General features: G+C 35.7%; 2 protein-coding genes across 2 annotated transcripts; one reads left to right on the top strand and one right to left on the bottom strand.

Moving 5' to 3' along the window:
• Positions 1-2,051: 2,051 nt before the first annotated feature.
• On the top strand, positions 2,052-2,996 carry LOC109790532 (tRNA-methyltransferase non-catalytic subunit trm6MTase subunit). Its single transcript, XM_083075117.1, is given in 2 exon segments — positions 2,052-2,460; positions 2,462-2,996. Coding segments are annotated over 2 exon segments (615 nt in total). The 5' UTR covers positions 2,052-2,169; the 3' UTR covers positions 2,786-2,996.
• A 16,155-nt stretch (positions 2,997-19,151) lies between these two features.
• Positions 19,152-25,577, bottom strand: LOC109810752 (transposon Tf1-107 polyprotein). Its single transcript, XM_083074350.1, has 5 exons — positions 24,558-25,577; positions 22,095-24,498; positions 20,939-21,031; positions 20,432-20,807; positions 19,152-19,827 (listed from the first exon to the last, which is right to left on the bottom strand). Exons 1-5 carry the CDS (start codon positions 25,575-25,577, stop codon positions 19,152-19,154), a joined length of 4,569 nt encoding a protein of 1,522 aa, XP_082930476.1.
• Positions 25,578-72,089: the final 46,512 nt, after the last annotated feature.

Genomic DNA, 72,089 nt, shown 5'->3' on the forward strand with positions numbered 1-72,089 from the left:
GACGAAGTATTTAAGCCAATAAAATATGTAATGTCAATGTGATTGAAATATAAAAGAAAAATATATTATATAAATTTCTATGTAATTAAATTATATAGTTATCTTTTTATATATATATATATATACATTATCAATATAAATAATTTTATATTATTAATCAATTAAAAATCACTTTAAACGTATATTTTAAATTGTGAAAATAATTTAAATTTTTATTTATACTGAATTCACAATATATTGAAATTATATTCACTTGTAAATAGTTAGACATTTTTTTCCTTTTTATTATTGTTAGTTAATATTTATTTTTTTTAGTTTTTTAAATTTAAAATTAGTCTTTGTAAGCTTAAAATAATTGTTTTAATCCTTATATATATATATATATATATATATATATATATATATATAAATTTTGTGAAATAATTTGCTAAATATTGTCTCATAAAATCTATCTATTAATCCTTCTGTTAATGAAGATATTATATTAAATTTAATTGATATTATTTAATTATTTTAATCTATTATTTTTATATATATTATTGGTGAACTTAGGAATTAAAATGAGATTAATTACCGAAACTATGCATAAAAATTTTAAATTTGAAGATAATTAGAAAGTGAGATTTAACTATCCAAACAGATAATGTCGGAGTGTTAATTATGAGAGAGGAAGTTGAATAAAAAGTAGAAACAATAATTAAAGGATAAAATAGGTAAAAGAAAATATGAAAACATTGTATTACCTTTATTATTATTGTTATTGAATGAAGAGGAACAGAAAGATTGAGAGAAAATTTGGGGTGGGGGGGGGGGGGAGAATGTGAAGTTATTGTAATTAAAGTTAAAGTAAGTACACAAAATGTATAATTTAAAAGTTAATATAAATTATAAATTATTGTTATAAATTATATCCCCTTCCAGATTAGCTGGGTGACTCCCCCGGATTTCCTTGTGTGTTTTATTTCTTTAAATTATAATTTAATTTTGTCCCAACATATATATATATATATATATATATATATATATATATATTCATTTTAGGCTTGATAAATAAAATTACACTTTAATCACTGTATGAAAAGTGATGTTATGATGATATTAAAAATCTAATGCTCTCTAAAAAAAAAAAACTTATAGATGATAATATTTTCTCGGTTTACTCTATGCAATGAATATGTTTTGTTGTTATAAAAATTGTACATTTTTTTATAATGAAAACAAAATGATTTGAATACAAAATATTTTATAAACTATTTATATCTCTTATTATTAAATCAATCAATAATGCATTTATAATTTTTTTTTCATTAGTTATTTTTTTGCTCTCTATATTGATTGTTGAACCGATGTGGATTTAGTCAATGTAGAAAGTTGATCACTACATTAGGTTTTAAATAACACATAGAAAAGGGGCTACATCTAGACACCACCACCACCATAAACAACGATCAAATTCGCCATCGATGACCTATTCGATAACACACTCCTCTTCATCACATGGCTCCGTGGACTTCTCAACAAGTTCAAGAAGGGGAAGATCAAGGAGTAAAAGAAGATAAAGCCAATTAGAGTTCTTGGAGGAGTTGAGAGAGAATTGTAAAAGAATAGAGGAAGGGTTGGAACACTTGCAACTACAAATTTGGACAAGACATTTTACGTCGATTTAAATTTTAACCCATATAAAATATTAATACTCTTCCTATATCAATTCAAAAGATTTAAAAAAAAGTATTTTTTTAATTTAAAAAATTGCTCTTTATGTAATTTAACCTTTTTATCATTGGTGATCCTCATAAGTTAAAAAAAAAAAAAAGATATGAATTTCATTTCACTTTTTACATAAAAAATTTCCTACATTTTGATCCTTAAGAGTATTAATCAATAACTGATTTTTATATATAAACTAAAATGTAGACTAATTTTTTAATTAACCTTTTATTTTATAACGTTATAAATTTATAAATTCATGTATAGTTCAAAACAAAATATTTATTCCCTATCACTTTTCTTTATTTTTTTTCTTCTTCTTCTTCTTCTATATTCCTTATAAATATCTAATGTAGAAAAATAGAGGAAGAAAAGCACAAGACATCACTCACCAACTCTCCATGCTCTCGCGTACTCAACCTCTTCCATAAACCCAACCCTTTCTTTCTCTTACTATCTTCCATGGAGGAGTTACTGTTCAAAGCAGAGAAGCCCAACGCCGTCAGAAGATACAACAACGTCCTCGACGCCGTTTCCAAAACCCTCCGCCTCCTCGAACTCTGCGCCCTCATCCTCCTCCTCTCCTGGCTCCTCACGCGCCTCCCCTTCGCCCTCCAATTCCTCCGCACACTCTTCGCCCTCGCCGCCAGCCCCCTCTTCGTCTTCGCCCTCTCCAACGCCATCATCGCCGCCCTCCTCGCCCAGTCCGGCCACTTCTCCGCCCCCCCCCTCCGCCCACCCGCTCTTCCTCAACCCCCCGGACCCCCACGCGCCGCCGCCCGAGGATACCCATTTCCACGACAAGCAGGTCATCTCCGAGACCCTCCACGACCGCCCCACATATCACCGGACTCACTCCCAAAAGACGCCGGGAAATGCACCGCCGCGCCGGAGACAGCTCCGCCGCGCCGAGACCGACACCCAAAAACGGCGCCAAAACTCGCCGCAAATTTTGTACCCGCAGGACAAGCTTAGCAATGAGGAGTTCCAGCGCGCCATAGAAGCCTTCATCGCCAAACAGTTAAGGTTTCTGAGGGAAGAGTCTTCTTCCGCCATTGTTCTTCAGAATCCCTCGTAGATTCTTAAACCCAGAAAAAAAAAATCACAAAAAAATAATAATAACTGCGCTGAATAATCACAATCCTTCTTAATACACGGCAATGGCAGGCACTACCTGTTTCTTTCTCTTCTGATCCAATTAACTGTAGTGTACAGTCTTGATATTTTCGTATAAGAATGTCACAAACAAAGGTTGTCTAAAATAATTAATTACGCTTCTATTATTATTATTTTTTTATTTTTGGCGAAAATAGGGTGGGGGAAATTAAATGACGTGGAGATAATAAAATAGAACACACCAAGGAACTCGAGAACATGTTCTGAGGTTTATTACTTGACGAAAAAAACGAGGGATTGGATCGAGAATTGGAATCAATGCTGATATTATTCTACAGTGGTTTAATTATTTTAGTAAGAGGTGTGCGGGTTTGTTTGTGGAAAAAGCAAGGGAATGGAATTGTATTCCATATATTACGTGAATGGTTGATGCTTAATTAGTTCATGTAGCATCCAGAAAAGTATGCCACCTACATGCTTGGATAGGATAAAAATATTTTCCAACTGTCTACCTAGTATATTTAAATATAGTTACTATTATTTTTAATGTATATGTTGGCAAATATGTTTCAAGTTTGAATTATGCTTCGTTCGTGGGCATGATCAAAATTTACCAATTTAAGTCCAAATTCAGTTGGGACAGTTTGGTTAATGTTATTATTAGTGGAGCATTTGTTTTTTCTAATTGAAAGAGTTCCACGTTGGACGAGCCAGCTGTAATTCCCTCGTTATTCGCATTCCATGCAATAGATAGATAAACGGAATAATATATCACCAACTTGGTCACCGGATGTTTTCTGCACAGCCAGTTTTCGTATTATATATTATAAGCTGAAAATTTTACGATATGGTATTTCTTATATGTTATAAAAAAAATAAATTTAAAAATATTTTTAAATTCTATAAAATGAGTGAGTTTTGATTTTGATTTTTATAATTTTTTTTTAAAAAGTTGTAAACATTATTTTCAGCTTTTATAAAATATTTTTATAAACAAATACAAAATAAAAGTTTTTAAAATATTACAAGAAAAATATTCAACATTGTCTTTTACTAAATAATTTGAGGGTTATTAAATATACTATAAAATAATCTGATTGTTATAAAAATACTAGTTCAAAAGAGTTTATAATTATTTTCTAATAAAATTCATATAAAAATTATAAAGGGGAAATTTCATTTTTTTTGCAAGAATTGACGTATGTTCTAAATTGTTTGGTGAATAATTGTTTCAGAAGGATTAGCTCATATAATGATGTTATAGATATAGTCTTTTCTAAATATTATATTATTTATTACTAAATCATAACTCTGTGAAATGTTTTTTTAATTTTTCTGCCATTAACTACAGTTAGATAGGATCATGACAATTAGGAGAGATGCACACACGTACTAATCCATTGTCACCTGTCTTACTAGATAAAATTTCATTTCCTATTCGTTCCATAGCTATTTATTAAGCGAATAGTTCCAAATTTTATAAATATTCGTGATATTTACATATATTCATAAATATTATTAAAATATAAAACTAAAAATTAAAATAAAGTAAAATTTTAATATATGTATATATATATATATATATATTTATACTAAACATATATTCTTTCACACAACTAATAAAACATGAAAATAATTTATTATTAAAATATAACTAAGTATATTAATTGAAAAAATGTAAATTATAATACTACTCTTTCAAACAGAATTATTTTCGGTGAAGAATATTTGTAATTTATAAAATAAAACATGTAAATATATATAATTACATATTTTTATGTTATAACATATTGTAGGTATATCTGCACTACTAAAAAAGTGTCATTTTCTTGCAAATTTTCTTGCAAAAATATATTCGCAGAATATTTTTGCGAATTTTTTTACAAAAAAATATTCGCAGAAATTTTTTGCGAATTTATTTGCGAATTTATTTGCGAAAAATAATTTACAGATATTTCTTACAAAATTTGTTACAATTTTAATAATCATAGAAATTTTTTTTCCATGGTAAAAATTTGCAGAAAATATTGTAAGAATTTTATTTTGTTTCTTGTAGATTTTCTTGCAAAAATAAATTCGTAAGTAATGTTTACTAAATGGTAGAAAAAATTTGCAGGTAACTTTTCCTGCGAATTTTCCTACAAATTTTAATCCGCAAGAAAAATAAAAAAAATATATTTAAATTTATAAGTTTAATATTTTAAAAAAACTTCAAGCATCGATTGAAAATAAAGCAATTAAAGAGTATATAAGTTGGGGCAACACTTACCTTACAAGTTGATTTATATGGTTGAGTGTTACGCTAGAATTTAAAAGATTATGTATCACATGTTGGAGGCATGAAAACAAATGCTGATAGAATTTATAGTAATTTCTTTAATTTTTTTCGTAAAAAATGTTCCTGCAAAATTTCTTGCAAAAAAATTCGCAAGAAACTTTCCTACGAATTTTTTTTTGCAGGAAACTTTCCTGCAAACTTCTTTTCGCAGGAAACTTTCCTGCAATTTTTTTCGCAAGAAATTTCGCAGAAAAATTTCTTGCGAATTTTAAAATTCGCAAAAAAATATTATCCACGGAGGTATTACCTGGAGATAAAATTTCGCAGGAAAATTTGCAGGAACAACGTTTCCTGCGAATTTTTATGAAAAATTTGCAAGAAAAGTCGCATGTAATAAGAGAAATTCTAGTAGTGCTGCAATCACAAGTATTTTGCTATATCCCTCAACTCCATTTATATAGTTAGATAGAAAAATCTATTTATTTTATTCGTGATACTCATTTATCTAAATCTAATCTATTGCAAAATTTACCTACAAGTATTTGTGAATATGATTTTTTTCCATCCCCAATCTCAACACTCTCAAAATTCCACTAGTGAAATGAAAAGAAAAAAAATATGTAAGTGACGATTGAGGATACTAAATGCATCAAGTTAAATATAAGAGTAGAAGAAAAATTTATATTCAAAACAATGGGATAACTTTATAAGTAAAAAGGTCCATGAACAATTATTTATTTATTTTTTTATATATAAGGGATTTGAGTCAATATATAGTTTAAAGATAATTATTTAAAATTTTGAAGTCCTTAAAAAAAATTCCTCAACATATAATTTGGCTCCCATAATCTAATAACCCCTTTGTCGTTAAGAAGAAATGTCCATCTGAAGAATCGTTTAGAGAGGCAATATATGCAAAAGGTTATAACAAATACTTTTACCATTTAAAATATTTCTTAATTCTTTGGGAATTATATCATTATGTTTTTTTCAAATAAATCAACGCAAAATTTTCAGAAAAATTGTGCATCATTTATTCATCTTTATGACTCTTATCTACAAATTTCTTCTTATTGAAATTCTACTTTTTATCACAACGTTTTGCAGGTATGTGTATATGTTTATGATGGGATGTTATGGTGCTTTAATTTATTATTATTTTTTAAAATATCACGTTTCAAATTATTTGATGAATGCATGGTTACATTTTGTTCCTATTAATCAATAATATAAATTGCTCGCTTCAAACAAACACCCATTTCCATAATTGAGAAAGACAAATTAATCCCTCGACTATCAATTCATAATGGTATGTGATAATAGCTAACTACACAACTTGATTTAGCCTTGTTCCTATGAAGTTAATGCAATCACTTTCGTAATACTATAGTATTGATTTGATTGTGTCTTGTCAATCACACAAAGTTTCTCCTTCTTAGCACATTGCATTCCCTTTTTCTTCGGCAAAAGGTTTCTCCAGTGGATAATTAACCCCAATCATTGTGAAATTATGTGTTGCTCATTATATAAATAATTAACAAAGTCTCTATTACTTCCACTTTCTGTGAAGAGATTATAATCTTGATAAATCTTGTTTATGTTGCCGCCAAACCTTTCCGTTTTCCAAAATGCCCTTTTTCTCTCCCACCTTTTAGCCCCTTATTGGGATGGTCATCATTACTTCCACAAACAATCACTGTTGGAGTGGTTCAGTGGTTGGGTTAGTTTTCTTGTGAGATTTATCTAATTCCCAACTTCTTGAACAACTTTTACTTTCATTAAATTCATGGCAGAAATAGCCAAAGTGAAAAATTAAAAACAAAGTTCACGAGAAGAGGCATGCTCCGACACCACCACCTTCATTAGTCTTCGTGCCTAACTAACACCTTATCACCCATTTACTTGTAGTCATGAAAGTGAACTTTTCACTTTATATCAATGAGAAGAAATATTTCTCGTGTTTGATATAATTTATATATTCTTTTGGGTGTTTTGGTTTGTCTCAAAAAATTGTTATTACTTTAGATGATTAAGAAAATATTAATTATTTTTCTAATAATATTTTATTTTTTAATATATCACTTAAATAAATTTACAATTATATTTTAACTTTTTTTAATAAGAGTTATTTTGTCGAACAAAGTCATTTTATCATATCACCGAATATATATATTAACTGATATAAAATTATCTTAATTTGATAAGTGATTTTGAGTTTGAATATAGACAAAAAAAATTTATGAAATATATATTTATTTATTAAAAAAATCTAATGTAAGACAAGAGAGTAAGGGGCATGGAGTATATTTTTGTGTCTGTTTTAATGATTTGTTTAATGGTGGGTGCCAATAGACTATTGCTTTATTGAAGGCAAAGACAAAAGCATTAAGCATTAAACAAACCTATAGCAGCTGGTCTTATCTTTTTGGTTGGAGAAAATTTTGTTGAGAAAGGCCTTTTTTAGAATTGGAATCCTCAATCATTCAGTAATGTTTAAAACCTTCTATGGTCATTCGAGAGAAAGCAAAATGGGAAGTGTTTAACTTTGAGAGGAATAATTGAGGGCCAATGTTGGGTGTTACTACCTTTTTTCCCCTCACATTCTTCCATCAAACTAGCTCTAATATGCATATTAATTAAAGGGACCCACTTGCTTGGAAAGCTCTATATTCCCAAACCCACTTCTTTTATTAAACCACATAAAAACAGGACCAAGTCATGATTATGTTTCAAGGTTCAGACAAAAGTTTGCTCAAATCTTATATTATTTGTCTAATGCATTTTCATGTGTTAAACAGTACGAAAAATAAGGTTCCCCTGAGTCATCAACAACAAAGACTGCAATATCACCATTTTTATCATACTCAAAATTACCAAAAGAAACATCCCAATACCCAAAATTGCAAGCATATTATTATTTTCAAGTTGGTATCTCTTACATACACAGTTACCAATCATAGGAAGAGAAATCATGCATGTCAGACTGCCAGGTACATCTCTTCCCTGAGCCACCAAGAACAAGCAAAGGTATAAGACAAAGGAAACGCTACCTTATCTTCCAGCAATGTCACAGATCATCCAGTTATGGAAAGCTTTGGAACATGATTGTCTCTGTATCAAGCACATTTTGAGTCCCAATGTGTTTTTTAGTTTGAGGAAACATGATAGAATTACTGTCCACAGGTGAAGCAACCCAAATGAAAAATAAACAAATAAATAAAAATGTAAGAAAAAACAAACCAGGACAAAAGATCAATTATTCTTTGCATAAAAGGAAAAACTGTCATTTGTACAACCCAGCTAGCCCAGCAGGAAATTACAACGTTATAGGTAAGTAAATGAGGACAAGGCTGTTGATACATATATGGTATAATTAACTTTCAAATATGGGATTGTTGGTTGAAATGATTTCATGATTTTTCTAGCTTTGAAAGTTAATTCGACCATATATGTATCATTATACTTTAGGACTATTGGGTATTACTATTATAAGTCTTTGTGACACGTTCTTGCATACAATTACAAATTAAAAATAAAAATAAAATTCTTGTCCTCCTCTTCTGGAGGATAGTTAGATCGATGCTATCTTGTGATCAATGGTTTTCTACTTTCAATCAGCAAAAGAAATAAAGAACCAATATATGGATGGAGAAGTTTCTAGGGTTAGTAGTGTGTTATCATGTAGGTAATTTAGCCTTTTGGCCTAGACCAAGTTACTATAAGGATGAGGTTCTGCAGTATAATTAGTCATTGCATACTATGAACCAACTATTAGGATTAACGAACTCCAAGTTAATTGAATCTTCCTATGCCGAAAAGGGAACAAAGTTGTTCTCAATGGAAACTTGCATTAGAAATATGCTTTGACTTTGTCCTGCAAAACTGGCAATGGTTTTGAATATGATTTGAACTCCAAGATGTGATATTCCATACTGTTTTTTTCTTGGGGGGGGGGGGGGGGGGGTGGGGGGGTGGTCCTGGTTGAATATGTACTTTTAAAAATCCCATTATTATGAAGAAAAAAAAAACTATTGTTGAAACAGTAAAATGTCCTAACTTTATGTTATTGATGAGCAAGAGAAATGACTGAATGTTTCAATTGGTTGTCAATGTCTAAATTTTCCTTTATGTAGTACATGTTTTGGCATTTGAAATAGCAGAGTAATAATCCCACAAAATTGTGCACGTGAATATATGGCACAATTATAAGAGGGAAGAGTATTTGGTGATTCACCACCCCAAGAAAATGAAGCAATAATTGACCAGCACCAACTGGACTTATTTGTTGATAAAGATAAGCTAAATATAGTAACTAGTCTAGCCTTCATGATAAGGTGGCTTCTCTCCCCTTTTGTCTTTAATGTGAGGCTCATGCTCTATGATGGGGCCTTCAACCGTGTATAAGACTTTTGTATTTAGGGCTGACACTAAAGGCAGAAGGGTGAAGGTATCACCTATAATGAAGGGATGTTGGACCTGCGGTGGCATGCTGCCAATTTCCTTTTCTTTACTATGTTGTAATTTGCCAGTATCATCAACCTACTACATATTTTACTTGTAAATTCAAATTTGAATTCAATTGTGCCGTGCCTGTCACTTTCGCAGTACTGATTCACCCATTAGGGGTATTGTTTTACCCAATTTTTCAACTTGACTTTAATTCGGTCGACAATTTAGCTATGCCTAGTTAATCTCTAACACAATTATGCTTGTTTTTTTTTTTTTTTTTTTGTCATTTCAGATTATATGATGAACATCATTGTTTCAGTAAATTGACACGACGTGTCTTTCAAAGGACTTTAAAGACATTATGGTATTGATTAAAGTTAAGCTAAATTAGATGATTTATGATACACACAAGAAATCAAATTCTTAGATAACTTGTAACCACTACCATGTAATTATTTTAATTCAATTAAGGATGATGGTTTGATATCTTTAATATATGGTGTGCATTTATAGTTGAATATTGGACTTTCATTACAAGAAAATGACGATTTTGCGACAGTTATATGACTTACATTGCGACGGTTCACCAACTGTCGCAAAAATATCCGTCACGAGGGAATTTTGCGACGGTTACTGAAACCGTTGCACAAACCGTCGCAAAATTGGAGTTGCGACCCTTACAGCACCCGTCGCACCAACTGCCTCTAAATCAGTCGCTAAATATTTATTTTTTATTTTATTAAATTTTTTAGACGTCTCAAATTCGGTTTTTATTCTTCTCAAGGATTCTATTTCACAATACTTCACTTTTTAGCATGTTTTGTTCTTACTTACACAATTTCTGGGAAACTTCTCAGAAGGTCACCCATTCCTGTATTACTCCAAGTCAAGCACACTTAACTGTGAAGTTCTGATAAGATAAGCTACAGAAAAGCATATACATGTTGTCAGTATAAGTAGTACAAATTAATTTATTTAAGTCATTTTCAACTATACAATCTCATACTTATACTATCTTTGGATCCCTCTCATTCCGGTGTGTCCGAATCGTTATAAATATATAATAATTATATTACTAATAATAATTATATTATATTTAATTAATCTTTATTTATATATATACTTACTTTTATAATTAACAATCTACTTATTTCTATTTAAAATTAATATTATGATATAATTTAAATTATTTATTATAAATTTAAAAGTTTAAATAATAATTTATATATTTTAAAATGAGAAAGGTTATAATAACACTAGTGTAACTTTTACTAAGTATTACACTGCTTAATAATCTTATATTAAATGTGAATTTTGTAAATCCAACCGTTGAATTGAAAGTTCATAACACTTTATATGTTTATATTAAATATTGTTAAAATTGAGCAACTTGAAGGTAATCAAAATGTTCATATTTTAGTATATTTTGAAATATATATATTACGTCATTTTTTTTTACAAGAATGAAGTATCAAATCATATTGAATTAATATAAAATTTTGTATATATGATCTAAGAGTAAAAAACTTTTAATCTAACGACTGAATTTATAAAATTCACATTTAATATAAAGTTATTGAGCGGTGTAAGTAAAAGTTACACTAGTGTTATTATAACCTTTCTCTTTTAAAATATTATTTTTATAAATTAAATTTTAACATTTTAAATAATTTTTTTTAATTAATTTATTTATTCATCTTAAATCTAAGATATAAAATTCAAAAAATGTATTTATCCTTGTTTTATTTTATAATCAATTTTTTCTATATTAATTATTAGTAAAATTTAATAACTTTTAATTTAATACTTGGATCGATAAAATTTAACTTATACCATGAGTTATTGAGCGGAGTAACTTTATTAAGAGTTACTTTGTGAGTCATTTGATTTCTCCTCCTCTCTCTCTCTCTCTCTCTCTCTCTATATATATATATATATATATATATATATATATATATATATAAATAATTTTTTTTATGATAATTGTGTATCTTATATTAAACAAAATACATATAAAATTGTTAATAAAATATAAGTTTATTAAGATAATATAATACTTCCAAAAGAAAAATATTACTTTTGGTCTAATCTACTATTAAATGTATTTTTAATCCTAAACTTTATTAAATTTCACCATAATTTTTGAACAAAATAATATTTAGTTTGTACCAAAAATAACTTTTAAATTCTAATTAAATAGGGGTTATATATATATGTGTGTGTGTGTGTGTGTGTGTATTATATTCAAACCTAGAAGTGATTTTTAAGTTATTATTTGTGAAAAGATAATTAATTTATCAAATATCTCATATTTAATTAACTATTAAAATAATAAATTTCATAAATTATTTATTATTTTTTCAATATTCTCGATTTAATCCTCAATTAAGATGTATTATTAATTTCACTAACACATAAAAAAATGTAACATATATAATATATATATTTTTTTTTAATTTTTAGCTTCCTAGGATTAACATAAAACTTTTTTATTCTAAAATAATTTTAAAGATAGAGAAATAAAATTAATATAGTATATTAAAATATTTTTTCTTTTTTAACATTTCTAAGTGTAATTACATGTCATTATTATTTTATTTTTTATTGAAAGTAAAATTATATAATTTTAGAGTGTGCATGACTTTGTGTGAATTTTTATTTCAATTTTTGTCTTGTAAATTGCGACGGTTAGGAGGAACCGTCGCAATGTTGGAAAATTTTGCGACGGTTGTTTGAAAATTTTGTGACGATTTTGAGAGTAACCGTCACAATGTTGAAAAATTTTGCGACAGTTTTGGGAGAAACCGTTGTAATTTTGAAAAAATTTTACGACGGTTGGTAGAAACCGTCGTATGAAGGGTTGCAATATCAAAGCGACGACAGTTTCAGGATAACCGTTGCAATTTATCCGTTGCAATTCATCATTTTCCTTGTAGTGTTTCAAGTTATCACATAAGTCTAGTAGAAAAATATAAGATGATTTTAATTTGATATTGATTAATGTAATTTAAAGAATGATTTTATTGAAAGGGTGTCTAACGTAATGATTATTAGGTTTAGAATGTATTAAAATTGTTGGGTTATTTAGAGTTATTAAAGTAAATTTAACACATTTAGCTAAGCATAATTAACCTCAAATACAAAAATGTATGATGATATCCATTTGAAGAAGTAACTAATTAAGAATGTGAACCTGCGAAATCCTAGGGGTCCTTGACTATCCATGCATATATAGACAAAAGTCTCAATTACTTGTGCCCAAAGTCATGCAATATTTGTTATGGGAGATTTAAAGAATGTTAATCTATTGATTGAACATACAAATGCTAGCTAGGGTAAAGACACGTAATGCGTTTAAAAAATTCACTATTTTGATCGTGCTCTATAGATTTTGGCTTTGGATACTCATGACAAGAGGCTAACTGTGATGAATGTTGCGCAACGGAGGTTAAATTAGCTGAATGAAAACCACCACTCACATATAACATAGATATATATAATAGCGAAGATGTAAAAGTACTCAAATAAATTTTATTGATTAAATAAAAGTTTATAAATACTCTTGGATAAAGATATCATAGTAACACATTACTGAAAAAAATAAAAACAATTGTCTAGTATATCAATTACAAATATAATCTAACATGAAGTTTTAAACATAAAGAAACCAATAAAGTGAAAATCCTAACTAAACTAGGATGTCATATCCTATCAAAGTACAATACCCAACACAAGACATAAGCCTCACTTTTGGCCTCATCATTCACATGATGATCCTCACTTACAATACATACCCAAAAGTACAAAGAAAAAAAAGAGGAATGAGAAACATCTCACTTTTGCTTACGACGTAGAACATAGTTGAATAGTCACACACACAATAACAAGATATAACAATAATAATACATACATATTAATGACAAAATAGTTCAGCAAGGTCAATCACAGTTCACAACAAGGTTCATCTTATAATTATGCATTAACACACATAATACAATGGACACTGTTCCGGCCAAAGGGTAGACTAGGGTTTTTTCCTAGATCGTGCCTTAGAGCCAGAGCATTCAAGAGTGTAATCTGCCGCCTCAACTCTAGGGTTTTGAGTTTTATAGCATGTCGTTTGTGGGCCTCTTGGGCCCCGATGATAGCGGGATTTTCCTAACCGTTATTATCTCGAGGGCGCGGGAACAAAGGGAACAGCTACCCACGGTTCCCGACCGATCGGGTCCATGCCGAGGGCCCAGTCAGGCTCTGATGGATTGGGTCTACGTCCGAAGACCGGTCAGGTCTCTACCGGTGACCCTCTCAGCCCTTGTGAACGATAGAGGGGTCGAGTTCCCCAGGTCCAGTCGGGTACCGACCGACTAGGCCTATATTGAGCCCGGGAAGAATTACTCCTTATGGGGTTTGTTCGTTCTTCCGCCGACCAGGGAGGCGGGTCGGAATTTGGCCCGAACGGTACACTTGCCTCCCAGCCTTGAGCCTGTAAGGCGAAGAGGCTTGTGGTCGGATACTCAAATCGGATATTTTTCGAATAGGAAGTCTAGTCGGATTCTCGCCCGGACGGTACACTTGCCTTCCAGCCTTGAGCCTGTAAGGCGAAGAGGCTTGTGGTAGGATAATCAAGTCGGATATTTTCCGAATAGGAAGTCTAGTCGGATTCTCTCCCGGACGGTACACTTGCCTCCCAGCCTTGACCCTGTAAGGCGAAAAGGCTTGTGGTCGGATACTCAAATCGGATATTTTCCGAATAGGAAGTCTAGTCGGATTCTCGCCCGGACGATACACTTGCCTTCCAGCCTTGAGCCTGTAAGGTGAAGAGGCTTGTGGTCGGATACTCAAATCAGATAGGAAGTCTAGTCGGATTCTCGCCCGGACGGTACACTTGCCTTCCAGCCTTGAGCCTGTAAGGCGAAGAGGCTTGTGGTCGGATACTCAAGTCGGATATTTTCCGAATAGGAAGTCTAGTCGGATTCTCTCCCGGACGGTACACTTGCCTTCCAGCCTTGAGCCCAATTAGGGGAAAAGGCTGAATGAAACGCTCTTTCGGATCCAATTAGGGTTTCGTTCTGGGGTTAGGTTTCCCTATCGGCGCGGAGCCGATTAGGTGAAAGAGTTTGAGTAGGGTTGGGACCCTTCACAGGTGACACTTGAGGATGTCAGGTGCGGTACATTTTGAGGGACTGTCCCTTCACCTTACCTTTGCAGAGGGGTGCATTTATTATGGCGCCGTTTCGTGAAAAAAGACATTATTATGACGCCACGTGTCACTAGGGGCGTGAGTGTTGGGGGTCCCACGGGACAGGGGTCGTATCGTTTCGCGTGCATCGTTTCCCACGCGCGACCCTTCGTCTCTATAAATATCCCTCCCCCGTTATTCATTTTTACCCTTTTGCTCCTCCGTTTTCTGTCTTTTTGTCCTGCTCCGGCCAACGCTTTCTCTTTTCCTCCGCTTCTTCACGGTGGTTCTGAGGCGTTTTATTTTGAGATCTTTGTAGGTACGCCCCAATATTTATTGTGTTTAGTAGTTTCTTTGTCTGTCGTTGTAGTTCCTTCACCATATAAGCCTTGAACTATGGAGCTCATAAATTATAAGGAGGTTTATAACTGGGTTAAGGAAGATGTATTAAAATGTGAATCTTGTATCAATTCTTGGGCGGCGATGGAGAGTTTCAACAGTGAGCATGTAGTGAGTGGGGTTTCTGAAAACATCTTAGTTTGTGAGCCTTGCGTTGATAAAGAACCTGTTTGCATAAGCTCAGCCTCTGAACGCTTCACCTTCTGTTATGTTACCCTAATAGCCAAATTGAGAGTTAGGTGGCCCCTTAGTGATTGCGAGAAGGGGGTGTTAAGGGCCTTGAATGTAGCCCCAACCCAATTCCATCCAAATAGTTGGGCCTTTGTTAGGGGGTTTGAAATTTTATGTTCTGCTCTCGGCCTCACCCCGACCCCAAATAAATTCTTTTATTTCTTTGAGGCTCGTATCAGTAAACGGAGCAGTTGGGTGTCAGTGGGTAGCGTGTCCGGTCGTGGGTTGTTATCCTTGTTTCAGTCGTCTTATAAGGACTTTAAGAAGTCCTTTTTTCGCATTCGGTGTCTACCAGGGCACGAGAATTTACTTGAGGGATACCCTCTCTTTTGGAACAAGCAACCGATCTCCTTTGGTGGGCTGAGTCCCGAGTCACTCCCGGAGGATGACCGAAAGGACGTAAAAAAACTTGAAGACTTGAAAACACTTTTCAATACCGCGAAACTTCTAGATCTAGAGAATAGGCCTCAAGAGTTGAAAATATATATAGGTATTGCGTTTGTTTTTAACTGTTTACGCCGTTTTTCTTGTATTTGTGCTAATTTTGACCGCTAATTGTTGGTTGCATTTTTTGTAGAGAGAATGGCAAGTTTGGGGACTCGTGAAATGATGAAGCTTTGGAAGCAACAAAAGGCGTCCCAAACTGTTGGTGTTGATGAATCGGCAGCCGGGAGGGTCGTGGTGGCCGAGAACCCTGTGGGGTTGGTGAGAAACGTGGGCGAGTCCTCGCACAAACGTCGCCGTGAATCCGACAAGCCAATCTCGGTGGTGAACTTGGACACAGTTGTGGCTTCCGAAGGAGATAAGGGCGATACGGAGGTCCAGTCGGTCGAGAGGACTATCAGCGCATGCCTTGGAGATAACTGGGATCCGGTGGCTCACAGCCCCGGGCGCGGCGAGGTAGCTTCGTTTTGGGACGAGAAATTCAACCATAGCGCCCATATTCGTGGGACCGATCTGCTTGAGGGGGACCGTGTTGACTTGGAGAAGATGAGTGCTTTCTCCATCGCTAAGGGGGTCGAGTCGCTGACCAATCGCCTTTCGGCGCTCTCACTTATAAATGAAGACAAAATCCGTGAACTTGTGAAGGAGACAAAGTTACAGGGGAAGCGGATTTTGTCTCTCGAGGAGAGCCTCGGCAAAAGCAAGTCGGACTTTAGGTGGGTATCCACTGAGCGTGATAAGTTATTAGAGGGTCGCCGCACCTTTGAGGCAAAACGAGAGGCTTGGTTGGTAGAGAAGAAGGCGATGGAGGAAGAGCTGGTCGAGACTCGTCTGGCCCGGGACAAGTACTCCGACGCTGCTAAGGTCTTCGAGAACGACCTGTCCCTGTCAAAGGATGAAGTGGAGCAACTCCAGAAAGATCTTGAAGCCGCCAGGATAGACTCACTTGGCAAGTTCGTTCAAGGTTTTGATGCTGCGACTACACAAGTCAAGTTTCTCCACCCTGATTTTAATATCGAGGGGGTGGGTTATTTTAAGGAGATCGTCAACGGGAAACTTGTGGACCCTCCCGAGGAAGATTGATGTTGCTTTCAAGTTGCGAGCTTGTCCCTTTATTTTTAGCTTTTGCCTTGTTGTCTTTATTATTTTGCTCTTTCGACTTTATAATACTTTATGGAATGCGCCTCTTTTCTGTTTATCATGGAAGTGAACCTTGTTTGCACAAAAGAAAATTTTCTAAGTTTAAAATAAAGGAATCACGTGATCGTCCCAATTCCGAATGCAAATTGAACACGAACATCATTGAACAAGAAAATTTCTAAGTAATAATATAAGGAACCACGTGATCGGCTCAATTCCGAATGAAGATTGAGCGAGAAAATTTCTAAGTAAAAATATAAGGAACCACGTAATCGGCTCAATTCCGAATGAAGAATGAGCAAGAAAATTTCAAAGTAAAAATATAAGGAACCACGTAATCGGCTCAATTCCGAATGAAGAATGAGCAAGAAAATTTCAAAGTAAAGATATAAGGAACCACGTGATCGGCTCATTTCCGAATGAAGATTGAGCAATAAAATTTCTAAGTAAAAATATAAGGAACCACGTGATCGGCTCAATTCCGAATGAAGATTGAGCGAGAAAATTTCCTAAGTTAAAATGTAAGGAAACACGTAATCGGCTTAATTCCGAATGAAGAATGAGCGAGAAAATTTCTAAGTAAAAATATAAGGAACCACGTGATCGGCTCATTTCTGATTGAAGATTAAACAATAAAATTTCTAAGTTAAAAATATAAGGAACCACGTGATCGGCTCATTTCCGATTGAAGATTGAACAATAAAATTTCTAAGTAAAAATATAAGGAACCACGTGATCGGCTCAATTCTGATTGAAGATTGAACAATAAAATTTTAAGTAAAAATATAAGGAACCACGTGATCGGCTCAATTCCGAATGAAGATTGAGCAATAAAATTTCTAAGTAAAAATATAAGGAACCACGTGATCGGCTCAATTCCGATTGAAGATTGAACAATAAAATTTTAAGTAAAAATATAAGGAACCACATGATCGGCTCAATTCCGAATGAAGATTGAGCGAGAAAATTTCCTAAGTTAAAATGTAAGGAAACACGTAATCGGCTCAATTCTGAATCATCACTGAACAAGAAAATTTCTAAGTAAAAATATAAGGAACCACGTGATCGGCTCAATTCCGAATGAAGATTGAACAATAAAATTTCTAAGTAAAAATATAAGGAACCACGTGATCGGCTCAATTCCGATTGAAGATTGAACAATAAAATTTTAAGTAAAAATATAAGGAACCACGTGATCGGCTCAATTCCGAATGAAGATTGAGCGAGAAAATTTCCTAAGTTAAAATGTAAGGAAACACGTAATCGGCTCAATTCCGAATCATCATTGAACAAGAAAATTTCTAAGTTACAATGTTGAGCTTGGTACGACTGGTCATTTGATCGCCGATAGGGATGATAGGAAATTTTTAGCTTAATCATTAAGAAAATATCTAAAGTTTAGAAGCGTCAGTTCGTCTGAATTCCGGTTAGAATAGAATGAAGCATCTTTAACTTCAACTTTTCACCTTGGGAGTGATATACTCGCCCAGCCGGACTTTCGCCGACAATCACGAGTTTCTAAGAGTTATTTATACTCGCCCAGCCGGACTTTCGCCGACAATCACGAGTTTCTAAGAGTTATTTATACTCGCCCAGCCGGACTTTCGCCGACAATCACGAGTTTTAAGAGTTATTTATACTCGCCCAGCCAGATTTTCGCCGACAATCACGAGTTTTAAGAGTTATTTATACTCGCCCAGCCGGACTTTCGCCGACAATCACGAGTTTTTGAGTTATTTATACTCGCCCAGCCGTACTTTCGCCGACAATCACGAGTTTTAAGAGTTATTTATACTCGCCCAGCCGGACTTTTGCCGACAATCACGAGTTTCTAAGAGTTATTTATACTCGCCCAGCCGGACTTTCGCCGACAATCACGAGTTTTAAGAGTTATTTATACTCGCCCAGCCGGACTTTCGCCGACAATCACGAGTTTTAAGAGTTATTTATACTCGCCCAGCCGGACTTTCGCCGACCATCACGAGTTTTAAGAGTTATTTATACTCGCCCAGCCAGACTTTCGCCGACAATCACGAGTTTTATCTTCAAAATAACAAATGTTAAAAGTCATGAGAACTATGAATGAGAAGACATTTATTAAGGATTGAGATGTGGTGCCTCGTTAAAAACCTTCTCAGCAAAAACCCCTCACATTTTTACGGGGACAAAATACTGAGTTAGGAAAAGAGTGCACCTAATACAAAGAGATTAGCTATAATAAAAACGCAAATTCGCCGCGTTCCACGTCCTCGGTACTATTCCTCTGTCCAAGGTCCTCAGTCGGTACGCTCCTTTGCCAACAACATCATCAACTTTGTAAGGACCGACCCACTTGGCCGATAGCTTGTTCCTCATTTGCGTTGCCTGGGCGCGCTTCAAAACGAGATCTCCCACCACAAAGTCTCTCGGAACAACCTTCGTGTTGTACTTAAAAGCTGCTTTTCTGTGGGCTGCCACTTGATTTATCCTTGCTTTTTCTCTTGTCTCAGCAATCAGGTCCAAATCAACTCGCCTTCCCTGGTCGGATTCTTCTTTCGAAAAAGCCGTAGTACGTACCGAAGGTTCCGCGATTTCAATCGGTATCATGGCGCCTGTCCCGTACACTAAGTTGAATGGAGTATCCCGGGTCGAGGAATGCACTGTTGTGTGGTACGACCATAGTACCCGGGGAAGCTCCTCCGCCCAAGAAGCACCCGAGTCTTGGACACGCTTTTTTAGCCCTGCGAGAATTATCTTGTTAGCCGACTCCGCCTGGCCATTAGATTGGGGATGCTCGACAGAGGTGAACGTCATTCGGATTCCAATCCCCCGGCAGAACTCGCGGACTCTCGAACTTGCAAATTGTGTTCTGTTATCCGATACCAAAACCTGAGGAACGCCGTATCTGCATACAACATTCTTCCACAAGAACGTCTTTACCTTCTCCGCTGAAATGGTCGCCACCGGCTCCGCTTCAATCCACTTGCTGAAGTAGTCTACGGCCACTATCAAGAATTTCAACTATCTCACGACTATCGGGAACGGACCGAGGATGTCGATGCCCCATTTGTTGAATGGCCAGGGAGACAGAATTGAGTGAAGTCGTTCAGCCGAGGAGTGACGCAAGGTTGCATGCCTTTGTCATCCATCACATTTCTGAACCCAGTTGACGCAATCATTCCTCAGACTCGGCCAGAAGTAGTCTGCCCTCGCCACTTTGTACACCAATGCTCGTCCTCCAATGTGACTCCCACACATTCCACCGTGTATCTCGTCCATCACCCGTTGTGCTTGCGACATAGTCAAACACCTTAACAGGGGAGAGCTGAAACCTCTTCGATACAATCTTTCGTTGATGACCACGAACCTGGCCGACTCCCTTTGTATCAGCGAAGCCTCTCTCTTGTCCTCTGGCACTTCCCCCCGAGTTAGGTATGCAATGTACGGTCCCATCCACGAATCGAGTTCTTCTTGGACGAAAAGAACACTCCCTTGAGGCTCATTAATACTGGGCTGTGCTAAGGTTTCTTGGATGACCGATCGAGTGCGGCTTCTTTGTGCTAGCCAGCTTGGAAAGGAGATCAGCCCTCGAGTTCTGCTCTCGCGGAACGTGGTTAAGCGTGAACTCTCGAAAATTCTCCGATAGAAACTTAACTTTTTCCAAGTACTTAGCCAGTTGAGGGTCCTTCGCTTGGAAAGTGCCTGCTACTTGTCCCGTGATCAGTTGAGAGTCGCTTCGTGCTGACAAACTTGTCGCCCCCATTTCCTTTGCCAATGCCATGCCAGCCAACAATGCCTCATACTCGGCCTGATTGTTGCTTGCTCGGAATTCAAAGCGCAACGACTGCTCCAACAAAATTCCTCCCGGTCCTTCCAAGACGATCCCTGATAGTCATATTTTAGTATATCTTTCTTCATGTGTTTTTACCTTATTTGATTCTTTTTAGTATCCTATATTCATGTTTTAGTTTAAATTTGCATTAGTGAATCATTTAGGAACTAGTTATAAATTTTACTAATTTCCCGTAAGAATTTCCTGTTTTGACACAGTTTCTTGTACAAGCCATATCTGGAGCTATTCAACTCGGAATTTGGCAAACTTGGTGTCCCTGTAAAGATAAGACAGAGATATACAATTATCATGTTGGACGAAAAACCCAGTTTGGACATTATCAGACCCAAAATCGTGCTTTAAAGTCGCGGCTCTGCACTGAATTGTTCAGCTTGTCATGAAACTGTTTACTTTAGTTAATTAGGCTTTTAAATTGTAATTAGTGGACTGGACCATTGTTTTTAGGCCCATTATTTTGTCTTTAAAACCATGTAATGACTTAGGAGTGAGGGAATTGAAAAATCATTTTTTGAGATTTTCAGATTTGGGATAACTTCCTCAAGAAGTTTCTCTAAAATTCTCTCTACTCTCTTTAGGAAATTCTCACCTTCTTCTCTCTCACTTTCTCTTTACACAAATCCTTTTCTCTCTCACGAAATTTCTTCTCTCAATTGGAAACTGCTGCAGCATGATAATGAGGCACGGCTAGTTCCTTAATCGGTTTAAGGTTTCAAGAATTACGGTAAATTTGAGTCTCTAATTTTTACCGAACGAATTCTTTCTTCTTCTCCTCTTTTCTGTTTAGTTCAAATTCGGGTTTCATGATATTGAATCTTTGTTTTGATTCCTAATTGAAAATGAGAAGTATTTTCTGATTAGAAATCACCTAAATCCCTAATTCAATCGATTACTTTTCTTGGATTTTGTTGAAATTTGGAATGTGCGATTGTAGTTTCTATTTTAATAAAATTCATAATCTAGATTTAGAATACACTGTTTGGATTAATTTCGGATTGAATTAGATGGGTTAAGAATTCGTATTTGTTGTGAACAATGATGATTATACCGTATGAATTGAAACCTTGAACTGAATTCCTATACTACTGAAATTTTGTGTTGATTTGATTTCTTTGCTTTCTTAATACTTTGCTCTAATTGTTTGCTGGAAAATCTTCCCCCCTGAGTTCTAAGTTGATTTACATGCATGATTAAATTCAAAATATAATGTGCTTGTGTCTTTGAGAGATGACCTAGGTTAAGTCCTCTATATTACAGAAATTTGTTGAGGAACCTAGAATTGTTTGATAGTGATACGACTGAGCTATCAATCCCTGCTCCACTTCCCCCAAGATTCGATGCTCCATCTACTGAAAAGATCCACTGCATTCCTCCGACCTCTCCCTCATCGGCGGGCGCGGTCAGCTCCATCACAAAGTCGGCTAGTGCTTGAGCTTTGATTGCTCCTCTCGGCTCATATTTAATTGAATGCTCCGATAGTTCTATAGACCACTTCATCATTCTTCCCGCAAGGTCTGGCTTCTGTAACACCTGTCTAATCGGATGGTCCGTACGAACAATCACTTCATAGCTCTGGAAGTAGTGCCTTAGCTTCCGCGCAGTCACCAATATTGCAAGGGCCAATTTCTCAATCTTTTGATACCTCGTTTCTGCTCCTTGTAGGACTCGACTCACGAAGTATACCGGTGCCTGGGTGCCTTCCTGCTCTTGGAGCAACACTGCGCTGACTGCTCGGTCGGATGCCGATATGTAAACCAACAGGGGAAGGTTCAGTTTCGGCTTCGTCAGTATCGGCGGCGATGCTAGCGACTTCTTGAGTTCTATGAAAGCTTCCTCACACTCGTTTGCCCAGACGAATCGGTCGTTCTTCTTTAAGCATTGGAAAAGCGGCAACGCCTTGTCGGCTGACTTGGAAAGGAAACGTGATAAGGAAGCCATCCTTCCCGTGAGCTGCTGCACCTCCTTTACCGTGGAAGGACTCCTCATGTTAATGATCGCCGAGCATTTGTCAGGATTTGCCTCGATGCCGCGATGAGTTAGCAAAAAACCCAGGAATTTTCCCGCTTGGACTCCAAAGGAACATTTCTCGGGGTTCAACTTGAGCTGGTATTTTCCTATGGTATCGAACAATTCCCTCAGGTCGTCTATATGCCGATCCAAACTCATTAACTTTACTACCATGTCGTCCAAGTAGGCCTCCACATTCCTACCCAACTGATCCACCAGCACCTTGTCCATCAAACGTTGATACGTTGCCCCTGCATTTTTCAATCCAAAAGGCATTACCTTGTAGCAATAGTTGGCCTGGTCAGCAATGAACGCAGTTTTATCCTCGTCGGCTGGGTGCATTCGGATCTGATTGTAACCTGAATACGCATCCATAAAACTTAGCAACTCGTACCCCGATGCACCATCGACAAGGCAATCTATATTCGGTAGAGGGTATGAATCCTTCGGGCACGCCTTATTTAGATCGGTGAAATCTGTGCACATTCTCCATTTCCCGCTGCTTTTTCGTACCATCACAACATTTGCAAGCCAAGTCGGGTATTGTATTTCTCGGACGAATCCTGCTGTTAGCAACTTGTCGGTTTCTTCAGCAATGGCTTTGCGCTTGTCCTCACCAAACTTCCTCCTCTTTTGGATGAAGGGCTTTGCACGTGGATCGATGGCTAGCTTGTGGCACATGAAATCGGGGTCCACTCCTGGCATATCTTTGACGTGCCATGCAAATGCTGACATGTTCGCTTTTAACACCTCAACCAATTTCTCGGCATCCTCCTGACTGAGGGATGTACCTACCTTCACCTTCTTTCCCTCCGTCAACGTCACCTCCTTAATGTCTTCCGCAGGGGCTGGTCGGCGATCAAAATGGCTCACTCTGGGGTCTAGGTCGATGGAGTGGACCTCCTGCTCCACCTGGGCCGTATACAGTCGTCTTCGCGCCTTCAAACTGTCGCCATAGCATTTCCGGGCCACCTCCTGGTCCACTCGGAGAGTGCCCACAGTACCGTTCGGCAACGGGTACTTCACCTTCAGATGGGAAGTAGACACCACCGCTCCTAGCTTGTTCAGGGTCGGCCTGCCAATCAGTATACTGTAGGATGACTGCGCGTTGACTACCAGATACCGAACAACCACCGTCTTCATCTGAGCGCCCTGGCCAAAAGTTGTTTCCAGATCGGTATATCCCCTTGCGATGACCTGGTCTCCTGCAAAACCCACTAAAGTTCCTGCATAAGGGATTAGTCGGTCGTTAGGTATCTTCATCCCCTCAAAAGTTTCCCAAAATAAAATGTCAGCGGAACTTCCCTGGTCAATCAATACACGCTTCACGTTGTATCCCATGACGATCGCCGACACGACGACGGGGTCGTCCTCATGAGGGGCCACTCCCTCATAATCTGAGTCCGAGAACGAAATCACCGGCTGAGTAGGTCGCCTGAACTCCGATAATGTGAGCACTGACTGAGTGTACCTTTTTCGTGCAGCAGAGGTAATTCTCCCGCCCGCAAAGTCCCCCGCTACGGTGTTGAAATCCCCATGGATTGGTTGCTGATGGGCTTCCGACGATTTTGCTGGCACGTCTCTGGGGGGAGTTCTCTCTCTACGTCTATCCCTCCCGGTGTCATCTTGCGTACGCCTGGGTCGCCTATCCGTCGAGCTTCCCTCCTGCTTTTTCGCCACAAACTCCTTCAGTCGTCCCTCCTTGATCAACCGCTCGATCTGCCTTCCCAGAACGAAACAATTTTCAGTTGAGTGCCCGTGAGTCCCGTGGAACTCACACCATGCAGTTTTGAAAGGCCCAACTGACGCTCCGTCGCTGCTGGGAACTCAAACAGCGACGCACTATTAACATCGTGGAGTATCTGTCTCCTGGGAACAGTGAGTGGAGTGAACTTCTCTTCTTCATCGCCACGCATCCACTCGCCTCTTGACCGACCACCATGATTGGCCTGTCGGTAATTGCCCTCCTTCGCACCGTACCGGTCGCCCCGCTTATTCCAGTCTGACCGAGGTCGAAGATGTTTGTTTCCCTCTTTATTGCTGCCCCCTGCTTCTCGGTTCTCGGCCGCCCTTTTAACAATCTGGTTTTCCTCCGTCTTGATGTGGCTCAAAGCAAAAGCCCTTACCTCCGACATCGTTTGACAGTTCGCTCTTTCGAGTGCAATGTCGAAAGCCCCAGACCTCAAACCTTTCTGGAATGCGATAACTGCCATCTTCTCGTCCAATGATGCTATCCTCAAGGCGACCTCATTAAATCTTTGCAGGAAATCTTTCAGAGATTCCTCGCGTTGCTGTTTGAGGTCGAACAAATCCGATGTGATCGGCGGCTTCTTTTTGTTAGCAGCGAATTGCGCCATGAAGAGCCGGCTGAAAACATCAAAATCGTTGATCGCCCGATCCGGGAGACCGCTAAACCAGTCGAGCGCCGCCTTCTTGAGAGTGCCCATGAACAACTGGCAACGAACTTCCATGCTCCCTCCACAGATTAACATTTGAGCCCAGAAGTCCGTCAAGTGCTGACTGGGATCTTGCGTTCCATCGAAAGGCTCGATCTGCAGTATCCGATGATCCCTAGGGATCATCTCGGCCTCTATGGCCTCCGAGAATGGTCGAAAGTCCCTAGGGACCTCCAGCATGACGTCCTCCTCAACAGTCCTAGTACTGGCCGCTAATCTGGCCTGCAGCTCGTCGGCTCTTGTCCTTATCTCCTCATTCTCGCGTTGAATGGCCTCCTCTCTCTCCCTGGATCGTGCATTGTCCTCCCTTAAGCCATTGATCATGGCCATCATCTCCTCCATGGTAGGGGGTTGCGAGTTGTTGTTGTTGTTGCCGCCTCTCGCCATGGTAAAGTGTAGGTTTTTTCGTAAGACTTCGGGCGTAGGAAGAGTTTCACCGTAGCCCCACGGTGGGCGCCAAAATGTTCCGGCCAAAGGGTGGACTAGGGTTTTTTCCTAGATCGTGCCTTAGAGCCAGAGCATTCAAGAGTGTAATCTGCCGCCTCAACTCTAGGGTTTTGAGTTTTATAGCATGTCGTTTGTGGGCCTCTTGGGCCCCGATGATAGCGGGATTTTCCTAACCGTTATTATCTCGAGGGCGCGGGAACAAAGGGAACAACTACCCACGGTTCCCGACCGATCGGGTCCATGCCGAGGGCCCAGTCGGGCTCTGATGGATTGGGTCTACGTCCGAAGACCGGTCGGGTCTCTACCGGGTGACCCTCTCAGCCCTTGTGAACGATAGAGGGGTCGAGTTCCCCAGGTCCAGTCGGGTACCGACCGACTAGGCCTATATTGAGCCCGAGAAGAATTACTCCTTATAAGGTTTGTTCGTTCTTCCGCCGACCAGGGAGGCGGGTCGGAATTCGGCACGGACGGTACACTTGCCTCCCAGCCTTGAGCCTGTAAGGCGAAGAGGCTTGTGGTCGGATACTCAAATCGAATATTTTCTGAATAGGAAGTCTAGTCGGATTCTTGCCCGGACGGTACACTTGCCTTCCAGCCTTGAGCCTGTAAGGCGAAGAGGCTTGTGGTAGGATAATCAAGTCAGATATTTTCCGAATAGGAAGTCTAGTCGGATTCTCTCCTGGACGGTATAGACACAAACTTTAATATGCATATGCATGTGATGTCAATAAAACATTTTAACATTGCCCGAAGGTTCATTACCCCAAAGGCCACTACTTGAAAGGCATTGCCTAAAGTCGAAATCTCATGTATAGTTGTAAATATTTTATGCACATGATGTATGTCTCGTGTATAAGACTCAATGCAATATCATGTTATCTTAATGCATATTCACAATTTTCCAATTTATCATTACATGACCTTCATAGGATCCACACATATCGATTTCCCAACACCAATACCGTTTTACATCATTTACAACAATCTTACCTCACAATATCACAAATACATACTCATAATCTACAACGTTTACTTGGATAAAATAACCATTATATGCACAATAAATTGTATCACACAAGAATTATATGTTCATAGTTCAAACACAATACATCCATAACATCATCTGTAACACCTCAAGATAGAATTATTATGAAATTATCTAATCATATGTTAATACCTCAACTATAATCACTAAGAGGTCAACATCAACTAAGTATTTAATATAATCACTTAACTATTCTCGCAATGTCATTAACATTACATATTAATTCATTAGGCATCACTATCATTAAACACCTCAAGTAGTTAACAATCAACTCACATCATAACTTATTCACAATTGTTCTATCTCGTGATTTCTCTTCCATAAACATTGATATAGATACCTGAAATCATTCACAAGGTCAAATACTTAAAGGGTACAACCATTCATAATTACCATTCAAAAACTACATTTTCATAACTTAATATTTCATGGTCTCGTTTAGTCCAAACATGATACCTAAAGCTATATATACACACACACACACACACACACACACACACACAAATGCTATCAAATTGATCTTAATATTTTTAGAAAGCTGAGATCATTACCTACAACTTCTATATTGATTTCAAGAGTTAATTATGTCATCTACTATTTTAAAAAATACAAAACCACAGTGTTTCAACCTAAATTTGATAGTTTAACATCCGCTCACTAATTTAATCATAACTAGAGTTCTATACTTTTTTTTTAAGTGATTCCAACAACATTGAAAATCAAACATCTAGGGCTACAACTTTCCTGAAGATCACAAATGCAAATTCATCCATCTACTCGCTTAAGTGAGTTAATCATTCACTTAAATGATGTTAGCTCGCTCGGAGCGAGCATTAAGTAAGGTTAGCTTGCTCGAAGTGAGCAACTACTTGAAACTCTCTATTAGGATTTGTTTGAGCGCGTCTAAGGTTGTTTAAAGTGAAATAAATTTGTTTAGAGTGAGCCTAAGGTCACTTGAAGCGAGCTACGATAGTCTAGAACTCAATATTATACTATTCATAAGTTTCTAACCTTCCCTACACCATTCTTTAACATCATCAATCCAAATCCAATGTCAAATTAAAGCCTATTACTATATAATTAAGTCATCAATTACTCAATCCACATGTTCATACCAAGTTCCTCATACAACGTCATAACATAGTTCCCTTAAGGTTTTCACAAGAACCCATGGTAATCCAGTATTCACAAAGATTAGTTTATTTAATAAAATTAAGCATATATACATATCAATAACATCAATTATAGCACTGAAGAACCATATGGAAAGCAAAAACACAAGTTAAGTGACAAATCAAGATTATTGGTGTCAATTTCACTATCCAACATATAACTCACACTTGGAGTGAGATTACTCACTCCTCCCTTACCTCAATGAACATTAGATATTAAGGATGTGGATCTCTAGGTGATCTCCAACAAACTCTAGTTCTCTCAGTTTTTCAAAGCACGAGCGTAAAGAGAAAATGAAAAAAAAAATGTAAGAATGAAACTAACATTGATGTTACCCTACTCCTTAACTCAACTTTAACCCCTTTTAGTAAAACACTTTAACCATCTTGACACTTCTCTTCTCTCAAATATTAAAACTTATAAATAATATATAAAATAAACATATTTCTCTCAACACAATTATAAATAAAATAAAATATATGAAACAACTATAATAAAAAAACATATTTTTATCCAAATACTTATTATAACAAGATATCATATAAACACATATTTCTCCAATAAATATTATACAAAAGAATTTTTGCAAATACTTATTATTTAATTAAAAATAGTCATAATTAATAAAAATCTTTAAAATATTTTCTAAAACTCATTTAGTTACTTAAAATATCTTTTTTAATAATTTTAAAAATCTTAAGGTGTTACAAGTTGTCTGCCAAAACATTGATTTGTTATAACTTACATAGTTAACCAGTTTTTTTTGTTCATATGACTAAACAAATCAAGACATTACTTTTATATTTTCTCTTTATAACAGTAGGTTAGGTTATTGATACAAGAGTTAATATCATTTATACAACATATTTTATAGTACTTTTTATAATAATATTTTTTATTCAAATAGTTTTTTTTAGTTTGTATAATTTCACTTATTTTATCTTTTAGTATTTATAATTTAAAATAAATTTTTTTAGTCTTTATACTTATCTTTTCGATCTTTTTAAGTTCCTACAAATTAAGATAGATTTCTAGTCTTTATACTTATAATTTTTTTTAATCATTTTAATCCTTTTTGTTAATTTTTAAACAATATTCTTGTGTTGACATGACAAATGTATTAATTTAATTTTGTGTGTATGATGTTGAATTTATTTTACTACTTACTTTTAAATCAAGTCTCTTGATGTTTCATATCTCTTTTGTACGTTATCTACAATGCTCATTTTTGAGACATCTTTTTTTATCTTCACACAATTGAAGACCTCAATCATGCCGACATAAAACACACAACTTACAAAATAAATTAATGATAAAAACCAAAATAATTTAAAAAAAATTATAAACATAATGACTTAAAAAATTTATCTTAAACTATATAAAGTAAAAAAAAATGGACTAAACAGGTTTGTTTAAAATTATAGGGATTAAAAGATAAAGTAAGTGAAACTATAAGGACTAAAATAATATTTTAACTTATTTTTTCTTTTATTTCTCTCTATTATATTATCTACTCTTATCACATTTTCACCCCAATATCTATTCTTTTTTTAAAAAAAGTGTTGTAAAAGCATTTCTATATATTATTAAACATAGAGTAGTCTCCTTAAAAATTTTCCCGCTTAAAATTACACAATTCAGCACTTATTCTCTAAAATTATTTTTGCCTTTTAGAATTCAAGCATTTTCTATTAGCCTTTAATTAATCAATGTAATTTAATCGATTTTTTTTTTTTACTTTTATCACGTATTTATTCCTCTTGATATTATTATTAATTTATTAGTGTCAATATTTTTCAACAAGTTTACTTAGCCATCAAAATGATATTTTCTTTATTACATGAAGAAGTGTTAAAGAATGGAACATAAAACTCATTAAATATTGTAAAGTAAAAATTAACACATATTAACAAAATATGCATATAAACCAATTTTATGTAATCTCATAATACAATCTTCATAATTAAATGTTCGGTGTAAAAATAATAATATTATTATATATCAGTTATAATAGGATAAAAAAATATATTAAAGTCACTATAATATATATTAATTTATAAATATTATATAATCAATTTTTTTCTATTATTATAAAATAAAGATGAAAATAATTTTAAAATATAAAAAAATACACTTTAAAATATCAAACTAATAAATATAATTTATTTTTAATATGTTTATCATTATATCATACGAAATATATTTTAAATCAAATACTCATACATCACATCATGAAACATACTTAGTTGAGGTATGTAGAGTGTCCATTCGGCACCATCAGCTCCCAAAGATCATTCGGCACCTTCAGCTACCGAAGTCCATTCGACACATTCGACAACCAAGGACCACTCGCCACCCTCGACGGCCGAAATGATTAAAAGGTATGAATAATCATAATTAATAATTACCACTAAATAATGGTTAAAGTTCAATTAGGGATACCAAGTCAATTATCGATTATTACCTAATTTGACAACCGTAATGCAGGGCCTATCGAAAACTGGACCCATTAATATTAATATAAATATTTTGTATCTTAAGATAAAATTATTGTTTATTTATTATTATCGATATTTATATTTATTCTAACTTGAGCGTTGAAGTATCTTTTATAAGTACCTCGCCTTAGATATATTAACTTGAAATTCCTGTTCAATCTTCGGATTCTATAAAAATTACTAACATGCCTTTGGACAAGTACAAAAAAATGCTAAAAGAAAAATATCTTTAAGGGCATTAAATTCTATAAAAACAAAAATATTGAGTAGGGGATGCCTTTAAAGTGCCATTACTACTTATTTGTCATTGTATTTCTTTTAGATGTTTTTCAGAAAGCAGTAGCTTAAGTGCTTAACAATAAATCCGCAACAACTTCATCTGCAAATTGATAATGACGAATTGCTTATTATATTCAATTGTTACTAGCAAATACAATTTCACTTTATCAATTAAATTTCATTAAAAGACAAATAAGCGTGAAAACATCGATATTCTTTCTATATTATAATAAGTATCCTATAAAAAGATAAAATAAATATCAAAATAAGTGTTAATATTTTTTTAATATAGTATTAATTACCTATTTTTCATTTATAATTTTAGTTATATTGTGTAAATGTTTTTTTAATCGTTTCTAATAAAGAAAATTAATCATAAAATTAATTTTTTAAAATTACTACCATCTTTCATCTATTCATTAGTTTTTTATTTTTTATTTTTATTAATTATTTTTTAGTTTAGGACAACAATTATTATGCAATGAAGAAAGTAATGTAGGTCCAACACAAATTAAGAGTGTGTACAACTTGGAAATGGACAAAGTCACCGTGACTTTGGTTAATCAAAGTTATCATGACTTTCTCCATTTTTAATTATTTAAATCAATATTTTTGTCAAATGTCTTAAAATGTTATAAAATAAATAAAGTACTTCAAAAAAATATAAATATAAGAATTAAAAATAAAATAAATTTTCTTTCTAAGCTTAAATACATTTTTGTCCCAGTAAAATATTAATTTTTACTTTTATTCTTAAAATTTTTTTACTTAAATTTTGGTTGACATAATTTATTTATTTTTTTTGTCCTTGTAGTTACTTTTTTTATTTATTTATTTTTTATTTTCTATACATGATGTATCAAACATAAAATAGCTAAAATTCACAAAAAAAATATTTATTTAATAGACGCATCATGCCAAAATAGTTTAAAAAAATGACTAAGACGAAAAAAATTACAGGACCAAAAGTTACGTAAAAAATTTATAAGGAAAAAATAATGAATAATGATTATATTACTAGAAAAAAATATTCAAGCCTAGAAAATAAATTTTTTATTTGTATATTTTATATTTTACTAGAATGTTTTATTTATTTTATAATATTTTACAACACTTGGAAAAAGTCTGAAATAAAAATATTGATTTAATAGTTAAAAAATGGAGAAAGTTATAGTAATTTTTAATAATCCAAAGTAAATAAATCCGTTTCCTATGACTTAAGGGTTTGTTTGGAAAGAACGTATGGCCACAGATGAGTACAGAAAAGAAAACAAAAACTTAAAAATTAACCTCCTAATGTTTGGTATTCTGTGTGAAAGGAAAACTTCTAATAGTTCACTTTTCTTATTCTTATGATTTATGGATGTTTATGTCATTATTTTCTTCCATAAACCAAACAGAAAATGTGATGTAGCAGTTTGAGAAAGTATTCACAAAGCTAAGGCCCAATACTAATAAAACATTTTCATGCCGTAAGGTAAAGGGTATGTTTTCTTTGGGTTAATATGCCATAAGGGTATTGGTAGAGGCTAGAGGCCTTTTATTAGCAAGTGAATCTTCAAGTGGAAGTGTAGGGTTCTCTTTAGGCACTAGCCCATAATGACATGAGCCACAAACCTACTTTTAACTATTGGACTACCTTCAGGTCCTAAATTGGGTGTGTAATTTTTCTTAGACCAATAACAAATGGATTACATTTTCATTCTTGTATGTATGTTGCTGGGTATGCACAAAATAATTTAACTTGATAGAAAGTTATACCAGTGGGTAAAAGTTACTTCCTACCTTTTGTTTAGTTAATGTGGGTAGTGAATAGTTATTAAGAGATGAAAAAATATTAAAATACTTTTCTTTTAAAAGTTTTATAGTTTTACTTATTTTATCTTCTAGTCTCTATAGTTTAAATAGATATTTTTAGTTTATATACTTATCTTTTTTAATACTTTTTAGTCTATATAGTTTAGGATAGATTTTTTAGTCTCTATACTTGTAGTTTGTAATCTTTTTAGTCCTTATTGTTACTTTTTTAATAATATTGTTTGTTTTGTATTAATGTGATAGAAATCTTCAATTTTGTAAGGATAAAAAATGATTTTTCAATCAGGAGCATGCAAATTAGGGTATAAAAGAGGCATGAAGTGTCAAAAGACCCAATTTAGGATAATTTTAATAAAACAAATTCGATATCAAAAACACAAAATGAATTAATACTATCACGTTAACACAAAATGAATTAATACTATCACGTTAACACAAAACAGACAACGTTAAAAAATATAATAACATGGACTAACATGATTAAAAAACTACAAATATTAAAGACTAAAATAATTAAGAAATTGCAAGTATTAGAGACTAAAAGCATTTATCTTAAACTATATAAACTAAAAAAGATTGAAAAAGATAAATATAAGAACTAAAAAAAGTCTAATTTAAACTATAAAAATTGAAAAATAAAGTAAGTAAACTATAGAGACTTAAAAAAAAATTTGACGTTAAACAAATTGTATATTAAAAGAGTTTTCTGACATTTGTTAATTATTATTGGACAATTTTTTTAAAATTAAAATTTTCAATAATCATATATACACTAAAATAGAAAAACTCCTTTATATATATAGTAAATAAATTTATACAACAAATTATGCAACTTTTTTTTCCTTTTATTTGTTTCTATCACATCACTTATCTCACAGTTTTTCTCTTTTGCCACTCTAATTTATAAAAAAAAGTATTATAATTTTTCTTTCGTAGGAATGAACTTATTCATGTTACTTGCCCTTTTTACGTAAAGCAAAAGCACGATTAAATTATATGTTCCCCAAGCTTGGTTTTAACAATATCAAACGAGATTTTACATTTAACAAACGTCTTTAAATGTTCTAGTTACAGAATCAAATTTATTTCTAAGAACATGTTTGTCTAAAAGTGTAAAATATGCAATTTTACATTAAGAATTAGAATGTTTTATTACTAAGTTGAGTTACCTTTTTGGCACGTACTAACTAATTGTTGAAATAAGAATTTCTATACATAAATAATTTTATTTAAAAATTAAATTTTAATAAATTATTTTACAAAATTAAAATATATATTTTTTAGATTAAATTTACAAAGGTTTAACAAAACCCACTTTTTTTTAATACGAAATTCTTAAAGGGTCGTTGCATACATAATATATACGTGGCCAAAACTTGTTGGGCTTGTACAAAATATAGTGGGTCAAACTCTGGGGCGGACCTTGATCCAGCTATTAAGGGGCCTAAATTTATAGGCCTATTCTATTATAATGTTTCTTGGCTAATGATATATACACTTTTTATTTATTTATTTATTTTTTATTTTTATATATAAGTACACCTTTTTTATTATTTTTTTAAATATTTATAGTTTTTTATTTTTTAATTTTACATATTTACCTTTCAATTTATTACTTTTTCTTTTTATACACATCTTTTCTTCTCTTTTGTAGTTTTCATGTACATTATCTTCTCTTTCTCCAATTTCTCACCTATTTTATTAAGTAGTTTTAGTTCTCTCAATTTTTACATTACTCTCTTATTTTCTCACCTCTTTTACTTGTTCACATGCATCCAAATCATAGAACTGCTAGGCGACAGCATTGTAGGTATGTGCAACTTCCTTGACAATTTATATCAAACTATACATATATTTTTTCTTCCAACACTTTCTTTCCTTTCACCCATCCAAAAACCTTAACATTAAGTTTAGTGTTATGAAAAAGACATTTTCACTATTCTAAAGTACTATGCGGATAGTGAAATCAGTGAAAAAACTGAAAGAGAAAGGAAAAAGAATAATGTAAAACTAAAAGAATTAAAATTACCTACTAAAATAGGTGTGGGTGGAGTAAAATTAAGAGGATGTATGTGAAAATAAGGGAAATAGGTGTGTAAAAAAAAGTGCTAAATTAAATATTAGAAGTGAAATTAAAAAATTAAAAAAATTAAAAATTAAGGATATTTTAAAATTTTAATTATTTTAAAAAAAAGAAAGTGTACTTATTAAAAAAAGGAGGTGTATATATCATGATCCTATTTTTTTCCTCTCTTTTTTCTCTCCACCTCTGTTTTTTTTTTGTTCTTTTCTAGAATATAAAAATATATTTCAAAAATTAGTTCAGAATGTAAAAAATAGCAGATGCGTGTGCAAAGAAAAAGAATACAAATAGAATTCTCTAAATTTATAAAATAAAAATATATTAACAAACAAATCAAAATTTTAACAATCAACACAAAATCATGTTTGTATATGGGAACCTATTCTTTACGATCGAATATATCTAAACTTAAGAGTAAAACTTATCGAGAGAAAGAATGAAAATTTTATCAACATTAATTGACAAGCAGCTAATGTTTCTTAACAAGATTGTGTAAAGTTCAAATTTTCTACGATAGTCTATATTAGAAAAAAACATTCATTTTATGTATATTTAAGGTCTCTAACCTAAAAAAGAGTAAAACCTTGTGATCAAAGTAATGTCCCCATAAAAGTTTTTTTTTTAATTTTTTTTATAAATATTTTCATGGAAAATTTTCTTGTGGTTTTTTCCCCTCTTTTTCCTCCCTAGTATGTAGTTGATAAGATTTTTCTAATAATCATATCTTATCTTTATAGTATAGGAAAAAGTAGGATTGTCCATGTTTAGAGACTTGAAAGATATTTGTAATTTATGTTATCCTAATTAAAACTTAAATAAGAAATATATATATATATATATATATATATATATATATATATATATATTCACAAAATATTAACAAGATGTTTATAACAACTTTACATGTTGTAACAATAAGATAAGATTGCAAATCAAATCAAGAAGTAGAAAATATCATACTAGAGAGCGGTTGGGATTAAATTTCACTTATCTCACTCATATATGTTCCTATGATCATTCATATATGAATCTTATTATCCAATGTTATAGAATTCATAAAAATCATTCTAAACCAATTGCTTGCATTTTGAAATTCTAAGGAACCTAACTCAACAATTGACTCCTATAATTATTGTGCTAAACACCTTAAATTAAATGTTAAGAACTTGACCAACTAATAATCTCAAAGCTATTCTTGGTTTTTGAAATTGATAAGTGTTTTGATTTAGAATAGATTCTCAAATTGTTTTCCAACCAAATTCTAAACCAAAGATCAAAGATGAGAGATAAATTCATTCAAGCATTAAGAATAGAATTGAAATCACTAACATTGAATAATACGTCGTATATAAATGAATAAAAAAGAATGCATAAGAGTTGATGATTTACATTTAATCCCAACAAAATAAAAGGATCAGCCCCTCATGATGATAAGAACCAATTAATCAAGATACAAGGAAAATGGAAAAAAGATGAAAAGAAATCTATAAGAACCCTCGTCCCCACCTGGTTCCAAGATCTTTCAAGCTCTGTTCTTTCTTTCACCCTATTTCTCTCTATTTTTTTAATTAATTAATTATTATTTTTTATTTCTTCTCGTTCTTTTCTTTTATATGTCAGCTAAAATAAAACAGAGTATGAAGAAAAGAGATTAAACCACTCAGCACTTTCCAAACAACTAGCGATTCGAGCATTCTTCATAGTGAAGAAACATCAATGGTTGATCCCTTAGAGATCCGCTGAGCCCTTTGAGGTCAAATTCTTCATGTTCTTTGGACCCAAACGGCTTAGCGCTTTCCAAACAACTGAGAGATTTTGGATTTTCCAAAATCCTTGCTCTCTGTCTTCAAATTGCTTAACAATTTGCCAACAATTGAATGATTTTGGGTTTGAGTTAGGACTATGCTTGCATTTTCACCAGCAAGACCAAAAACCCAAAATCAATATACAAAATGCCATCAACTCTAAGCAAAATATATAATTTCATATCCTTTTGATTCCATTTGCAAACACAGGGAGTTTACTTATCAATTTTATAACAACTAGCTAAATAAGTTTCTAAAATGATCGAATAATTAAGTAAATTAGACACTTATCAACTCCCCCAACTTAGCTTTTTGTTTGTCATCAAACAAAAGTTCTTACAACCCAAAACATCCTCTAATTAAATTAAACATATCAATATATATATATATATATATATATGTATATATATATATATATATATATATATATATATAGAGTGAGAGAGAGAGAGAGAGAGGTTATAATTACACCGGTGTAACTTTTACTAAGTATTATACCACTCAATAACTTTATCTTAGTTGTGAATTTTGTAAATCCAACCGTTAGACTAAAACTTTATATCACTTTATATATATAAGGTGAATAAAAAGTTCACACCCAAAAAATATATTAATGCAAAAGCATGGTTCAAATTGTACAATGAGATTTGTTCTCAACATCATCTATGTTTCAATGATAGTTACCCCAATGGTGTCTGCATTATATAACACAAGTTATGAAAGATCAAACAAATCCAAGGAAAACATCCACTTATTATTCATTGTTTCAATCAAGAACACTAATATTTACCTCACAAAAGTGTATATCTCTCCTATATTGAGTGAAAGGCGAGTGTTTTTCTCATCTTATACACCAAAACACACTAAATCAACTTTGTTATCTGTCTCCCCAAGTCAACAAAATGAGCTAAGCATGAATCACTAAGGACTTTCAAAGGGTTATAATGAGGCCTGACTACAAAAAAACTTGGTTTTTCTTTGGAAGAGGCCTATTTAGCAAGAGAACATTACCATTTCTACGATTTTCTATACTCTTCTACTTCTATAAAGTGATTGGTTTCTCTTGTTCATTTTCTATCCCATCCTTCTACTAATTTATTAACAAACTCCTCTTTCTCGAGTTTTTGCTATTTGAATAAAGGAATCCTTACATGAAATAAATTGATTTTTGATTGGAATTTTTTTAACACTAAATAATTGATATATGCATACTATTTGTACAGTCCCAACCATATCCATCTTTCCCCCAACTTGCACAAATCCCACCATTTCCCTGAAAATGTTCACTTACCAAAAGGCTAGGATAATTTTGTGGTTTTCCCTTGTATGCTTTTAGGGTCATTTGCTTTAGAAAAAGATTTCTTATTTAGGCTCAAATTGGCTAAGTAAAGGTAAAAAATGTCTAATGGTTGGCTTATTTGGATACTAAGCTAATTAAAGAACCAAATGCCTTGATCTTATCCATGCATCACATCGACATGACTAATGAGAAACTCAAACAAAACCAACAAGTATGAATCAATGATGACTCTCAAGTAATGGATAAAATCTATTTAGGCTCTCACACTCACAAGCTTGGTTAAGTGTTCTTAATTTCAACAGCTTTAAATTTGTTCCCATTTCACTTGAATTTGCCTAATGTATACAACTTAAATTAACATAGCACAACCACTTGTGCACAAAATGATTTTCAAATCAGATTTTGAAACGAAATTCTCATTGTATAGTTGCACCATGATCTTGCAATGATCAATTAATTCCCAAATTATTTTTATTTTATATATATATATATATATATATAATATACTACATATCCATAATATTATATTACATTATTTAGAACTAAACATCCATAATTATAAACATCAAAACAAGACACTTCAACTTAAAAAACTAATCGAATCAAGTTACTACAAAATACCTAAACACATAAATCAAACTATAAAAACACTTAAACCAAAAGTACTTAAACACTTAAGGACAAAATAACCAAATACATAACCAAAAGATAAAAATTAAAGACTTGAAAGTAAATACATCAAATATTTAAAGGCTGAAATGAAATTCAAATAAAACTAAAATAGTTAAAAAAACTATTAAACTTAATCATCCTCCTTTTCATCTTCCTCTCCTTCTTCTTCTTATTCTCCCTCATCTCCATCTCCTTCTTCAGCATCCTCTTCATCAGCTTCCTCACCACCATGATTAGCTTTAGCTTCATCTTGAGCTTGCTCTACCCCCTTGAAAAAGTGGCCTGTCCCCAAGCCATTGGAATTTTTGTCTAAATGCTTTAGGTGTAGGCCATACAAATGGAGGTCCACCATGATATTGTTGTTGATATTGATGATATAAGTTATCATGCATTGAGAGTAAAGCCATATGATTGGCCAAATTTTGTTGAGCTAGATATTGAAAATTTGCATCCATGTAAGAATGAAGATTTGAAAGCTCTTATTGATAAAGCAAATATCTCTTTTGTGTTTGTGGGGGAAGTATAGGATTTGGAGCATCCTCCTGTGCATTCTTGCAGTCAATTCTTATGTGGGTAACATTAATTTGATGTCTAATAGACTTCATTGGGTGTGGAGGAATTTGAACCCCTTTTGACTTGCAAAGCCCCAAGATTAATCCAAGAAATCTAAGAGGTTTGAGCACACTTGTTGGAGATGGAGTAGATAATACCAACTTGTGTATTTCATTAGTGATAACGGCTGCAATATTGAAAATGATATCGAACACTATAAAATAAAACTAGGTTTCCCCTCAGAAAATTATTTGGAGTATAGGGAACAACCTAGGTCATCTCCACAGAGGACACAATTCACATGAACTTGAATTTTTATCAAGAGTTACAAAGGGGGATTTTCATTGAACACGTTATATGTAGTAATTATAAACTAAAATTTAAATTGTACAAAATCATGAATTTGAAAATCCAATCGGATAAAACATCAATTAAAGTTCTGATTATTGTAGTATAAAAAAATATAATATGAATTCCAACATTTAATATTTAATTCAAATTAAAGAACAAAGAATGTAATCGTGCTCTATGAAAATCCTATGAAGACAAATTTGTTCCATATTGTTCCAATTCGAATTGAATCCAATTCAATGTTCTAAAACTAATTTAAATTAATTCTATTCTTTAATTAATAAAAAATGAAACCCATAATCATGAATTTAATTCGAAATTAATTGAAGAATAGAAAAGAAGAGAAGTGATGAATTTGAATTTGAAAGGATTTTACCACATAATCGAAAACTTAAATCGATTAAGAGAACTTAGCTGTGCATCTCCATCATTGTCTATGCACAAATCTATTTAGATAGAAGATGAAAAGTCTTGGCCAAAATAGAGAGGAATTTATAAGTGAGTAAAGAAAAGAGTTGAAAGAAAATGAGAGAAGCTTCTAGAGCAAGAAGTCTGAAATCTATAAATACGAGGTTCCCAAAAATAATTTGAGTTCAATGTAATTACACCTACAAATAGACAAAAAAATGGGCTTAAGTCTAACTAAACAAGGCCTAATCCACTAATTAAGTTCTAATACACTAATTAAAAGTCATTAAGGTTACACTACAAACAGTCTGGAAGGTCAGCTAAAGTCCACCCAATGGCTCTCCTGTTGTCTCTAAAAACCTATAATAGTCTATCCTCCTGGTCAGGTAGAAGATTGTTGGATAAAATGACTGGAAGCCTTTGGTGGTCCTTTAGGTAAGCATATTTCAGATGGCTAGGCAATGGTTTTAGCTCCAAGGTAGGTGGCTACATAATGGAAGGTAAGTGAGGTGGTGTTGGTGTAATCTTTGGAACCTGCGCAGGTGGTGAAACATATACTATGGTTACATATGCAAGAGCAACATCAATATCTATATCTACACTTGCAAGAGTAGCATGAATCTCTGCACATATAGCACATACAAATGTATCATCACAATCACAATGTATATTAGCAACAACAAAATCAGAAAAGTCATCCAAAGTAGAGCATAAACTAGTGCAGTCATCAATAAATGCTTCAATCACATCCAAAAAAAAAATAGAATGATTTTCTGGTGGATGTTTCATGGCCTAAAAAATGTTAAACTACACAATGTAATCTCTAAACTCGATGGAGATAGTCCTTGCATGCGCATCTATTTTTGTCTTGGCTGTCCTCAAGAATGTTCTTCCTAAAATCAAGACAACATGCCTAGACTCATCCTACATATCAAGAATGTAAAAATCTACAGGGAAAAGTAAATATTCAACTTTGACCAAGACATCTTGCACTACTCCATGTGGCTGCATAGAAATTGTGTTGGCCAATTGAATGATCACACCTGTAGGCATCAAGTCTCCAGTCTGCAATGACCTAAAAATAGTTGTAGACATAACATTAATAGAAACACCTAGGTTTAACATAGCGTTAGTAAAAATACACTCTCCTATGGTGTAAGGAATAGTAAAAGTTCCAAGATCTCTACATTTTTCAAGAAGCTTAGTTGATAATCAAAATTGAAAGGCATAATGGAAAAAGCATTTAAATATTTACTGTAATCATGGGTGAACCATTTCTGCCTAACTTTAATCTCTCATCTCCTTTTAGCTTTCTCTTGTGTGTGCACAATTCCTTAATAGTGTGTTTGGATGAGGAATTTTACAAATTCAAGGAATTTTAAATTCTTGGTATTTGAATTACTTTGATTTCAATTTCTATTATTTTAAAAATATTTTGTTTGGATGAGTCAATTCAAATTTATTAAATTTTAAATTGTTAGGTTGAATATGATAATTTTATTCCATCATAGTAAAATTGATTTTAAAAATATATTTATATGTTGAAATTTTTAAATTAAATTTTATAAAAATAAATACTAATCCATTTTTAAATATTTATTAATTTTAAAAATTAATATTAGATAATATTTAATAATTTTAACAATTAATATTAAATAATGTTTAACAATTTTAAAAATATTTTTGAATATCTAATAATTAAAAAAATGAAGAGATAAGATAAAATATATAGGTAAAATAAGAAAAACAAATATGAGGAATTTCAAATTCTTCCATTTTTGGGAGAATTTGAAATTCTATTATTTTAAGGAATTTCACAAATGATTGGATTTCAAATTCTTTGTAAATTCTTCATCCAAACAAAGCATTTCACCTCAAAGAATTTGAAATTCTTCAAATAAATGAATTACCCTATATAAATTCCTTATCCAAACACACCATAAAGAACTTTGCATACTTTGGAATCTGTTTAATTGCATCTAGGAGAGGAATATTCACCTCCATTTTTCTAAATGTATCCCACAACTCTTGATCTGGTTCATATCTCCTTGGAGATACTTTGGTTAGGAATGACAGAGGAATCTATTTTTCCGCTGCTACTGTATTTTTTTTCTTTTGTTTTATTTTTTTTATAGTAGTTGTATTTTTTTTCTTTTTTTGTTGTAGCATCTAATTCCTTGCCATTCCTCAAAGTTATGACACCCACATTTTCCTTAGGATTAATGATTGTTTGTGAAGGAAGGTTGCTGGATCCTTGTGACTACATGTTGTTGATGGTGGTGGCTACTTGTCCAGCCTATGTTTGTAAATCTAGGATAGAAGCATTGGCATTTTGTTGAAACTGCATGTTATTTATGGCCATCTGCTTCATCAAATCCTGTAATGAAGGTTGTTGTTGTTGCACACGTTGTTGGACAGGATGTTGTTGTTTGGATAAAGGGGACTGGTATTAATTCTGAGTAGGAGGTTGGAATGAAGGTCTTTGTTGCTATTGTTGTGGTTGCATGTTTGTTTGTTGTTGTGGTCCCTATCTCAAATTAGGATGATCTTTCCAACTAGGTTTGTATCTCTAAGAGTAAGGACCATATTTTTGCTATTGTTGAGGAGGTCTAAATTGCTGGCTAACATAAATTCTAGCAACATCAACTGTAGGATCAGTGGATTGCTATAATTCATGACCAGCCTTTGTAGGATGTTCAGTTGAATTGTAGATGCTGCATCCTGAAGTTGTTGCTACACATGTTTGCATCTATTGTTGCCAATAGCTAGCTACCTCACCAAGGATGTCAACTCAAAGATTTTATTTTCCAGCCTTTGATTCTCTGTAGTAGTTGCAATTTCATGCCAAATTGTTGTGTGTTTCCATCCATGTTATTGATTAAATTTCTTGCAACAGTTGATGTTTTATCCATCAATGCTCCTCCACTAGCTGCATCAATCATGCTCCTATCCATAAGTGACAATCCTTCATAAAAGTATTGAATGATTAATTGTTCACGTATTTGATGATGAAGACAAGTAACACAAAGCTTATTAAATCTCTCCTAGTATTCATATAGTGTCTCTCAATGTTGCTGCCTAATGCCACGACTCTCCTTCCGAATTGCTGCAGTTCTAGAGGTAGGAAAGAATTTTTCAAGAAACAACCTCTACATGTCATTCCATGTAGTAACAGGAGCAAGGAAAAAATACAACTAATCCTTGGTTGCACCATCTAGAGAAAAAGGAAATGTTTTCATCTTAACACGATCTTCTGGAACAGTAGGTGGCCTCATGGTTGAACATACAACATGGAACTCCTTAAAGTGTTGGTGTGGATCTTCACCTGCAAGTCCATGAAACTTAGGCAACAAATGGATTAGACCAGATTTAAGCTCATAGTTTACTTCTAATTTAGGATATTGAACATTATACCAAGGTTGATAAACAATGTTAAGTGTGGCCAATCCCTTCAGAGTCAAGTCATTATTGTTAGCCATATTTTTAAATTCAAAATTATTATATTCATACTCAGAACCAACAAAATTATCAAAATCAGATTCAGAAGATGTAGTAAAGACAACACTATCTACCTTATGCTTAAGCCTATGTAGAGTCCTTTTACTTTCAGGATAAAAAACAACTAAATCATCATGTTTAGATCTAGTCATACACTATAATACAATCATATAGTACACTACAACTACACCAACATCCAATCTTGATGGTCAATAGAAGTCAAAGTCAACAAAAAGTCAAAAGTCAACAAAAAGTCAAATATGTATGAAATAAGGTCTAAACATGAAAAACTGCACCAAATGAATTTTAAAAAATATTTCAACACCAGAACATCATTTTAGATCATATTTCCTATTTTCTGTAATTTTTTTGATGAATTTTAAAAATGGAAAAATCACAAAAAATTGAAAAAGTGGTCTAAATAATGGAATTTCCTGAAACGGACCCCTGATGCCTATAGTTAGTCCTTGATAAGGCACATTGATGTATGATTTTTCTCTATCTCGCTACAAAATTTTAGGAAATTTGAGCTACTTTTTCCAAATGATCAAAATACCCCTATAAAGGTACTAGTAGAAATCCTTACTTGGCAAAAAAAAAATTATATTCAATATCAAAAATCGAAACAACAATACAAAAAATATGTAATACTAAAAATATAACAAGAAAAATGCAGGGACAACAAAATAGATATACAAAAAGATAAATATACATCAAAATAAAAAAATAGCAACAAAGTTACAGAAAAAATAGATACAAAAACAACACAATAAGAAAAAAATAGAAACAGAAAATAGAAACTAAACAAAATTCAGAAATAATAACTGAAATGAAAATAGTATACAGAAACAACAAATGAAAATAGAATACAACAACAATAAATGAAAACAGAATACAACAAATGAAAATATGTAGCTATTTTAAGTTGTCTCATCTAGGTTTTATATGAAATCCGTATGTGGGAAAGGTTGAGACATACATGTATAAAATGACCAATTGAGTAAAGTACAAGATCTAGGACTTACTCCCTAACTAAGTATCAGAAGGGCGTAATATTTAAAGGATAGTTAGTGGGCTAATTTCATAGGAGGTTATGGAGAAAAAATAAACACTAGAAGGGGGTTAAATAATGCGTATCAAAAACTCACATTTTTTCATAGTGAAGTAGTGACGTTAATCAAATGAAGTGCGAAGAGAAGTTAGACAAAACATTGGATATTTTTATGCTGGTTGGTCTCAACCATTGAGACTACATCTAGTTTTGAATCCAACTAGATTGAGTTCCATTATCTTTTCACAAAGATACAAGTATACTTTCAACAAGTTACTTCTAGCTCAACCCTAAGTTTCTTTGATTTGTCTGTTCAAGCAACTACCCAATTATTCTTTTCACAAAAAACCTTTCTAGGCTTAACAACGTATTCTTTTTCAAACAAATCTCTTCAAGTTCAACACCAAGTATTGTTTTATAGACAAGCTTCTCCAAGTTTAACCTTATAACAATGGTTATAAAGGTTACAAAGATGTTGTTTTAATCTCACTTAGAGATTATACAACCAATATAATGCACTAAGTTTTTTACAAGAAAGAATGAAGTTTGTATGCAAATATAATTTATAGTGTGTTTCTTCGTGTATATCTTTGTACTTGTGCGTTCGCTTCCTTTTAAGCTTCAAATCTTCTTATATAGTAGCTTTGGCGAAGATGTCCGTTGCAACGCTTTGAGTCCAACCTATAAGTTTGCTTTGTTTGTCTTCAACATCTTTCCTTGTGATGAAAGATAACCGTTGACTCATTTAATGCAAACATTAAATGTATTTCTCCAAATAGTACCTCTTACCTGATCAAGGAAGCTACTTATCACCTTTCCAATATGACTTTCTAGTTTTTTTCTATTAAGGAATAAAGCATTTAAATAAATTTTGTCATTAATCTCATTAAATAATGATAATTTAATGTATATGAGATAGACTATATGCTTCATCTGATTCACATTATTTTACAAATGATCTACATCTTACACTTCATTTGATAAACATTTTTGAAGATATTTTCTCTTGTAAAAATATTTTGTTTGTTAACATTAAAATTCCAAATCTTGAGGGATCCAAGATCGTCTTTTGACTTAACGATCCCTCCCTTTTTGATGGTGACAAACACGTTTTTGAATTTTTGAAATATTTATTTTTCTTTATCTTCGAAAATATTTTTGCTTTAGTATGAAGAAATGATTTTTTTTTTCAATTTCAACAGACTTTTGACATTTTAAAATACTTCTATCTTTCAAAGGATATTTTCCTTAAAAGACATTTTGACTTTTAACTTCTAAAATGATTTTTGATTGCACTTATGATATTTTCTTAAGGATCACAAATGCAATTTGAGATCATTTTTATCAGATTGACGTAAGGCACACATCCAACATGTTGTAAAATCATTTGAGCAACTTGATTTTTACAAGTACATTCTTTAAAGACATGTATTTTCTTGCATTCTCTTAGTTCTATCATCATTTTATATGAAGTTTAATACACATTAAGGGATCATAATAAAGCAATAAAAATGATATTCAATTTTAATTCTTAGAGCTAAAGTATAGTATACAATATGATTTTATATATGGTAAAACATGCTTGTTTTATCTCTTTCTTATCATGCATATCATATCATATGAGTAATATAACATGTATATATACCATGGGTGCTATATACAACGCAAAGGGACTCCCCCTAAAAACATGCATAATTTGAAGAATAGAACTTGCATAAAAAATATATAATATGTTCGATATAAAACTTGTTCATAGAAAAGAATTGTAAAATTTCTTAGACTATAGAAAAAACTATAAAATTGTTTAGAAATTTAAAGATTTCAAATTTCAAAAAATATTTAATCACTCCCCCTTTTGGCACCAGCAAAAGCTGTAACACCCCGAATTTTTCTACTAATACTACGAATAATTATTATTTATTTTTGTATTTATGAAGATTATTTCCTTATAATTATTTTGATTAATTAAATGGGTTTGATTGAATTTTTAAAGGTTTTTAATAATAATCATTTATGAAAATTATTTTGTATAATATTATTAATTATGATATTTTGTTATAATTATTATTTGAAGAAAATCATATTTAAATTGTATTGATATTTTATTTTCATTTGATATATATATATATATATATATATATATATATATATATAATTTTTTTATTAATTAATAATTCTGGATTTTCATAGTCCCGGAACGGGCCGTTCCACTTTGGGAACGGGCCGTTCCAACTCGAGCATGCCTGGGTAAAATTTCAACCTAGAACGGGCTGTTCCACTTTGGGAACAGGCCGTTCCGGATGTGTTTTTAAAAGAAAAAATATTGACTCAGAACGGACCGTTCCACCTTGAAACGGGCCGTTCCGAAAACCCCAGAACGGGCCGTTCTGGTTTTGGAACGGGCCGTTCTTGGAGAGGCTTTTGTACGTGTTCTACGGGCTCAGAACGAGCCGTTCTGGATTCGGAACAGGCCGTTCTGGCCGCGGTATGATGCCTATAAATAGAGCATTTTTCACTCTCTAAAACTCATTTTTTCATTTTCTAATCTTTTTCCTCTATTCTCTCTGAAGACGAAGGGGAACCTAGAGGGGGCGACCAACAAGATTCGGCTCCTACTTATCGAAGTAAGGGAGAGTGAGAAACCTTGCTCTGGGTGTGAGATTGTATGGTGGGTAGTGGGATTGGCCCCCAATCCTGTGTTTGTTGTATGATCAATTGGTGAATGTCGTGTGGTTAGTGAGATTGACCTTAGGGTGTGGTATGATCATTTTGTAGTTGAGGGTGGAGATATATCCAAGACGGTTGTATGTTAAGTTATCTAAGTATTACTATTTTATTTTATTTTATCTTATTTTATTTTATTTATTGATTTATTTATTTATTTATTTTTATTGTATGAGATAAGTTTTCTAGTTCCTGTAAATTCCAGTTGAGGTAAACATAGATCTGTCTCAAGTAGAAGTTGTGTTTAAGTGGGGAGATATCTAAGCCAGTTAGTGCGATAAGAGTTTTATGAGGTTAACTTATTATTATTGGAGATTTATTGAAGAAATTTCTAAGATAGCATTGCCCTTAACTACATTCACTAGGAGGAGTATTGTCTTTATGTAGGATAATAAGTATGAGAATAGTTTCAACTCTTAAGGCAAGGTTGACTAGTGTTAATATTATTGGATTTTAGTAAGCCTTTTGTGGTATATAGTAGTACTGATGAATTTGGATGCATTATTGATGCAAGAAGGAAAGGTAGTAGCTCGTGTTTCTAGGCAATTGAAAATTCATGAGAGGAACTATCTTATCTATGAGTTAGTGGTTATGATATTACATTAAGATTTGGAGACACTACCTATATGATTCTAAGCTTGAGGTATTTAGTGATTGTTAGAGTCATAAATATCTTTTGACCAAAGGAGATAGTTGGAATTTCTTAAGGACTAGGATTTTAATCTCAGTTGCTATCTAGGTAAAGGCAATGTGGTGACAGATGCCTTGAGTAGGATGATCCTTCATCTATCATTTTGATGATTTAAAGCTTAAATTTGATTGAAGAGTTTAGAGATTTAAGCTTGATTTGTGAGCTTACCCTTAGAAGCATTGAATTGAGTATGTCGAAGGTGACTAGTGAATTAATGGATGAGATTAGAGAAGCCTAAGAGTTAGATCCTTTCTTAGTGAACCAAGTGGAGAGGATTGGTAAGGGTATAGATAGCCCTTTTCGAGTGGAAGTTGATGGTGTTTTGTGGTTTCAGGATAGAATCTATGTGCCTAATAATCCAAAATTAAGGAAGATGATCTTAGAAGAAGGCAATAAGAGTACACTTAGTATTCACTTAGGAGCTATTAAGATGGATTAAGACCTTAGGAGGATGTATGAGAGTGGCGTAGCGAAAGCGTGGTGGTCTAAGGTGAAGAGAGGAGTAGAGGAAGTTGTGGACTCGTGTTTAATATTTTAGAAGTCTAAGGTGGAACATTAGAAAGTCTAATGCAGAAGACATATCCATTTTTATTTGCTTCAGGTAATTTCAGGGACGAAATTTTTTAAAGGAGGGGAGAATTGTAACACCCCGAATTTTTCTACTAATACTACGAATAATTATTATTTATTTTTGTATTTATGAAGATTATTTGCTTATAATTATTTTGATTAATTAAATGGGTTTGATTGAATTTTTAAAGGTTTTTAATAATAATCATATGAAAATTATTTTGTATAATATTATTAATTATGATATTTTGTTATAATTATATATATATATTATTTATTAATTAATAATTCTGGATTTTCAGAGCCCCGGAACGGGCCGTTCCAACTCGAGCATGCCTGAGTAAAATTTCAACCCAAAACGGGCTGTTCCACTTTGGGAACGGGCCGTTCCGGATGTGTTTTTAAAAGAAAAAATATTGACTCAGAACGGACCGTTCCACCTTGAAACGGGCCGTTCCGAAAACCCCAGAACGGGCCGTTCTGGTTTTAGAACGGGCCGTTCTTGGAGAGGCTTTTGTACGTGTTCTACGGGCTCAGAACGAGCCGTTTCGGATTCGGAACAGGCCGTTCTGGCCGCGGTATGATGCCTATAAATAGAGCGTTTTTCACTCTCTAAAACTCATTTTTTCATTTTCTAATCTTTTTCCTCTGTTCTCTCTGAAGACGAAGGGGAACCTAGAGGGGGCGACCAACAAGATTCGGCTCCTACTTATCGAAGTAAGGGGGGAGTGAGAAACCTTGCTCTGGGTGTGAGATTGTATGGTGGGTAGTGGGATTGGCCCCCAATCCTGTGTTTGTTGTATTTTTGTATGCTTATGTATGAGGGATTTTTCCCAATTGTATGAATTGAGATTTCTATGGGTTCCTATGGGAAACCCTAAGGGAATGTATTGATAATTGTAAGAGGCAAATTTTAAATGTTTTTTGTTTTACCTTCTGAGTTTTCTATCGTGTTTCTTGATATTTGCTGAGTGTAAATATGTGTCTAATCTTGAAAATAAACAGGTTTTGATATGAATTAGAGTGCTCTGTGGGTTCCTGTGGGAACCGTATAAGAAACAGACAAAATATTAATATTTTCTATTTTGCTCTCTGATTGTTCTGATGTATTCCTTGCTGAATGAGATGTATAAATATGTGTTTATTTTTGAAAATAGACCAGTTTTGATATGATTTTGAATGCTCTGTAGAGACTATGTGAATATGATGAGATGATGTGAAAAGTGATGACTATGTGAATATGATGAGATGATGTGAAAAGTGATGACTATGTGAATATGATGAGATGATGTGAAAAGTGATGACTATGTGAATATGATGAGATGATGTGAAAAGTGATAATGAGACATGAAAATGTGATATGAGAAAAGCATGGAGTCTTGATTGACATGCATCATATGCATAAATGTTTTTAAGGGTACGATATGGAATACACCGCCAGAGAAGGCCCCCTAGTGTAAAGCTTTGGGGATTAGTCCTTGGGGATAGCTCGGTTTGGAAGTCCCAGTCTCGCCCATTGTGTGCATGGGATGTATCTTGCGCGGCTTAGCTGTCCCGACGAGACTCTAGTAGTATGTCCTTCTAGTGAGAGTGCGCAGAGGGTGTGACCCGACATGTACTCCTAGACTACTCTTCGTGTATTGCTAGTGGCAATATGCCATGTGATGTTTTACTGGCGCCACATGCATGATAATATGTAGTCTGTGTCCATACTTATGTATTTTTAATGTTATATGATAAAGTGATGGTTTATGTCTTGGATGAGTGTGATGTTATTATTAATATATTTATGTTATACTTGTTTTGTTTGTGTTTGGCTATTCGGCGTATATTTCTACACTGTGAGCCAGAGTGAGATGTTTCTCACTCCCTTTTCTCGTGTTGTTTTGCTTTGACTATTATACAGGTGATCATCAGCGTGAGGCTGAGGATGTTGGTGATGAAGCTTAGGCTTCTATGTTGGGTTTTGCTCTGATAGGACATGTGACATCGGGACATAGATAAGATTAGTTTAAGATGTTCTTATTAAATTATTTTAGAAAATTTAGTTTTATTTCTTTGTAATTTTACCGGTATGTTATTTGGATTAAGTTTATGAATGTGAACTCTTTACCCTTACGTAGTTGGAAATTTGATTTTTATTGATGAAAAATTCTATTTTTTTATAATTACTGTATATGTATGTTGGGGTAGAGGGTGTCACAAAAGCTAAGTAAAGTCATCCTCTTAGTAATGTCTCAAGTCAATATTGAGGTGAGACAACTTGAATAATTTGCATTTAGAGTGTTCTTTCCTTCTCAGAGTGTAGTGGAAAGCTCAATAGAGGCCAACAATCACTTTGTCACGGTCTTCTTCAATAGTAAGTGAAGGGAGAGGTGGAATTGTTGTTGGTAAGTAGGTGGTGAAGCAAAGGGGCCTAGTTGATTTGGTGTTGACAACCTAATCATTCCCATGTATAGAAAAATTACATTCCTAGGTAGAAAAATATGAAATGTAATATCATAGAGGGAATAATAACGAAAAATCCTACGCTTGATAGAGAGAGTGTTGAAGTTGGTTGGCTTGATCTTAGAAGGGAGGTGGTAGACAACAAAGCATCGTTCTTTGGGTGGTGGAAACTATTTGGGCTTAGTACCTATAGGGAAAGCATCTTGTGAGGTATAATGTCGTGCATAATGCTCATGGCATTTTTTAAGCTTATATTGAGGCAGCTTCTTGTTACCCTTGTAAATGGAGTGAAGTGTAGCCTTTGGGACAACATCCTATGTGTAAAATTTCATCTATGGCCGAATTTTCCATAGTCTGTATAGATCTCCAAGCATGAAGGGAAGGTTGTGAGAAGTGTCTTCATTTCTAAGCTCTATAGCAGCTCGTGTAGCGAGCAGGTTCTACATCTTGTTTTACTGTTGCTTGATAATATGCATGGTCTAACCATCCAATTAAGGAGGTTAGTTTAGATCAATATCCCTTTTGACTAGTTTCATCTCAATAGTGGGACAGATAAAAATGCCAAGTGCATTACTAAGCGACATGACTTCATACTCCTAGAAGTTGAAGAACTCAAATCTTCTATTGGAGTCATAGGTTGAAGGTTGCCAGTCATTATTAGTGTCCATTTCCTCCTCTGGGCACTCTAATTCCCTTGCTTCTTTAGAGTCTTACTTCCATCATCAAACTCTACTTGATTAGAGGGTGGCACAAGAAAGGTGAAGGCTTGTAGATCTATCTAACCTAGTTCAACCATGGTGATGTCAACATTTAAAGGTTTGACATTTAAAATTACCTCTTTTGAAAATATTTCATCAACTTTTGCACGTGCAGGTTCCATTAAAATTGGAAACTATGGCATAGAGGTGATGAAACCATATTGATGGAAACATAATCTCCAAGGATCCCTCTAGAAGAGGTAAGACCAAGAAGGGTTGATGAAGGAGGCCCATGGGCCAAGGGCCCAACTACTAGGGCTATGGCAAAGAGGATCCAAGAGGAGTGGGCCCAAGCTCAAGGAAAGCCCATCACACTTTTTAGTTGGGCTTTGATTCAAGCCCAAATAGAGTAGGAGTAGTGTAGGTTTGGGCCTTAGGGCTTGTATTTCTTTTTAGGCCTTGTATTTTGGCCACTTAGACTAAGAATTCATTTCATGGTCATTTGAATTTAGGGTTAATTTAGGGTTACATGTGTATAGTCATTTGAATGTAATTAGCATAGCATTTGATATGCATTTTGGCCATGTGCACACATGCACATGGTGTGACCGAAATGCAACTCAAATGGATGCCAAATTACATCCCAAATGAGTGCACATGGGTGGGTGACCGGGTTGGCTCCAAAATTTGAATTTTGAATTCAAATTTTGGGCGCCTAAGGTTAAGTAAACCATACCATGGTTTCACTTAACCTTAGGCTAACCCATGGTATACCTTAACCTAGTTTTGCGTATAAATTCTAGTCGGTCGAGATTGTAAACACTTTTGGAACAATTGAATGAGTTTTCTTCATTTGAAATCTCTCCCTCCGAAAGTCTCTCTCAACCTACCTCTACCCTACTTGAGCTCCTCTCCTTGTAGAGTTAGGTTGCTTCACTTCTATTCGGACTTAGCTAGAGTCAAGCTTGGTCACACTTGTTCTTCTTGGAGTTTCATCCCTTGCATTATTTCCAAGGAACCGAGAAGGATTAGAAGGCATTCTTTGAGGATTCTTGAAGTGGAACCTCATCAAGGGTGAAGGTTGATCCATAGGAAGCTTACACTTGAAGGCCATTGGACCTTTAACTAGGTCCATAGTTAGGAAAATGGAGGAGGCTTCTACAGAGGAGGTGCTTCTTAGACCTATGCTTTTGATGAGCATTGTGTATGATTCCTCTTATTAGTCCCTTAGCTTCCATTGTATATATAGACCTATGCTTTTGATGAGCATTTTGTATGATTCCTCTTATTAGTCCCTTAACTTCCATTGTATAAATATTGTACAGTACTTGTACATAGTAGTTACTTGTATAGGTGTATTTTTCCTTTGTATTTGTGAGACACCCTTTTTCCTTTTCTTATAGGTCATCCCTTTAGAATTTTAGAATATGTTACTTGGGAACTTTTGCTCCATTTGACGTTGTATTAAGGGTCATTAATTTTCATATTTTTAGTAGTAGAAGTGGGGTGACAAATAGTAAAGTGTGTAGGTGAAGCGAGCAATTGGGCCCTTAAAGGCCTAGGCTAATATTTTCATATTCGGCTTGTTTTGCTCCATTTAATCCAAGGAATTGATTTATCTAGGTCTCACCTTCATTAGATAAACCTAACTAAACCAATTCTAACATTTTGGATTGGATTATGTAAGGAAAGCAAGCCTAGGCCACCTAGCTCTCTATATGGTCGAGTTGTTTGTTCGGCTTCTCCCGCACACTTGCTTAGCTTGTGCCACAAGCTTCTAGCTTAAGCTTGTTCTACAAGCTTCTAGCTTAAGCTTGTTCTACAAGCTTCAAGCTTAGCTTGTTCCACAAGCCTCTAGGTAATCGGATTAGTTAGCTTGAGTGTAAGAAGGCTAACAATAGTTCCACTTGAACCATGGTTAGACTAGCTTACACCATAAGCTATCTATTCCCTATATAAGGATTTCCTTTCATTTTGTAAACACTTTTGGGTGTTATAGTGAGATTTCCAAGTTTATTCTCTGAATTCTCTCTTCCTAAAATTCTCAAAGCTTTTTGATCTCAATCCAATTCTCTTATCCTCTTCATATAAGAGTGTGGTGAGTTTTAAAGTGATTCATCTTCTTCCAAGGAGTGACATCACTTGAAGATTATTCTTCACCTCTTAAGGTGAAAACCGACGTTTATTCTACCTAAGAAGGCTTTGTAGAAACTTGATAAAAGTCAAGGAGCTAAAGGTTTAAGGAGGAACTTGGAGGAGAAACCATCATCCACTCGGATTCTCTAAGAAGTTTCCATCACATGTAGATCTAAACTCGTGACTTCGACACCAGACTCATTAGCTTGAGTAGGACCTTAAAATTGAGACACCCTATTAAATAGAACTTGGGGGACCTCCTAAATTGGTACCTGAGGTTTGTCTTGAACTTGGAGCACATGTGCCTCTTAGACCTGATGTTCATCAGTTTTAGGTAGCACTTGAGTTAGGGTATGGGTTTCTAAGAAAGACTAAGATTGTGTTGGCATTTGAGTTTGAGAGATAGACTACTGGCATAGCGATAGATTGAGAGCTGCCCCGAATTGTTGACGTTCCAAAGTAGTTAGAGAAGTGGGTACCAAGGCTTGCTACTTTGCTTCCTTAATAGACTAAACCTTCAAACGCTTTACAGCCTGCTTGTCTTCTGAGTCCCGCGAGGCAGGGGTTGGTCTTGGGCCACACACTAGGCGTCGCTTACAATTAGGTAGAGGCTAAAGGGTGGTTGGTTGAGGTTAAGGTTTGTGTTTTGGTTGGGATATTTGGGCAAATGAAGAGGTTGGTGGTTGTTTAGATGGTGGATGGAGTTGGGAGATGATTTTCACACTAGAGGTTGAGGAAGTGCGGGTAACATGGTGGATAAGAATTTCATCGTCTAAGTTAGACAAAGTCTCATCGGCATGGATTTTGAGGGCTTTTGAGACGGTGGTTTGTGTTTGAGATTTAGAGGGTGAAGAAGCTTGTGTTTGGGTTGAAGGTTGGGCTTTGGATCTATGAGTTAGGCAGGAACTCAAAGCACCCTTCTTTAGAGGGCCTTCTCCCTTGTCTTTGTCTTCACCACCACTAGATGACGTTTTACAAATGGAAACAAATGGGTTATACCCTATTTGTGTTATACTTGATGACAAGTTACAATTGCATGATGAGATAAAGGTTATTTTTTAAGTTTTTTAAGTTATTAACTAATGTAGTGATTATATGTTGACTCATTTCACAAGCTTACCATTTTCTTTTCCTTGTGCTTGGAACTACAATAATTATACTTTGTATGTGAGTAGGATACGATTAGCAGGGTTTTCTTGTGATTATATGTTGTCTCATTTCACAAGCTTACCATTTTCTTTTTATGTGCTTGGAACTACAATAATTAAACAAGGAAGTTTAGTACCATTGTCACGGCAGAACAACTGGGTATAGACCTACCACAACATTAGCTAGCTTAACTACGCCTTTTATGGGATTAGCCCACTAATGACTCTCTAAATACTACGCCTTTTGGATACTCGATTAGGAACTAAGTTCCCAACTTCGTACTTTACTATGTTGGTCAATTGTAATCAATATAGCTCAACTTGACCCCTATACTGTGATCGCTTTATACACGTGTACCTAGAGCTTGACCACACAGTACTAACTAAGGTTCTAAAGAAGACTCATCTCGACTATCCTCTTCAAGGGTCAACTTCCCAAGAAGGGGTTTTTTAACAAATTGGGCTCTTTTTAGAACAAATAACACAATATGCACACAATGGGATATGCAACTTTAAAATAAACTTCTCCTCTAGTCCTAAGTTGATCAACACAACTCAACAACACTATACCTAAATTCCTAAAGCATTCTCAACATTCATCATCTCAGCCACATAAGAACTTCTCGCACATAGCATATTCAACACAACTACACAACCATAGGACCTACAACTTAACTCAACTTTAAACAAGAAACTTACAACATAATCATCAACATACAACATATCAACTTTCAATATATAGATTTCATTATCATACATCACCATCCAGACAACTTGTTGATTATCATTTAACCATAAAATAACTCAAACAACAAGTGTTCATCATACAACTCATTCATCAAGTAAGCAACCAACTGAATTTGGGAAGAAAATTATTCGACTAAGTTCCTACACTAAACATGGAATCTAACACTAAGCCTTAGCCTTCTAGAGAGTCATGTAAAAGATTTGCAATTTACCATGCTAAGCATTAAAATCACACTTAGCCTTAACCTTCTAAAGACACACTCAAGTTCTCACGCTAAACAAGAAACTCATTCTTAGCCTCAGAAACTGAAAAACTCGTACATAGTTGAAGAACAACCCAACATCTTTGAACACCACCCAATCTCTAAAATACTCTCAAACACCACCTAGAGAGTCATGTAAGAAATTTGTAATTTCTCACGCTAAGCATGAAACTCAGTCTTAGCCTTAACCCTTTACAAGCACACCCAAGTCCTCACGCTAAACATGAAACTCATGCTTAAGCTCAGAAACCCAAAATCTCCTACATAATTGAAGAATAACCTAACATCCATGAACACCACTCAATCTCCAAAATCCTCTCAACTTATGCAACAATACATGCATGCAACCTAACAATCTTCCTATTATAACAACATGGAACTTAGAAATCAAAGAAAAGAGACATCCAACAACAACACACTAAGTAGATTTTCAAATTCTTAATTTTCAGCAAAAATACGAGATAACCCCCCAAACTATCCAATGTTCCATTTTAGAAATTCGTAGCCATGGAAATAAGTAAATTTCAAGCAACATACACGACACAGATCAATTAGAAGTTGACTTCTAGGTTCCTTTACCTCGACTCTGAGCCAAAATGAGAAGAAGAGTAAAAATGAAGAAACAGACTCCAAGCTCTAACAACACAAGCTTCAACGAGATTCTCAACTCCAAATAGCTTTGAATCACCACCATCTACAAGAATCACAACTATAATTCTCTCAAAAATCGAAGAGGAGAAGAAGAAGAAAAAAAGGTTCAACAACTAATAACTAGAGCTTCTCTTATTACTCTCTCTATAGTCTCTGAAGAAATGAACTCATGAAGCCCATTTCTAAAGAAAGGCGTTAAATACTTTTTTCCTACAGGTCCAACTTCACCACTAATTAGAGATACTCCTATACAACTAGAAATTCATAAAGAATCTCATAATTTTAGAGTTTCTTAACACTCAATAACAACTCACCACAAAACATATAATAAATATAATGGCTACAACACCCTATGACTTACAATGTTATAATTCTCCCCAACAACAGGAATTTTTGTCCCCAAAAATCAATGTACTTGGAAATAGGAATGGGTATTGGCCTCTGCACTACTTCGAGTCATGGAAACAAGTTCATTTCAGAAATCCATAGCCATGGAAATAAGTAAATTTCAAGAAACATACACAACACAAATCAATTAGAATTTGAGTTCTAGCTTCCTTTACCTTGACTTTGAGTCAAATTGAGAAGGAGAGGAGGAAAAGGAAGAAACAAACACCAAGATCTAATAACATTAGCTTCACACCTATACCATGAGATTCTCAACTCTAAGTAACTTTGAATCATCACCATCTACAAGAATCATAACTCTAATTCTCTAAAAAAATATAAAAGAAGAAGAAGAAGAGTAAGAAGAATAAGAAAAAGAAGAATGTTCAAAAACTAGAGTATCTCTCATTACTCATGATAAAGACTTAGTTTATATTTTGATGATAACAAAGAGTGCCTCTCATGGTTAAGAGAGTGTAAACTGTATTGATTTATTTTTATACTTTGGTATGCATGTTTGGTTTGTGTATAGTGAGTAGCTTAGTCATATATCTATTGTTAGATGATGATTGATGATGAAAATGTTTTAAAATTGGTTTTTAAACTTGGAAATCGAGATATTGATTTTGTCACTTAAAATAATCGATTGTCCACTTAGAATAATCGATTATTTACTTTGTTTTTCTCATTTTGAGGGGCACGCTATAATAATCGATGATCACTATGCAATAATCAATTATTTCAAAGTTAGTGCTCTATGATAATTGATTATCTCAGCCAATAATCTATTAAAGTGTTCTTGGCTAGTTTCCAGATTTACCAAGAACAAAATAATCGATTATCCATGTAAATAATCAATTATTTTAGCCAAAAAGTTCTATAAATATCAATTTTCAAACTTAGATTTTTTTTCCAAATGAAACATTTGTATCTTTGTGATAATCCTTACAAAAAAGACTCTTTGAAAACCTCTGTTCTTTTTGTGAAAGAATCCTCTGTGGACAATTTCAAGAAAAGATTCAAGCATAATCATCATCCAACCTGAGATAAAGGATAAACTACTCTGATATTGATTAACCTTTTTGATTGATTTTGTATCTAGGTGATTTTTTTTCTAAAACTCTCTTGATTACTATCTTTGAGTAGGTTTCTCAAGATTAGGCGTTGTAGACCCCTAAAATTGTCCGGGTCGGAAATAAAGTTGGAAGACTCTCGAAGACCAAAGGAAAGTCAGCCGGAAGGACTCCCAGAAGACCATAGGAAGACTATCTGTAGGTTTAGAGGTCTTAGAATAGCTAAAATAAGAAAAGTGGGAGGAATGAAGCCCAATACGGCCTCCCAGAGGTTCAGTACGGCCGTATTGAACATTTTGAACTTCAATACGGCCGCACTGAACTCAATACGGCCGTATTGAAGTTTCTGAACTTCAATACGGCTGCATTGAATTCAATACGGCTGCACTGAACTTTAATACGGCTGCATTGAATTCAATACGGCTGCACTGAACTTCAATACGGCTGCACTGAACTTCAATGCGGCCGTATTGAGGTTTTTTGAACTTCAATACGGCCGTATTGAATTCAATACGGCCGTATTGTAGTTCAAAATTTCAATGTTGACCGTATTGACCCCCAGAGACCGTATTGAGCCTTTTCCCTATAAATATGACGTCAGTGGGACGTCATTTCACACTTTTGGACTGAGTTTTAACCCTCTTCTTGAGTATTCTGGGTTTTTTTGAGCAGTGCTCTGCCTAGAAATCACTCGGAGAGTTGATCCGATGAAGTTTTTGAGTTTTGAGCATTTTGCTTGAGTCTCAAACTAAGTCGAAGGGAAATCCATCGGATTTCCAAGTCAAAAATTATTTTTTAGGAGGGAGCGAGCGGTCTTGTAGAGGGAGGGAACGCCAAAATGCTTCCCAATTTCTGTCAAGATATATAAGAAAGCACGCTTCAAAGGTTTATATCTTTAAAGTCCCTTCTTTTACCGCTTTCTGTGTGTACATATTTAAACTGTCATCATGTAGATAGTTAATTTATAATTGCTTAGAATAAATAGGGGTAATTTAGTAATTTTGCACTATTATTTTTAAATAATCTGTCATAGGGAACCCGAAAGGGGCGCTGTGGGGTGCTAACACCTTCCCCACGCGTAACCGACTCCCTTACCCGACTCTGGTTGTAATGGCCGAAGTCGATTTTTGAATCGATTGCCTTAAACCTCTTTTTCCAATGTTTTGAGTAAAACATTGGTGGCGACTCCATGAACCCTTCCTTTTTATGAAAACCGCTAATCCATGGAGGGTCCCGCTTGGGATTAACATGGATTGGTGAGCCTTTTAATAAAATTGCTCGTTTGACGAGGTCTCAGTTTGAGAATAAGTCATTCTAGCAATCCATATTTTTTAACAAATAAAAGAGTCCAACCATCCTTCGCGAATGCCGAAAGCCCGTTTCGGGCCGGTGGCGACAGATGGCGACTCCACTGGGGAAGTTTCAAGAGTCAGTCCCATTTAGTGATAGATTATTTTTAACAAATAATAGTTAAAATTACTTTATTACCCCTTGCTTGTATGATAACATGTTTATCTATTTGGCTTTAATAATTGTTGTATGTTTAATTTTCCGCAATTGTTTGAAATATAAATTGCACACAAACCTTTGCACACAACAGTTCCCTCTATACCCGGGGGCATGAGTGGTAAGCCATAGGGAGTGGATGTTAGTACGGCCGGTTGTCGAATGGGTCTATAGGTGCCCGTAGACCGTTGTCGGAAAGCATCACTCAAGGTGATAACCATGAACTCGAGTCCGACAGTGCGTTGGAGCTTTCCATCGACTTACGACGAGAGGAATTGGGTCCCTATAATGGGGGCACCTTGGGGGCCTCAGACCGGTGAGAACAGTTAGAACCACCTTGAATATGCACTTTTCTGCAGGATACCCCTACCTCGTGATTCGCTCGTGACTGTTCGTGGATGAGTGAATTGTTTGTGCATTTTTATGTGACATTGTATGAGCATACATTGCACCTTTTAAACATACAACATTCTTTTTTAAATAAAAAGAATAAATAGAAATAAAGATCTTCTAGTACACGGTGTTAACATCTACCTTCATTGCATTCATATAGGTAGTTTCCCTTTTCACCCAAAAAATACAAAAAGATACAAAATATCCAAAAGAAAAAAAATATATATATATTTATCTAAACCAAGCAATATCATGCATCATCTTAGGAAAATCCCAAAACATGATAATGCTTAGTTGAATAAACACTATGCATGCATATTCATCTCCATCATCTCATATCATGCATTGTATTGTAGAATATGGAGAGGTCTAAGGAGATGCATGGGCAATTGAAGAAAGTAGACTTCTTGTTATACCGTGCTGAGAGGTTGGATCACCTCTGTACTTTGATGCCAAGAGAGGCTCGCGTCAAGTTTGAGAAATCATATGGACGAGTCCTCGACTTGATGAAGATCTGTGTGGATCCAGCATTTCTGAGAGCACTGGTTCACTTCTGGAGTCTCGATTTGCACTGCTTCGAGTTCCCCCAGTTTGATCTAGTTCCTACTCTCGAGGAGTACGAGCTCATGCTACGATGGCCCAAATCAGCCAGGGTCTATATCTTTCATGACAACCATGTGGCAGTGGATAGAGTTGCCACTCAGGTCAAATTACCATTACGATCAGCTGCCTTAGTGGGGAACGGCAGTATTAAAGGTTGGAAGCTTGCTATGATTGAGGACCACCTTTCTTCCTTGGCTGGTGAGGGAGATTGGTTAGCTTTTAACAAGACTCTAGCGTTAGCTGTGTTTGGGATGATCCTATTCCCCTTTCACGCTAACACAGTGGACCATGCTGCGATGGATGCTTTCTTCGCTTGGGACGTACACATGAAGAGTCCCGTGCCTGCTATTCTTGCCGACACCTTGCTCTCTGTTCATCTGTCTCAACAGAAGCAAGGAAAAATCATCCGATGCTGCACCTCCTTGCTGTATGTATGGAGCATCACTCATTTCTATGCCTCTAGTCATATGGGGACCTTGCCCGACCCTTTGAGGAGTTTTTCGAAAATTCCCGTACGCCGCCGATATGCTTCTGAGTGGAAGGAAGAGATGGAACAGTGGAGTATCGAGCACTTCACGTGGGTTTGCCCTTGGTTCCGTCCAAGCCATGTATTGATGAGATGCGGCAGTTATCCAAGCATACCATTGATGGGCCTCAGAGGTAGCATAGCCTACTCACCTAGATTGGTTATGAGGCAACTGATGAGGACTCAGACCATTCCTACTATAGAGGAGCTTGGAGGGTCGTGTTTCTCCTTTGATTCCGAGCATCAGAAGGACATGCACGCTGTCATGAGAGCGTGGGAGAGACCAACCTATGAGGGAGATCTCGAGCTTGGAAAGCCTCGGGTATCCGTCTCCATCGATTATGAGAAATGGAGGAGCGAGAGGGGGGTGCTTCAACCATCCACTTCTTGTGCAACCACAGCAACAAGGAAGGTGTTGCAAGAGCAAGTCGACGCCTTGACCAAGAAACTGGAAATCATGGGAGCTCAGATGAGAGTTCTTGAAGAGAAAAATGAAGAATCCAGTTTCACTATTGATGGTCTTCAAAGGCAATGCAAGAAGAAAGACCACGAGATAGAGCGGCTCAAGGATGAGTGTGCTAACCTCAATGAGGAGACTACTCGGACACCCAAAATGCCAAAGGTTGAACCGAGTAGTCAACTCCAAGAAGTCAACATGAAGATAGCACACCTTGAGGCCGAGTATTCAAAGCAGGCACAGTTGATCAAGGATATGCAAGACGATCTGCTTTTGACTCGATCCGATGCGCAACAATGGCGGGAAGTTGTTCAACGACAAGCCGCAAACCTTTCTGACTTCCGCAAAAAGGAAAGGGAAGGATTGGCACAAATGGCCAAACTCCAAGAGGAGAAGGATCGGGCCGAGGATGAGCTTAATAAGCTGCAGGCCATGATCAACTATCATATACAAAAAGAGAAAGATGCTCAGAAAATCAGTGATGATATGAGCCAAGCAGTCCATACTCAGATTGAAGCAATGGGCCGTCATGTGGAGGAAGCCGAAGATGAATGGCAAAGACATATGAACCCGCCTGTGGGTTTTTACCGGCTTTTCTCTTTTTGTAAAAAGTTGCTTCAAAGCATTGTATAAAAGTTGTACACTTTCTTCAATTAATAAAAATTGTATTTTTGAGATTTATTGCCTTTGCATCTCATTAGTCATTCATTTGCATTTATCTCTCTCGGTAATTTAATAATAAATATTAATAAAAAGAAAGAATTAATCGATGCGTATGTTCAGAATGGATCGCACGCCATTGGTAATTAAATGCAAACCAACAATTGCACCAAGCAAGCACACGGCAACTCCGTTGTTGGTAATCAAGACAGACAAAGGGAAAGGTCCGACACCGTTAAGGATCATCACTCCAAGGCCTTTCCCCTACGAATCAAATAAGGCTGTGCCATGGATATACGACATCCACTCTTCTGCCGACAGCGATATCTCTAACATCGCTGGACTTGGGGGCATGACTAGGAGTGGCAGGATCTACACTCCCGAAGATCTTCACGATAAAGCTCCCAAGAATAAAGGAAAAGAAAAGGAGAAGACCGAGGAAAAAGAATCCGAGGAGGAGACTGATGAGCTGTTAAAGTTTATCCGACAAAGCGAGTACTCCATCATGGATCAACTTCATAAGACGCCAGCAAAGATTACTCTGTTGTCGTTGATCCTATGCTCCGAACCGCATCGACAAGCTCTGTTGAAAGTCTTGAACGAGGCATATGTGTCGCATACCATCTCCCTAGACAAGTTTAAGGGGATTGTTAGTCACATCACGGCTAATGATCACCTCACTTTCACCGATGAAGAGATCCCCACCGAGGGATCAAATCACAACAAGCCCTTGCACATCTCTGTAAAGTGCAAGGAGTATCACATTGCAAAAGTCTTGGTGGACAACGGATCTTCCTTGAATGTGATGCCCAAAAGAACGCTTGATCAAGTGGCAATCAAGGGAGTCCAAATGCGCCCGAGCAACATGATCGTTCGAGCTTTCGACGGCTCTAAAAGAGAAGTGGTGGGAGAAATCAGTCTCCCAATCCAAATTGGGCCCACTATCTTTAATGTCGAATTCCAAGTAATGGATATTACTCCTGCATACAGCTGTCTCCTCGGCCGACCTTGGATTCATGATGCGAAAGCTGTACCCTCTACGCTCCACCAGAAAGTCAAGTTCATAGTGGGTGACAAACTGGTGACCGTACAAGCTGAAGATGACATACTCATCAGCAAGCCATCCACCATACCTTATGTGGATGCAGCAGAGGAAGCTTTGGAAACCGCCTTCCAAGCATTGGAAATTGCCAATGTTGAGACGTTTCCCCGAGAAATGAAGAAGGCAGCTCATATGCTCACCAAGAATGGATACTTGCCGGGACAAGGACTTGGCAAGGACTCCCAAGGAATTCCGGAGCTACCCATCATTAAGGATAATCCGGGGAAACAAGGGTTAGGATACAACCCTGTTAAAGATCAAAGAACGAAGAGGAATCAAGATCCTTCTCGACGTTCTTTAAGCCAGATCTTTAGGAAGGCTGGTTCACAAACGTCAAGGCCAACTGTCGTCATCAAGTGTCCTTTTCCTTCTAATAGGGATGTGTAAATTCAGTGACTATTAGAGATCATTCCTCGGGGACAGCCCGACCCCCGAGCCTCGATAGGGCACATGTTTTCCACTATGATTATAATAAAATCATTCTTTCTTATTGCTTCTTTTCTTGCTTGCAATAAAACTCTAAACCACATTATTTAACCCTGTTTGAATGAACATGAATGAGGTTAAAATCATCTTAATAATAATAAACCCACATCATTTTTATGTGGAGGTGTGTGTGACAACTTGGAGCACCTTCCCTTGGCCTTGACAAGTGCCATCATGGGTAAAAAGAAATCTTTCAAAATAAAAGAAGCTCGGCAGGAAACCCAAAAAGGGGACTGCGCAAAAATAAGAGCAAAAGACCCGCTAGGAATCCCACAAGAGGGTGACCTAGGCAAAAATTAGGGTTACAAAATAATGAACAAAAACAAAAGCCCGCTAAAACTCCACAAATGGGTGTTTTAGGCAAAAGTTAGGGCAATCGAAAAACAGAATAAATCCATGATGGTACCACCAACTGAATTCAACAAAGGGGCTCAAGAAAAGCTATCCAAGTTGTCAAATCACAAACGTTAATAACCAAGACGTGCTTAACTTCATAAGTGTTTAATCAAACAAGCCTAAACACTTAAGCCTACCATTGGCCAAGCCATTCTTACAAAATCCATCTTTCAAAAAATAAATAATCCCCTCTAAAACACAAACTTTTGAAAATATATCCTTTCCTTCTTTTCTCTCTTGTCCCAGCGATTTTTTTTAATAATCTAGTGGAAACATGGAGATATAGTGGTCAATAGGAGGGTTGACACATCTTCTAAAGGAAGGGAAAGATCATTGGGTTGATGACACAAAAAACAAATATGCATCATTCCTTGGTCATAAAAGTCGGCAGCACACAGTCCGTCTGGAGGAATGGCACAATCCAAGCAAAAAACGCATCGATTAATTCTTTTGAAAAATGAATCAAATAGAATCAGGTGCATCATACTGCATACATGCATACAGATGATAGGTGTACTAGAAGATCACTTATTCTCTGTTTATTTTAAAAAAAAAAAAAAAAAAAAAAAATTTATACGCCCGTATTGAATTCAATACGGCCGTATTAAGACGACCGTTGAAGCAACCTTTCAGCTTCAATACGGGTGTATTAAATCCAATACGCCCGTATTGACCTCCAATACGCCCGTATTAAATTCAATACGGGCCGTATTGGTTGACAAAATTGCCCAATAACGGCTACACCAATACGGCCGTATTGAATCAATACGGGACGTATTGGCGAAAATTTGTCTATAAATAAGCGTTTTCCTTCTCATTTTTGCATTCCAATCTTCATTCCTCTGCATCCTGCTTGTGAGTGAACCTCAAGAAGAAACCTCAGAAATGGCAGAATCATCTAGAAAGAGGCAGAGGGCCCCAGCTCGACGTGAGATGACAGACAGACATCAGGAATGGCTGCAGCTCATAGAGTCATTCACCTTCGAGCCGTCGAGGGTGCTCGACTTTGATATTCTCCGTACAGTGGGCTTGGAGGATGAAGTCCGAGGCTACTTCAACAGTATAGGATGGGGATTCCTCCTTGATTCCCCTTCTCACCTGTACTTGACGGCGACGAAGGAGTTTTTGGCCACTGTCGGCGTTACTGAGTCGACAAACAGTTTTGGGGAGGCTGTCTGCTCAGTTGACTTCTGGATAAATCAGGGGTACCGCTCACTGACGTTGGACGAGTTCAACGTCCAGGCAGGATTTTTCAGCAGGACTGATCAGCTCGCATATCGAGATGCTACATGCGAGTGGCCTGATCAGTGGACCCCGGTCGACATGTGGAGAGCGATCACAGGCCACGAGGACTATCATGCCGGGGTGAAGGGCACCCGGCTCCCGACCGCTCTTCGGATCTGTCACAAGATCCTCACCAGCACCATCCATGGCAGGTGGAAGAGCCCCGAGTCGGTGACACGGTCGGATTTATTAGCATTATACTGCATGGCCACCAGTCGGAGGGCCAACCCCGGATACTTCTTCCTCGAGCACGTTAGGAACTTGGGGGCACGAGAAGGAGGATCTAGGCAGGGATACATCCTGATTGCCCCACTCCTCTCACGGCTTGCGGAGACTTGGGGATGCCCAGACGGCGTAGAGCCAGGGCCATTGGCACCGAAGCCAATTAATGCCTCCACCTTGATCAGTATGAAGATCATAGCGAGGTCAGGAGGGAGGTATGTACGAGCGGACGGCCCTGATGCCTTCGCCGAGCTCTTCAATGACGTTGATCTTCAGGGCGACGGCAGCCCACAGCCAGAGGCCGGCACCTCAGAGTCGGATAGGGCCTACTTTGATGCCCGCTTTGACGCTTTACAGCAAAGCATCGATACTCAATTCGATGCTTTTCAGCACAGTATCGGCGCATGGCAGCAGAGCACCGATGCTCGACTGGACACTTTGGTGCAGGGGTTCGACAACCTCTCGGTCTGGATGCACCGCCAGTTCCCCGCTCCTCCACAGGACCCGCCGGCAGAAGAATGAAGACCGGTTTTCTTTCTCCTATTTTTATGTATTTGTTTGAATGGGCTGCGTCCCATCATTTCCCTTGTACAAAATTTCATGTTTATTTAATGAATGAAATTTTTTCACTCTTTGAGTCTAAATCTTTTAACACTTTTATTTCTGTACAACAAAAGCCAAAATCAACAAAAAAGGGCAAAATACAGAAAAAAGCCAAAATCAAAAAAGGCAAAAACACAGAAAAAGCCAAAATCAACAAAAAGGCAAAATACAGAAAATCCAACAAATTGTACAGAATAACTAAGCCTGGAGAGGCTTGCCGAAATAATACTCTCAGAATAATTGAGCCTGGAGAGGCTCGCCGAAATAATACTCTCTCAGAATAACTGAGCCTGGAGAGGCTTGCCGAAATAATACTCTCAGAATAACTGAGCCTGGAGAGGCTTGCCGAAATAATACTCTCAGAATAACTGAGCCTGGAGAGGCTTGCCAAAATAATACTCCCACAAAATAATTGAGCCTGGAGAGGCTTGCTGAAATAATACTCCCACAGAATAATTAAGCCTGGAGAGGCTTGCCGAAATAATACTCTCCAAAAGACGTCTCAGCTCGCATTCTCGGGCTGAACAAAAAACTAATTCATCATACAGAATAATTGAGCTTGGAGAGGCTCGCAGAAATAATACTCCCCAGAGATATCTCAACTCAAGCTCACGGAACAAATCCCCAGCGAGAGCTATCAAAGCAAGATCGACAAAATTCCCAATGGAAACACGATCACCCAAGCAGTATATCTAGTCAAAGGACTTAAAACTTCCTCAGTGGAAGATAGCTCTCCAACTCAGGCGTTGAGTGAGGCTAAGCCTGTAGAGGCTTCCTAAATAATACTCTGGGATACATAAGATCCCCAAATCCCCAGTCGCCTACTCAAGAGGCATTCCTACAAAAAGAAAAAAATCAAAAGATCAATAATCATTCCCCAAGTGGAATCCGGCTCTTGGCCAAACATCAAGCGTCAAGATGATCTGCCTAACAGAAGAGGCTAATCACAATCAATGACAAAATCCCCCCGCGGATAACAGCCTACACAGAGGCGACAAAACCAGAAAAACAAAAAGAGTCACCCGAATAAGGATAACCGGGATACTCCACCATCGTCGAAAGGACGTCAGCCAATCATAAGGCACCGCTCATCTCAGAAAGAGCATCTTCGTGTCTACACCCCAGGGAAACAGAAATTCCTCAATGGGCACCAACTATGCAAAGGAAAGTTGGGACACAAGAACCTATGAGTAACTGCACATCCCCTAGACGGATCCCTGCGTTATCCAGCCCTCAGTGGCACAAAAATCAAAAACAATCGTCAAAGCAGCATCGTGGACTGTGGAGACAAAATCAAAATCAACATCCAGAATACCCTCAGTGGATAATAGCCTACACAGAGGCTACAAAAATCAGAAAAATCAAAGAGAGACACCCGAATAAAGATAACCGGGATACTCCACAATGTCAAAGGACGTCAGCTAAACATAAGGCATCGCTCAACTCAGAGAGAGAGCATCTGTGTCTACACCCCAAGGAGTCAGAAATTCCCCATGGGTACCAACAATGCAATGCAAGTTGGGGCACAGGAACCTATGAATGACTGCACATCCCCTAGACGGATCCCTGCGTTATCCAGCCCTCAGCGGCACAAAATCAGAAAAAATGTCGAAGCAGCATTGTGGACTGTGGAGACAAAAATCATCTCAAAACCCTGGAGAGGGTAAACTCACACTGCCGAATGTTAAGAGGCAGGGCCTGGAGAGGCGATACTCAACTGCCGAATGTTAAGAGGCAGGGCCTGGAGAGGCGGTACTCAACTGCCGAATGTTAAGAGGCAGGGCCTGGAGAGGCGGTACTCAACTGCTGAATGTTAAGAGGCAGGGCCTGGAGAGGCAATACTCAACTGCTGAATGTTAAGAGGCAGGGCCTGGAGAGGCAATACTCAACTGCTGAATGTTAAGAGGCAGGGCCTGGAGAGGCGATACTCAACTACCTCATGTTGAGAGGCAGGGCCTGGAGAGGCAGTACTCAACCATCAGCGTCGTCAAAGGCACGTTGGTGTTCAACTTCCGGCTCGGGCGTCGAGTGAAGTTGACCCTGGAGAGGGTAAACTTAGCTGCCTAGGTCGTCAGAAACAACCGAAGCAGAGCCTGGAGAGGCAGTACTCAATCATCGGTGATGTTAACACTGGTGTCTAGCTTCCGGCTCGGGCGTCGAGTGAGGCTAGGCCTGGAGAGGCGGTACTCAACCATCAGCGTTGTCAGAGGCACGTTGGTGTTCAACTTCCGGCTCGGGCGTCGAGTGAAGTTGACCCTGGAGAGGGTAAACTTAGCTACCGAGGTTGTCAGAAACGCCGAGGTATGCAACAACCTGGAGAGGCTACTCAACAATTTTCCACCGGGAGACGCTACAAGTCAGAAGGTTGGCACATCACCCGGACAATTGGGTCAACTCCTTTACTTGTCAGCCGGTACACCAAAAGGCCGTCCGACTAAGTAAAGGGGGGGCAGCTGTAGACCCCTAAAATTGTCCGGGTCGGAAATAAAGTTGGAAGACTCTCGAAGACCAAAGGAAAGTCAGCCGGAAGGACTCCCAGAAGACCATAGGAAGATTATCTGTAGGTTTAGAGGTCTTAGAATAGCTAAAATAAGAAAAGTGGGAGGAATGAAGCCCAATACGGCCTCCCAGAGGTTCAGTACGGCCGTATTGAACATTTTGAACTTCAATACGGCCGCACTGAACTCAATACGGCCGTATTGAAGTTTCTGAACTTCAATACGGCTGCATTGAATTCAATACGGCTGCACTGAACTTTAATACGGCTGCATTGAATTCAATACGGCTGCACTGAACTTCAATACGGCTGCACTGAACTTCAATGCGGCCGTATTGAGGTTTTTTGAACTTCAATACGGCCGTATTGAATTCAATACGGCCGTATTGTAGTTCAAAATTTCAATGTTGACCGTATTGACCCCCAGAGACCGTATTGAGCCTTTTCCCTATAAATATGACGTCAATGGGACGTCATTTCACACTTTTGGACTGAGTTTTAACCCTCTTCTTGAGTATTCTGGGTTTTTTTGAGCAGTGCTCTGCCTAGAAATCACTCGGAGAGTTGATCCGACGAAGTTTTTAAGTTTTGAGCATTTTGCTTGAGTCTCAAACTAAGTCGAAGGGAAATCCATCGGATTTCCAAGTCAAAAATTATTTTTTAGGAGGGAGCGAGCGGTCTTGTAGAGGGAGGGAACGCCAAAACGCTTCCCAATTTTTGTCAAGATATATAAGAAAGCACGCTTCAAAGGTTTATATCTTTAAAGTCCCTTCTTTTACCGCTTTCTGTGTGTACATATTTAAACTGTCATCATGTAGATAGTTAATTTATAATTGCTTAGAATAAATAGGGGTAATTTAGTAATTTTGCACTATTATTTTTAAATAATCTGTCATAGGGAACCCGAAAGGGGCGCTGTGGGGTGCTAACACCTTCCCCACGCGTAACCGACTCCCTTACCCGACTCTGGTTGTAATGGCCGAAGTCGATTTTTGAATCGATTGCCTTAAACCTCTTTTTCCAATGTTTTGAGTAAAACATTGGTGGCGACTCCATGAACCCTTCCTTTTTATGAAAACCGCTAATCCATGGAGGGTCCCGCTTGGGATTAACATGGATTGGTGAGCCTTTTAATAAAATTGCTCGTTTGACGAGGTCTCAGTTTGAGAATAAGTCATTCTAGCAATCCATATTTTTTAACAAATAAAAGAGTCCAACCATCCTTCGCGAATGCCGAAAGCCCGTTTCGGGCCGGTGGCGACAGGCGTTTGTGTAGCGGGTAACTACAAGGGACATTTTTTGGGGTTCAAGAAATGAGTGTATCTTTAGAATTTTATGTTTATTGCATATGTGTGTGATTGTAATACTCTGAATCTAAAGATTTTGGAAAAATCTCAATCGAGTTGATTAGAGACTGAATGTAGGTCATAATGGTAGTGATTGAATTAATATAAATCTTGTGTTTGATTTTTCTCTATCCCTACACTCCTTATTTGAATTCTTGCTTATATTGATTGAATGAGTTGAGTCTATCATATTTGAATGATTACATATCATATAGAATTTCCACATAACCTGTTCTTGAATATAGAAATCAATATCAACATCCTATCCTATATCAACTGGATCAATAAACTTACTTTGAAAAGTTTTGAAAAATAAAGATCCAGGAAATAATTTTTTTAAAATATCTAATTCACCTCCTCTTGGACAATGCCATCTTTTCTAACAAAACGGTGCCATCCCAATATTGGCATGAAAACTATTGTTGTAGGTAAACTCCATCAACGGTAGGACCTCCTCCTAACTCCCCAAGTGTTCTAACATAGAATCCCTCAACAAATCCTCCAAAGACGGGATAATCCTTATTGAACTACCATCTGCCTAAAGGTGATACATCAAACTCAACCTCAATCTCGTTCCTAAGGCTTAGTGTAAACTTTTCCAAAATCTAGAAGTGAACCCTGTGCAATCGTACTATTTCTCAGATATACAATTAAGTCAACTTCTCCAAGGACCACTTAATGTTAATAGGCAAGAAATGAGCACCTTTTGTCAACCTATCGATTATCACCCAGATAACATCACTATTCCTAGTTGACCTAGGCATCCCCATAGTGAAATTCATAGTGGTGTTGTCCTACTTCCACTCTAGGACCTCCATTATCTGAAGGAAATCTCTTGGCTTTTGATGCTCAACTTTCACCTTCTAACAAGTCAGATAGGCTACCACATACTCTGCTATTTCCCTCTTCATAGTAGACCACTATAAAATATTCTTAAGCTCTCAATACATCTTAGTCATACAAAGATGTATGCTAAGTCTACTCTTGTGACCTTCCTACAAAACTATTTTTCTTAACTTAGAATATTGAAGTACACAAATCTTGCTCTTGGACCTCAAAATTCCATCTCTTCCCAACTCTAAGCCAACTACCTTTTCTATGCCCAATAAGATAAAAATCTTCACCAACTTAAGATCTTGCAATTGTTTGAACTTAACTTGTTTCAAGAACTCCCTAGCTATGGTGGTTATCCCACATCTAATGTGATCTTGAGCCAACTTTACACATAGATTCATAGCTTTGAACTTCTCTTCCAATTCCACCATCATCGTTGACATGTGGATGGATTTCTAACTTAGGGAATCCGCCACTACATTGACCTTCATTGGGTGGTACGTCAACTAAAAATCGTAATCCTTAAGAAATTCCATCCATAGCCTCTATCTCATAATCAACTTATTCTAATCAAATAGGTACTTTAAACTCTTGTCATCATTGAAGATGCTGAACTTAGCACCATACAAATAGTGCCTCCATATCATCAAGGCAAAAGGCACTATCGCCAACTTTAAGTCATGAGTGGGGTAACTTCAATTGTCTTGAAACATGTTTTACCACCTATTTTGCATTAACACACACTTCAATCCCTAGTGAGAAGCATCACAATACACTTTAAATGGCTCATTAGGATAAGGAAACACCAACACAAGATAAATGGTTAACCTCTTCTTCAAGTCCATAAAACTCTTCTCATAGGTATCTGTCCATATGAAAGGTTGATCCTTTCTAGTCAACTAGGTTAGGGACATTACTATCTTGGTGAATCCCTCAATGAACCTCCTATAGTAAACTGTTAAACCCAAAAAGCTTTTAATATGAATGATAGTCTTGGGCATTCCCATTGTAGCATCAACTCCACCTTAGTCGGATCCATTGTAATTCCTTTTACTGAAATAACATGACCTAAGAACTTCATCTCCTTCAACCAGAACTCCCATTTCGACAACTCTACATATAATTGCTTTTCCCTTAACACCTCCAACACCAATCTTAAGTTGTCTCCATGTTCCCCCAAAGACCTTGAATAAATAAGGATATCATATATAAATACCAGTACAAATTTATTCAAGAATGACTGGATGATTATATTCATGTAGTCCATCAACATCGTGGGGGGAATTAGTCACCTTGAAAGGCATCACAACATATTCATAATGACCATACCTCATCCTGAAAGTAGTCTTTGATATGTCAATCTCCTTCATCCTAATTTGGTGATATCCTGACCTCAAGTCAATCTTGAAAAACATTGATGCTC

This window comes from Cajanus cajan, chromosome 5, assembly GCF_000230855.2.
Source record: "Cajanus cajan strain Asha chromosome 5, NIPB_CcT2T_4, whole genome shotgun sequence".
In the NCBI taxonomy this organism is placed as follows: domain Eukaryota; kingdom Viridiplantae; phylum Streptophyta; class Magnoliopsida; order Fabales; family Fabaceae; genus Cajanus; species Cajanus cajan.

Coding starts and splice junctions, on each gene's coding strand:
- LOC109810752 (XM_083074350.1), bottom strand. CDS start 25,577: ATGGAGGAGATGATGGCCATGATCAATGGCTTAAGGGAGGACAATGCA. Junction 20,808..20,938: donor GAAATTCTTACGGGAAATTA/GTAAAATTTATA, acceptor TATGACTATCAG/GGATCGTCTTGGAAGGACCG. Junction 19,828..20,431: donor AGAAACCTTAGCACAGCCCA/GTATTAATGAGC, acceptor TGTTGTATGCAG/ATACGGCGTTCCTCAGGTTT.